We start from the raw sequence: 72,089 nt of genomic DNA on the forward strand, positions 1-72,089 counted from the left end.
AGGACTTCAAACAAATGAAAACGTATTGAAATATCCAAATTGAATTTCTCTCGATATTACCGGTCTTGGCTTAATAAGGAGCAACGGATTATGAAAAGTTGTTTAGTTTCTGTCTGAGTGAAATATCGAGAAATGCAGATTTACTTTCTCTTTTAGTTTTTATCATTGCAACTCGGTAAAATGTTACAACGAACTTTTTTTAATTTTTCATTAAGTGATATGTGACTAGCTACTAATTATTGTTTAATCCCAGGATGACCTTTTGTGACGATTATACATAATTCATAGAAAATGTAAAACATATACTGAAGGTGTCACCATACACTGCAATACAGGTTATCTGTATAGTGACATTTTACGTACATTTACAGAAAAAAATAACTGAAGATTAGAGACTTTTTCCTCAATAGAATATCAGACCTGTGTAATGCATATTATTTGGGTGATTGTTAAGTGTAGGAAGTGAGGCGCAGGGTTGGATAATATGAGGATATAAAATATTTTGCAATATTGCATAATTATTCAATAATGTACATCTGAAAACCTTCCTGATAATACTGGTCATATGATTGCCATCTTTGGTTTTCTTTGTGTAACTTTTGTATAGCATATTTGGAGTGAATTACATATGTAATAAGATTTCAAAAACATTACTTCATCGGGTGTATCGTAACGGTAGCACAGTGGTAAATTTTCTCTCTCTCTCTTCTCTCTCTCTCTCTCCCTCCCCACTCTCTCTCTCTCCCTCCCCTCTCTCTCCCTCCCCCTCTCTCTATCTCTCCCCCTCTCTCTCTCCCTCCCCCTCTCTCTCCTTCCCCCCGCTCTCCCTCTCCCTTACCCTCTCTCCCTCCCCCCTCTCTCCCTTCCCCCTCTCTCTCCCTCCCCTCTCTCTCTTTCTCTCTTCATTTTCACATAAGATCATTTATCAATTAATGCGTAAATTGCCCTATCGATTTATTGCTTTTATTATAATGTATTTTGAAGAAAAGTACTGTGATAAGTTGTGAAAACTTGTGTCCGATTTATTTGGTTAATATCTATTTGCAGTGAAATATGTTTAAACCACACCAATATTTTAAAATCATAAATACGCTTTATTCGAAACTGGCTCTATACTGACTTTTTCCCGGTGTCCGAGATATCTGCTTGTGTTAGACGAAAACAAATACCTGTCACGATCGCCAATTTTTCCTGGTTATAAAAATATGCCTATATAAACTTATCTGGATGACATAACCTTGATATTCATAATAATAGGTCCTAAACCCTAATGCGTATCGACAGAATGCAATTTTCAGCAGTTAATTATTAAAAAAAAAGAACGTATTAAAAGACGGAGACTGTTGGAATCGTACATATCATACAGTTTAACTTCATGCTCAAAAAATAATTGATAAATACCAATAAACAAAGAGATAGTCAACTTGAGTTCACAAGGTTCCCCAAGAGTGTACAGAAACTAAGCATATTGTGACGGACATACCGCGGTCATTCATAAAACAGATTAAGCATGGGGATAAGGAGAACACTGTTTTCGGGCGCTTTGTTCAGGTGACTTTTTTGTTTTTTGTTTTTTGTTTTTTTTTTTTTTTTGTTTCATAAACTTTGTTCACGTGACACTCCAGACTTGCCGGGAAAGTCACACTTGGCGTCGTTTTGAAGACGTGTTATAATCTCGCCATTGTATTCTATATATACAATAGGAAAAAAAATAATAACCACGGTGTTTCAAATCTGTTCATTTCAAAATACAATAAATTTACGAGTACCAACGAAATCAGACATTGCAGTAATGTTGGGCATTACATTTTATAAATTGTGAAAATAAAATTTCGGTCTTTACATCCGTTTAACTAATTTTATCTAATTATTTTCACGTGCTATCATTGTGTATCACGGCATAGGCAACGTTTATGGAACGTATGTAAAACAGATCCGCTACACCAGAACACAATAGCTTCAAAATCTCACCATATTTCAGCTTTTTCGTTAACATATTGCTACGTAGTTGGTTATTTTATACATGAATGCCTCTCGATAGGTTGGTTTTATTAGATACGTTGGATTTAAAGAGAAACAACGCCATGTATGCAAATGAGTGTGTACCTACACAGACGACTTCATGAGACACGTATAAGAAATACACCAAAGGGAGGATGGTGGGCGTTTTCTTGCCTCAAAGCAAGACTGCAAACAATTGAAAACACACCTGAATATGAAAATTGGATTTCTCTCGATGTTTCTGGTCTAAGCTGGACCAGGAACAATGTCTTATAAAAGTAAAACAATAACTAGAAAGTTAGTTTTTAGTTTCCATCTGAGTGAAACATTTACAGGTATCTGGTGAATAGATTTACACACTTGTAAAATGCCTGGTTTTTTCCAATGATTGTTGACCTTGTTCGTCAATCTGTGTGTAAATCATTTCTTTCTGTTTTGTGCTATGTATATATTTTTTTATTATTTTCTGTGCACATTATACTATCGAGTTATCCCCCTTCCCACCTGTAATTTCCTGTTAACCTCAAATAAAGATCTATAAATAAAATTTCCTCAATTGCACCCCATATTGCGTATCATAACAACCAGGTATATATGCGTACAGCGATATTTTTTGGCAGAAACTCACTGATTATTTTTAGAAGGTTTTGAAATAATAAAAACTAAAACACGCCTACAAAGATCAACAGTCATTGAACATATTGATTAGAGTTGTCTCCCTTCAGTAATACATGCTCCATACACCATCATAACATATTTTACACACAGGATTATTTTTTTCTATTTTCTTCAGGTTTTCGGATGATAGATACAGCTGAATAACTGGCGAAGCAGGTTATGTAAAAGTTAACCGAGTTTAAATGTAGTAATCCCAGATAACCGAAGCAAAAACAGAAAGTTAATCCTTGCATCTACAGATTTTCTTCGTAAGAATATACTTTCGTTTTTACCCATTCAAAAAGTTTACAGAAACTAAATAACGAAAATATTCATTTTGCCGAACTAATAACTACCACCATGGAACAGCTTATTGTTTCTTTCTGATACAAACCAACAAAACGCATTATAATTGTTTTTAATATTTCATTATTTGTAAGTACATGATACTGAGATTTCTTTTTAAAAACACTGTAAAGTTGTACAGAGATTGGTTAAGGACCATAGGACGACTAGTGTGTGTTACGGAGTCCTTCATCGATACCTGCGCGAGAGAGGCGATCACTAGTCCATGGTAATTCTCATAACAAATGTCAGGTAGCTGGTAACAGTGTAAGATAGCAAAAACCTCATGGACATTTTCATACGACACCTAAAACAAATTGAACCTCCTCTGATGTTCGGAATTTTGTTAATCCGTACTCATGGTTCTTGATGCCAGACGTATTATTTATCCGGACGTGCGGTCTCAGATGTCCGACGTATTTATTAATCCGGACGTACGGTCTCTGATTTCCGATTTATTTAATAATCAAGACACACTATCTCTGATTTCCGATGTATTATTAATCGGGTGTCTGATATCTGACGTATCATTAATCCGGACGTACGGTCTCTGATATCTGACGTATCATTAATCCGGACGTACGGTCTCTGATATCTGAATTATCATTAATCCGGACGTACGGTCTCTGATATCTGACGTATCATTAATCCACGATTTTATAAGTATGTCCGACGAAGTTTCAATCCGTACGTATGTTTTGGTAAATTTCCGTTTTAAGCAATGTTGATTTTAAGTTCTATGTCACATATTATCATGCCTTGTAGATTAAAAAAAAATTAGAGGCAATAATATCGTTCGAAGGACAAAGGTATTGATTAGGGGAGCCGCTTATCAAGGCGAGGGTGAGGGACCGATCTCTCGGAGTATAATTAATTAATGGAGTGACCATGATGCACCGATCGTCCCACTGGACAGTATACACACGCATCACAGACCCCAATCAAAGGCCAGTGGTCATCGTATCAACGTTCGTCACAACATCCACACGGTTTGATAGACCATTTAATATACTTTCATTTTCCTATAACAATGCATTGCTTTGTTGATGTTATCTACTGTGTGATGTGACACTGTGTTAGTATTGATGTATATTGAATGTACAAGCGATACGACACAAGCGACATAATAGGCGGAACTCTCTCATGGCTGATCGACACAGGAAATGTGTGGGGAAATGAAAATCTCTCATGTCAAATCGGTAAACATCATAATTATTTAGCCATGGATCTCATTTTCTGTTAACCTTTATGTAACTGCCGGTATACATATCCAGCAGGTGGTGAAACCAAAAATAAGAAAAAGACAAATGAATAAAAAGGTTAATTTTCTCCAATATTAAATGTTTTCTTCACTGATACTTCATCAGTTAGTCATTAAGTTTAATACTACAGATATATAATACAGTGCGTGAAATGTAAGTTTGGGATACAAAACATAAACGCGAAAATACATGACAAACTGGGATGCTGAAACGATAGCCAATACGTGGACCTGGATCTTGACAAAAACTTCGGAAAGAACTGTTTAAACGTCACGCTCTTGTCAGTCATTGATAGAGTATGGTTGTACTAAATGATAATTAAAAATACACCATTAATTTGTTTTGTCCCTATAAAACATTTCTGCAAAGTGGAACAAACGTTAAGTACACAGAGGGAATGGGACGGTATCTGTCGTATCTGAATATACATAGTTATCGAAGAGTGTACAAATCCATTGCTCTCTGATTACCAGAAAATAATGCCATGAAGATAGCTTATATCATATATAATGACACCAGGTTTATTTCTTCGTGGTGATAGGACAAACTGTTTTAAGGGAAAATATCTGTGTTATAACTTCGTCTTACATGTAATAAATTTGGAAAGAATGGGCGATATCTGAAAACTCCGTGTTTGTACCGTTTGATAGATGACATGACACTGTCCTGTTTGTTACAATCAGACAATGACATGCCGTGTTTGTACCGTTTATAGATGACATGACACTGTCCTGTTTGTTACAATCAGACGATTACATACCGTGTTTGTACCGTTTTATAGATGACATGACACTGTCCTGTTTGTTACAATCAGACAATGACACGCCGTGTTTGTACAGTTTTATAGATGACATGACACTGTTCTGTTTGTTACAATCAGACGATTACAGGCCGTGTTTGTAGTGTTTTGTAGATGACATGACACTGTCCTGTTTGTTACAATCAGACAATGACACGCCGTGTTTGTACCGTTTTATAGATGACATGACACTGTCCTGTTTGTTTCAATCAGACGATGACATGCCGTGTTTGTACCGTTTATAGATGACATGACACTGTCCTGTTTGTTACAATCAGACGATGACATACCGTGTTTGTACCGTTTTATAGATGACATGACACTGTCCTGTTTGTTACAATCAGACGATGACACGCCGTGTTTGTAGTGTTTTGTAGATGACATGACACTGTCCTGTTTGTTAAAATCACACGATGACACGCCGTGTTTGTAGTGTTTTGTAGATGACAGGACACTGTCCTATTTGTTACAATCACACGATGACACGCCGTGAATGTACCGTTTACAGATGACATGACACTGTCCTGTTTGTTTCAATCAGACGATGACATGCCGTGTTTGTACCGTTTATAGATGACATGACACTGTCCTGTTTGTTACAATCAGATGATGACATACCGTGTTTGTACAGTTTATAGATGACATGACACTGTCCTGTTTGTTACAATCAGACGATGACATACCGTGTTTGTACCGTTTTATAGATGACATGACACTGTCCTGTTTGTTACAATCAGACGATGACACGCCGTGTTTGTAGTGTTTTGTTGATGACATGACACTGTCCTGTTTGTTATAATCACACGATGACACGCCGTGTTTGTAGTGTTTTGTAGATGACAGGACACTGTCCTATTTGTTACAATCACACGATGACACGCCGTGAATGTACCGTTTACAGATGACATGACACTGTCCTGTTTGTTTCAATCAGACGATGACATGCCGTGTTTGTACCGTTTATAGATGACATGACACTGTCCTGTTTGTTACAATCAGATGATGACATACCGTGTTTGTACAGTTTATAGATGACATGACACTGTCCTGTTTGTTACAATCAGACGATGACATACCGTGTTTGTAGTGTTTTGTAGATGACATGACACTGTCCTGTTTGTTACAATCACACGATGACACGCCGTGTTTGTAGTGTTTTGTAGATGACATGACACTGTCCTGTTTGTTACAATCAGACGATGACACGCCGTGTTTGTAGTGTTTTGTAGATGACATGACACTGTCCTGTTTGTTACAATCAGACGATGTCACGCCGTGTTTGTAGTGTTTTGTAGATGACAGGACACTGTCCTATTTGTTACAATCACACGATGACACGCCGTGAATGTACCGTTTACAGATGACATGACACTGTCCTGTTTGTTACAATCACACGATGACATGCCGTGTTTGTAGTGTTTTGTAGATGACATGACACTGTCCTGTTTGTTACAATCAGACGATGACACGCCGTGTTTGTACCGTTTTATAGATGACATGACACTGTCCTGTTTGTTACAATCAGACGATGACACGCCGTGTTTGTAGTGTTTTGTAGATGACATGACACTGTCCTGTTTGTTACAATCACACGATGACACGCCGTGTTTGTAGTGTTTTGTAGATGACATGACACTGTCCTGTTTGTTACAATCAGACGATGACACGCCGTGTTTGTACATTTTTATAGATGACATGACACTGTCCTGTTTGTTACAATCAGACGATGACACGCCGTGTTTGTAGTGTTTTGTAGATGACATGACACTGTCCTGTTTGTTACAATCACACGATGACACGCCGTGTTTGTAGTGTTTTGTAGATGACATGACACTGTCCTGTTTGTTACAATCAGACGATTACATACCGTGTTTGTACCGTTTTATAGATGACATGACACTGTCCTGTTTGTTACAATCAGACAATGACACGCCGTGTTTGTACAGTTTTATAGATGACATGACACTGTTCTGTTTGTTACAATCAGACGATTACAGGCCGTGTTTGTAGTGTTTTGTAGATGACATGACACTGTCCTGTTTGTTACAATCAGACAATGACACGCCGTGTTTGTACCGTTTTATAGATGACATGACACTGTCCTGTTTGTTTCAATCAGACGATGACATGCCGTGTTTGTACCGTTTATAGATGACATGACACTGTCCTGTTTGTTACAATCAGACGATGACATACCGTGTTTGTACCGTTTTATAGATGACATGACACTGTCCTGTTTGTTACAATCAGACGATGACACGCCGTGTTTGTAGTGTTTTGTAGATGACATGACACTGTCCTGTTTGTTAAAATCACACGATGACACGCCGTGTTTGTAGTGTTTTGTAGATGACATGACACTGTCCTATTTGTTACAATCACACGATGACACGCCGTGAATGTACCGTTTACAGATGACATGACACTGTCCTGTTTGTTTCAATCAGACGATGACATGCCGTGTTTGTACCGTTTATAGATGACATGACACTGTCCTGTTTGTTACAATCAGATGATGACATACCGTGTTTGTACAGTTTATAGATGACATGACACTGTCCTGTTTGTTACAATCAGACGATGACATACCGTGTTTGTACCGTTTTATAGATGACATGACACTGTCCTGTTTGTTACAATCAGACGATGACACGCCGTGTTTGTAGTGTTTTGTTGATGACATGACACTGTCCTGTTTGTTATAATCACACGATGACACGCCGTGTTTGTAGTGTTTTGTAGATGCCAGGACACTGTCCTATTTGTTACAATCACACGATGACACGCCGTGAATGTACCGTTTACAGATGACATGACACTGTCCTGTTTGTTTCAATCAGACGATGACATGCCGTGTTTGTACCGTTTATAGATGACATGACACTGTCCTGTTTGTTACAATCAGATGATGACATACCGTGTTTGTACAGTTTATAGATGACATGACACTGTCCTGTTTGTTACAATCAGACGATGACATACCGTGTTTGTAGTGTTTTGTAGATGACATGACACTGTCCTGTTTGTTACAATCACACGATGACACGCCGTGTTTGTAGTGTTTTGTAGATGACATGACACTGTCCTGTTTGTTACAATCAGACGATGACACGCCGTGTTTGTAGTGTTTTGTAGATGACATGACACTGTCCTGTTTGTTACAATCAGACGATGTCACGCCGTGTTTGTAGTGTTTTGTAGATGACAGGACACTGTCCTATTTGTTACAATCACACGATGACACGCCGTGAATGTACCGTTTACAGATGACATGACACTGTCCTGTTTGTTACAATCACACGATGACATGCCGTGTTTGTAGTGTTTTGTAGATGACATGACACTGTCCTGTTTGTTACAATCAGACGATGACACGCCGTGTTTGTACCGTTTTATAGATGACATGACACTGTCCTGTTTGTTACAATCAGACGATGACACGCCGTGTTTGTAGTGTTTTGTAGATGACATGACACTGTCCTGTTTGTTACAATCACACGATGACACGCCGTGTTTGTAGTGTTTTGTAGATGACATGACACTGTCCTGTTTGTTACAATCAGACGATGACACGCCGTGTTTGTACATTTTTATAGATGACATGACACTGTCCTGTTTGTTACAATCACACGATGACACGCCGTGTTTGTAGTGTTTTGTAGATGACATGACACTGTCCTGTTTGTTACAATCAGACGATGACATACCGTGTTTGTACCGTTTTATAGATGAAATGACACTGTCCTGTTTGTTACAATCAGACGATGACACGCCGTGTTTGTAGTGTTTTGTAGATGACATGACACTGTCCTGTTTGTTACAATCACACGATGACACGCCGTGTTTGTAGTGTTTTGTAGATGACATGACACTGTCCTGTTTGTTACAATCAGACGATGACATACCGTGTTTGTACCGTTTTATAGATGACATGACACTGTCCTGTTTGTTACAATCAGACGATGACACGCCGTGTTTGTAGTGTTTTGTAGATGACATGACACTGTCCTGTTTGTTACAATCACACGATGACACGCCGTGTTTGTAGTGTTTTGTAGATGACATGACACTGTCCTGTTTGTTACAATCAGACGATGACACGCCGTGTTTGTAGTGTTTTGTAGATGACATGACACTGTCCTGTTTGTTACAATCAGACGATGTCACGCCGTGTTTGTAGTGTTTTGTAGATGACATGACACTGTCCTGTTTGTTTCAATCAGACGATGACATGCCGTGTTTGTACCGTTTATAGATGACATGACACTGTCCTGTTTGTTACAATCAGACAATGACATACCGTGTTTGTACAGTTTATAGATGACATGACACTGTCCTGTTTGTTACAATCAGACGATGTCACGCCGTGTTTGTAGTGTTTTGTAGATGACATGACACTGTCCTGTTTGTTACAATCAGACGATGACACGCCGTGTTTGTAGTGTTTTGTAGATGACATGACACTGTCCTGTTTGTTACAATCACACGATGACACGCCGTGTTTGTAGTGTTTTGTAGATGACATGACACTGTCCTGTTTGTTACAATCAGACGATACAGGCCGTGTTTGTAGTGTTTTGTTGATGACATGGCACTGTTCTGTTTTTTACAATCAGACGATTACATACCGTGTTTGTACAGATGCCATGACACTACGAAATAAATTACTTGCTTTCCTTTATTTTTTTTTCAATGAATAGACATATTTTTTAAGTGATGACGTCATCATTTAAAGTGATTTGATATGCATTGTCAGATAAATGACTTTCCATGTTACAACAGAAAAATGTGAAGAAAAAAACGTTAGTGTTAGAAGTGTGTTTAAATCAACATTACGAACTGTATATATACAATCAGCAGTTTACTTATCAAAAACATTAGAGAATATGCTTTACTTTCAACACACACTTGACTGATCAAATCACACTTTGTCGTGATTTAGTGTTGATTCTGGTAATTATGGTTTAATTATCCTCATTTCTGTCAGTTCCCGTTTCTATTTTGTATATTAAGTTTAATAGATGAGACTCCTTATGAATAGCGTACATACAGTAGATATGAATACACACACCGCTCTGGGGAATTGTTTCCCAGCGCCTCTGATATTTGGGAAGGACTGCTCCTCGCGAGTGTGCCGGTGTATCAGTTGGGATGCTTGATCGATCTAACAGACAGCCAATGGGTGAGTTGATTACATAGTATTTGGGGGGGATGTTGAAATGAAATAGTTATGGAAATATATTCAGTGATGATGTAGATATGTTAGGTGTTATCAGAAACAACGTGCCAACATGCAAAGAACTCTGATTTACACCACAGCACATTCGCACGTGGAATTCACGAACTTTAAAGTTATCAGGTTTGAATATCCTAATTCATCCCCTTGGACATATTAACTTAGAAAGCAAGCCTGATCATTAGCTAATTGGAGCCAGCACAAATACTGTAGGGATTGTCAACTTCATAAAGGTCACAGTGTTTCTTCAGTCTGATCTCAATAGTAATTGGTATATGGAGATGGACATGCTGAGGTGACCGGAGACAAAACAGCCACAGATCCCATACTAGAAGGTACAGAATTGAGTTTTCAAATTCTCCGGAATCAGAAGTTTCTTTAACTTTTTAAGAGACTTCTATAACTTTCTATATTTCTGAAAGATGAGGACATAATTCGTCTGAAAAAATGAACTTTTGAAAGACATTAAAAATTCTGTGGATATAAGTATATTCCGTGTTGTGAACGAGGAGAAATTGGTCCTTTTAACCTTGTGTACGTTGATATTCCTCGGAAAGAACAATTAACTACATTTGCTAATTGCTAATTAAATGACTTTGTTGATTAATATATAATATCGCTATCGATTGCGTCTCGACCAATTGGACGCAACATACTAAGTGCAATTTCATAACAGTGAAAATTTCGTTTATCTCGAAATGGTTGGATTATCTTGAGTGGAAAATCGTTTTTTTTTTCTAATGGCGAGAAAGTTTTCTACGTCAACAGCGCACCTGGCGTTATCATTATGAAGGACAGAAAGGCATAGGGAGGAATATAAAGATATTTACGATACAAATACTGAGACTATAGTATTTGTATAGATACAACACACTGGATATCAAACAACTGAAAACGTTAGTACAAGGAAGTCATAAAGAAATAACTAAACGGCCAACCTTAAGATACCTCACTAACTAGTTCAGTTTAATCTTTTTGTACTTACTGTTGTGAATTATTGACTGTACATCGCAATGATTAATTTGGAATTCCACTGCCGATAAATCAAACAAGATATCGCTGTTATTCAGTGCAGGGTCGATTCCGGCCTCTTTTGGATGCCAAAGTCAAACTTTCTACTTTGAAGTGTTAGCTAACTGCTAATGACGTAAGCGGTTTCTCTCGGATTCTGAAGAGTTACTAGAACCCTGGTCCGAAAACTTCCGCTCAAGTACCAAAATTATTCCCCGCGTCCTGGCAATGATATAGCATCATGTCATAACTCAGCAAAGCTGAAAGAAAAATGATGGTATGGACCTCGGATATTCAGAAGGATTAAATCTGTGCATATTCTGAGGTTCGAAGTTTGAGAATACAGAGTGATACAGCTGATCAAAATGAGGTGCATGACCATCATTCGAGCTCTACTTGTGCGCGTGCTGTTCGCCGCTCACGGAGTGATTGCAATATGGCGATTATTCATGGTAATTCGGAAGTCTTGGTGCTGGTACCTAACTGGAGCGCTGGGTGGACTTTTGATCGAGACGATTATCACTATGACGAAGAAGAGGGGCAAAGAATGGAAATGGTACGTATTTGTTTTGATGTTAACAATTCACATCTGATAAGATAGTAAGTTTTAACCAATGATGAATCAGTGAAACGGAAAAATAAAACTCTCTACCCAGACGTTGTTAAAACCAGTTAGGAATAAGATTCACTGTACCTTATCATAAAGAAAACCCATAACTGACAATATAGGGATTTCAATTACTTCACTATTACGGAGTATCGATACTGACGTCATAAGTCAAGAAAGATAAATGACGATAGTGACGTCATAAGTCAAGAAAGAAAACGTGTCTACGATAGTGACGTCATGAGTCAAGAAAGATTGTTTTCCATAGTGACGTCGTTAAACAAGAAAGACAATTCGAAATCGTGATAAATCGATTTGACACAATGTGTTACTTATCACCATTACATGTGAACCCGACATTTTGTCCTAACATCCCGACATCCGACACTCTAGCATGTTAACCTGACACTCCGACATCCGATATCCTGAAATGGTAGCCTAACACTCGACATGTTAACACGACACCACGACATGTTAACGCGACACACCGACAAGTTAACACAACACCACGACATGTTAACACGACACCCCGACATGTTAACACGATATCCCGACATGTTAACACGATACCCCGACATGTTAACACGACACCACGACATGTTATTGCGACACACCGACAAGTTAACACAACACCACGACATGTTAACACGACACCCCGACATGTTAACACGATATCCCGGCATGTTAACACGATACCCCGACATGTTAACACGATACCCCGACATGTTAACACGATACCCCGACAAGTTAACACAACACACCGACATGTTAACACGATACCCCGACAAGTTAACACGACACACCGACATGTTAACACGACATCCCGACATGTTAACACGATACCCCGACATGTTAACACCTCACCCCGACATGTTAACAGGATACCGCCACATGTTAACACGACACCCCGACATGTTAACACGACATCCCGACAGGTTAACACGACACCCCGACATGTTCACACGACACCCCGACATGTTAACACGACATCCCGACAGGTTAACACGACACCCCGACATGTTCACACGACACCCCGGAATGTTATTACGAAACCTCGACATGTTAACCCAACTCCCCGACATGTTAAGATATAGAATCTATCATACAGTTAACATGACGTACGTCAGCGCTTTGGGTCGGTTAAGTCGGACTCTGCATCCTTTGGTGAAGATTTGACTTGTATGGTTCGATCATGACCCAAGGTGGTTTGTATTAAGACCACATACCGCCCTGTGATGTTTTGACCACGGCTGATCTGGATATCAGGTGGGAGGCGGTCCTCTTGCATGGTATTCCGTAAAATAACAACCACTTGCTTCAAAGACAATTGCATTGTAAATGTGCAGGGAACAACAACTATGTGTTAAGACTGGGATGATGAGTTTACACCGACGTCGTTAGGGCGGATGTAATCTAAAGAAACGTTAAACGTGTTCTTAAATGTCTTAACTCTATAAAGGTTGAAAATACCGTCTAAGCCTGAAAAACGGATTACTTATACGTATCATAATATATATCACACATTTAATAGGTATAGTGCTTGGTATCGGTCAAATGCTGTTCAAAGTTTCTAAAAATATGTTTGAAATATAATTACTTGAAAACTATTGATAGAGATCCCCCACTGAGGTATTATCGTTGTGTAGACACTACATAGGTGTTTACTGGCCATCTTAATAAGCCATCCGATACGTTTCTTTTGAAGGCTGAAGTTATCGCTAACATAGGCGTCTTCGGTCTCCCCCCTTCTTATTTTTACACAGAATATAACGAAAATATGTTACTGGTAGTAATTCTCCAAGCCATCGTTGGAATTAGGGTCCCGTATTTTCTTTTAGTCCATAGAAGATGCATCAAAGATTGTGCAGCGGAAAAACATGAATAGTGCCAATCCTTTACTCATGATTGTTGCTTTACACAGTATTCACGGGCAATATACAGTATTTGTCAGCATTATACAGTATCTGTCGGCATTATACAGTATCTGTCAGTATTATACAATATCTGTCGTCATTATACAGTATCTGTCCGCATTATACAGTACCTGTCAGTATTATACAGTATCTGTCAGTATTATACATGATCTGTTGGCATTATACAGTATCTGTCGGCATTATACAGTATCCGTCAGCATTATACAGTATCTGTCGGCATTATACAGTATCTGTCAGCATTATACATTATACAGTATCTGTCAGTATTATACAATATCTGTCGTCATTATACAGTATCTGTCCGCATTATACAGTACCTGTCAGCATTATACAGTATCTGTCAGCATTATACATTATCATTCAGCATTATACAGTATCTGTCGGCATTATACATTATCTGTCGGCATTATACATTATCTGTCGGCATTATACAATATATGTCGGCATTATATAGTATCTGTCGGCATGATATAGTATCTGTAGACATTATACAGTATCTGTCGGCATGATATAGTATCTGTCAGCATTATACAGTATCTGTCGGCATGATATAGTATCTGTCGGCATTATAAAGTATCTGTCGGCATGATACAGTATGTCTACATTGAACAACATCTACCGCTAGAAAATATATAAAAAAAAAGTTCACGTACTTTTTTTGAGATGGCGGAAATGGATTTCCCGTGTTTTTAAAAAAAGATTTTGGGGCAATATTGTTAAGGGCCTGTGGGAAGGAGACCCTCGGGATGGCGGGAAATGTAATTCACGTAGTTTTAGGTATGGCTGCAGAGAAACTCATTCCTTTCCTACTACTGTCATTCATTCGAGCAAACTTGTTAGCCCCTCCTTCCAGAATGCTGTAGACCTAATATCAGTGCCCTAGGCCTTTTGGTATTTGAGAAGTAATTGTTTAAAGATCTGAACGCGTTTGATACCTGTAACCTTGAAAGTACAAAAACGTATGGCTAATTTATTCATGTGAACAAACTTGGTAGTTGTTCATCTTCATCTCATCGTGCTACAGACTCAATACCAGCACCCTGGGCCCTTTGGTCATTGAGAAAATATCAAAATATGAATTTAGTAACGACGGATGACGGACAACGGACAAAAGGCGACTGTAAAAGATCTCTTGAGACTTCGTCTAAGGTGACATAAAACTGATGTTTGTGGGCTGTTGACATCTTCCTGTTAACCTTCCCACCTACTTTTGACAGATGATGATGAAAACCATGGTCATGTTGTACTCTTCCACAAACGAACTTGCTTGGAAAATTAAATTACTTTGTTAGTAAAAACAATCCTAAATGCTGGTTTTAGTTTACCTTTTTCCTGTAACAACAGGTTTTCCAACCATTATGAAATACAAAAAAAGTCCTGGTTAACTGTAAATCGGCTTCCAATTTGGTGAAGTTCATATTATATTTTTTTCATTAACCATTCGTTAACTCTAGCCAAGTTTGAGCATGCTGGTTTCGCCGTCAATGCGCCGACTCTTACTTTGATAACATGACATTATTCGAATTGAATACTATTTGCCTCGTGAGCGTCGATGATAAACAGGCGCCGCTTACCCTTCCGGAGCACCCGGTCTTATTTTTAGTATTTCATGTTTTCTCTGGGATCACTGTGATAATTTTTTTTGATGAGGTGATGATTTACCTGATCAAGTACGCGGTTACACAACCTAATACAAATCCTATTGAATATTTACCCTGTTTATGTAATGCCAAAAGTTCATTATGTTGAAACAGTATTTGTGTTTTTCAAATAATAACACAAATAAGCGTGATACTACTCAGTCAGGAATGCGTTACTAGATGTTATTCACTTTTACTTATTTATTTATCAACGTTTACTATTTATTTATTTATTTATTTATTTATTTATTTATTTTGCCTTGGTTACTTAAGTTGTTTTTTTTCACATTTGGGAATTTCATTGTCTATCAGTGATTCTGTTTCAAATTAAAGCTCCATAAAGCATTGATATTTGCGTCTTGAAACACCAAGCCCGTCCAGGGTTGACAAGGACGTTGTGGCTCGGGATATGTCGTGTGTGTGTTACTGGAATAAATAGCATGTCAGATTGGAAGCTATGTAGTGAATGTGACGACACGTGCAATTCGATAGGCCACCCGCCGATGATGTGACTTTAATACTGAGTAGTGTCCCTTGGGTGGGTGCCGAAGTTCGTCGATAATCGATATGATGTACAGAACATATGGTCTAATGGAGCTCGGCTGATTGTGTAGACAGGCTTCGGGCGTCACAAAATACGGATAATGGACAAAATTGATTCTGTCAAAATCTATACCAATAAGGAAAACATGATGTTGTGAATATCACTCATTTCATTAATGTCCAAAAAATGCATAATGAAAGAATGTCACGTGATCATACTAGACCTACGCGAAATTTACATCTAAGGGAAAAGGCATATGAATATTAAGCTAATTGAATTTGTAACTATATTATCCCTATTAACCATTGATTATTTGTCAACCGGATAATGAAATCAACACTAATTACTTGTCCGAGGCCGACATAACGTGAGGACATCTTGATCTTGTGGTGATATGGTACCGTGAGTCCATAAGTGGCTGTGACGTAAGAACTGTGAACGCAGAATGTCTTACGTCATTGATAAGTTTGCTGTGTTCTAGTCAGCTCAACATAATACGAAATGAGGGCAGCGTGACTCAGAAACTGTTACGAAGTTCCTGCGACCGAGTTGTCCGAATCTGATCACATAAGTAAGCGCTTGCTTTTTGGTGGATTGAGTTTTATCAACTTTCGATTTCAACGCATGACGTCACAGAGCTTCCGTCAGATCAAACTGACACTGTCATAAGACTGTGTGTGAGGGTCTAGAATAGGGATATTCCACGGGTGGACAAGCTCGGCAAATCCTAGGGTTTTTATACATTTTGTAAACTCGGAGGTGACGTGTCCCATCCTTCACCCTATCATATGAAAGAGTATTTTTCTCTCATTTCTCATTATGAATTATCGGGAAAATTGCTTCAGACATCGTCAATGCACTATCAAGGACGCCATATTGTACGAAAATCACGTTTTTATTGTAAAATTAGTCGATATAGAAATTGAATTCTCCTTGTCTGTACAGTGTATTTGACAAACAAAATTTGCCCTTGAAAATTAAAACAAACTCGTAAACTATCACCGCAAATAACTGTCGGGCGATGACGTCAATTGGGAGGGGCATGTCACGTTTTTACGCGCGCGTGCTTGTACTGCATGGTTGGGTGTGTAATACGAGAACAGGAAACCTGTGTGTATTGCCCTGGACAGACCAGTATAAATACAGGTATAGAAATTACGTCACTTTCGCGTCATTCGTTAATCAGGAAATAATAATTCTGGGAAATATGTGATACATACTACTAAAGTATTGTTTTTTACTGATATTGTCCGCCGTACATAACTAAACATAAAGCTGGATGTTTTTGATGTTCGCTTGTTTGCCCGCTGGCTCTGTTGTTGTATGCCTTGTCATCATTTGAGAACGGGACATTACTTACTAGGATTGACCAAGATTTACATTGCGAGTGTCAACTATGAAGCAGATGACGCTTACTCTCCCAGAACACCTGGTTTTATTTTCCTTGGTTTTTTCCACGCGTTTCTGTGTAAATCTGTCTTATGTTCATATTTTGTCCTAGTTTTCCTTTTTATTTTATAATCCGAGTTTTGATTATGAATTTGACATGCTGGTATTTTCTTTGTTGTTTCCATTTCTGTTACTACATAATAACTTTATTGAGGACAAAAATCCATTAAATCATCATTATTTGAACAAATACAAACACTGTGATATTGGATACCCCTAAGTAACAATAACACTTAGGTAAGAGGTACCGAGAGACAATTTATGTCCATGACGTACAGAGAGACAACCATTATGTCCACGACGTACCGAGATACAATTTTATGTCCATGACGTACCGAGAGACAATTCTATGTCCATGACGTACCGAGAGACAATTCTATGCCCATGACGTACAGAGAGACAACCATTATGTCCACGACGTACCGAGATACAATTTTATGTCCATGACGTACCGAGAGACAATTTTATGTCCATGACGTAGCGAGAGACAATTTTATGTCCATGACGTAGCGAGAGACAATTCTATGTCCATGACGTAGCGAGAGACAATTCTATGTCCATGACGTAGCGAGAGACAATTTTATGTCAATGACGTACCGAGAGACAATTCTATGCCCATGACGTACCGAGAGACAATTTTATGTCCAGGACGTACTGAGAAACAATATTATGTCCATGACGTACCAAGGTACAATTTTATGTCCATGACGTACCGAGGGACAATTTTATGTCCATGACGTACCGAGAGAAAATTTTATGCCAACGACGTACCGAGAGACAATTTTTTGCCCACGACGAATCGAGTGACAATTTGTTTAAGTCTTTCAGAAACTATAGGACCTGTTACAGACGAGTTTATTTCCATGATATAATATTTCATTTCGCAAAAAAATGTAGAAAGATAATGCAGCTGATATTTTGATGTATTATAGATGTATTTAGATTTTAATACTGTTGAATTATCCTGGATATACCACGTATTAGCACTAGATCGAAATCTGGCTGTTAGCCAATGAAATGGATTAAAACACTTCAGGTTGAAGGCTTGTTTAAAAGTACAGCTGCTTCGTCCATGAAAATAAAAATCGGCCGTAATAAGGACTTAAAGTCTAGAGATTTAGGAAACAGTTTTTGGCACGTTGGCCTCGTATATACAGAACCAAACGGTACTTGTCCTTTTAATCGTCCATATGCATATATGCATTTTTTTTTCTTTTCAACTGATACCATGCTTTATATCGTTCTTATATTCTATTGAAACATATTCTCTATCGCTTTTATCAGAATAATTTCGGCACATTGCATGTAACACCATCTTTTATAAACTGTACCGCTGTGCAACACTAAAATACGGAAATAAGAACAGTTTATGTTGATACTACAAGTAAAATGGACAGGGTGCAAGTGAAGGTCGGCTTTGTTGCTTTTTAGACGAAGACGTGGTTGTCATGTCATTTTATTGAGGATTGTTATGTGGTAACAATGCTTGATTTTTTGACATGTGTATAATTTAACATGATGATTTTGGCTGTTTTCTTCACCAATCTCTCTTTGTCAAACAGTTTGACAGAAAAAACACCCGTAATGGTTTGAGAGCACAGAAAGTTATCACAGGATAATTAAGCCTTTATATTAAGACAAATAACGTCGATAGTTACGTCCGAAACTTAACCGGCCATCGCGTAATTATTTAAATTTTCCTAGAACAAATAATGAAAAAAATGGAATGCAGCAACACTAACAGTATAGAATTTCGAATATGTATATGTGTTTGTATTTGTTTCGAAGAGAATGCACGTGGACGGTTTGAAATTTATGTTTGATGGAGTATTTCATATTCTAACTTTTTACTGACACACGTGACGTGTTATGTTTTATTCTAGCATTTAATGACACACATGACGTGTTATGTTTTATTCTAACATTTAAATGACACACGTGACGTGTTATGTTTTATTCTAACATTTTAATGACACGTGATGAGAGTTATGTAATATTCTAATATTTTAATGAACCACGTGATGTGTTATATTTTATTCTAAAATTATAATGACACACGTGACGTGTTATGTTTTATTCTAACATTTCAATAACTCACGTGACGTGTTATGTTTTATCCTAACATTTCAATAACTCACGTGGCGAGAGTTATGTTATATTCTAACATTTTACGGACACACGTGGCGAGAGTTATGTTATATTTTAACATTTTACGGACACACGTGACGAGAGTTATGTTAATTGCCCACATTTTGAAATCTAATCACAAACAGGAACACCATGTAAACCCTAGTCCCGAGGGACTGCAAGTTCAAGTGCTCGAAATGGGTTGAGGGCGGCCTCCACAAAAAATATATTTACTGGTGGCATTAGCAGGCTTCCGTAGATATGTATTCCGTTATAACATCTGAAAGAATATTTTTAAAATTGCAATGTACTCATTGACTCCGAAGACAGAAGCATATACCATCTGCAAGAATGTTGGCCGCGAGAAGAACGAGTACAGACGTACTGAAAATTTGAAATATTGATTTGAAAACAGTCCGACTATGGTCCCAGTTTAATGGTGAATCCATGTTTGGGGTAGATAAGATAAAACCCAGGAGATAATGTTTTCTTCCTAATTCCGGGGTTATCGTATTGTCTTACAAATAAATATTTCGAATAGTCTATTGGACAAGATTACCCGACAGTCCAACTAACTAGTTATATATCTTGCTAAACATGTCTATCAGTGGTCAGTTTGTCTGACTTACTGTTGCCTGTTCCAATAAAGATACAGTTTATGATAGCATTACGTCTTACACTTGAAAACTGATTATTGTCATCATGTTTCATATTAATTACTTAAACAAATAAATTAATATATACTTATTCAAATTTAGATCGAACTTATCAATGACCTTAGCTGTTGAAAGGACGACAAACCATATAAAAACAGACCAAGTCACCTCACTTACACCGGGAGGCCGTCCTTATCAATGACCTTAGCTGTTGAAAGGACGACAAACCATATAAAAACAGACCAAGTCACCTCACTTACACCGGGAGGCCGTCCTTATCAATTACCTTAGCTGTTGATACGACGTTAAGCAGTATCTGTAAAAATGAGACACTTAAGCTACAATACACAGTGTAACTATCGCTGTTCCCGTTTTATTACACACCTCTTTTAAAAGCGTTCATTTCTAGACTTTTTTCTCCGGATACCTGACAACCCCGTGATGTCAATACTGTCCGAACACCTGTCCCAATCCATATACCATCAAATCAAATTTTGCAGACACCTGCAGATTAAGATCAAGTGTGTTTTTAGAAAATATTTAAATATGCAATTATTGTTATGTAAAAAAACAATTATCCGATTAAAACTAAAAGCAAAATTTCAAACATCAAAATAAACGATATTATTAGTAACTGTATACCATCGGGACGACACCGGATATAGCTACCAAAACTCTGAACACTTCCGTATCTATGCATCGCTGATATATATAGTCACAGTCAGTATGTTACATTATTTCATACATTTGAATGTTGAATATAAAATGTTTTGATTGTATAAGATATAAAACTATGTGAGTGTATTTCATATATTTATTACGATAAATTAACTTATCACGCGCTTGGTCGCATTTGCTGATTGAGAATGCACATGTATATATTTGTAGTTGATATATAGATATGTAGATGTTCAGTAAAAAACATTGTGTATGGGCGAGTAGAATTTTTGACCTTGCCAATGAGTTTGGCTAACACCGTCTCAGTGTGGTCGATGCACGTGCGATCTGCAGACATCGTTCAGTGCGTGCGCCATCCTGCTGAGCTGTGGTTCTGGAGATTGCCATCGCCTTCTTTATACACAGCCTACTAAATTCCTTTTACTGTATAATCACCAAAAGATAAAACAGAGAGATGCGTTTTGTGTTCTACCAACTGTTTTGACTTCGACAACACTCTTTAGTCAGATGCTGTCCCAAACTGCCGCTACAATCCTCCACGCGGTTGATTTTTATAGCACTCGTGAATCTGTAAACATATATTTACAACATTTCACAGAAATATAAAAGCTCATCGTCGCTTAATTATAGCTTGGGGAAAAAGTGACGGAAATCATCTGTTATGAAAATTAGGAAAACGGTACTTAAAATGAGATATATCGCAATTCCTATAATTCGCTCATTTCTGAAGTTCATTGACGTATACCTAGGCTACGTCTACGTCGTACGGGAGAGGGGGCGATGTAGCTTAGTGGCTAGAGAACTGTCTTCTGCAGACTCGGTGGTTGTTCCGAGCTTAGTGGTCGGTCTATGGATGGTCCGTACTCTCATGAAACTGAATTCTGGCATCGTCCTATGCTGTCGTGGCTGTGTCCTTCGATAAAATGTTTACTGAATGACAAGCAGTTGTCCTGTTTAATTATTTTTTTTTTTGTAAACTAACCCACAGCTATTACAAGGGGAACATGCCCCAAAACCATTCTGACTGTTAACGGGCCTATTCCCCCTGGAAACAAACAAACAAACACATCCTAAACAACGAGTACTGTATGTTTGTAGATCGAAGTTACGTAAATATATAACAGATTCGCACTAAATTGTTTGTAATCATGTACCAAATGAACCATACTCCGTGACCTGTACTGAAGTTCGTTATGCTAATATACACGTGCCGAAGTCTGCTAAACAAACCACATGTAAACACGTGCGTTTAATTTCATATTGTGTTATCTCATGTGAGAAATCTCCTTGTCTCTGTTGTTTTATCTAGAATAGGTTTTAAAACATAACCATTAAAAAAACGATTAAAACGTTATTTCGAAAAAAAATATAACGAAAGTTTTGTAAACAAAACTACGCGTTTGGGTAACCATGGTTTTATTCTTTTTGATAAGAATTCGCTGAACCACACACGAACCAGACAGGAACACAATCATGTCTTGTACAAGACCTAACAGAACAATGATGATAATGTTCTGAAAATGACTATATTAGATAAAACCTTGTCATTTTAGTGAACAGTATGGGTATATAATAAGTTATTTAACCTTGTCATTTTAGTGAACAGTATGGGTATATAATAAGTTATTTAACCTTGTCATTTAAGTGAACAGTTAGGGTATATAATAAGTTAATTAACCTTGTCATTTTAGTGAACAGTGTGGGTGTTTAATAAGTTAATTAACCTTGTCATTTTAGTGAACAGTGTGGGTGTTTAATAAGTTAATTAACCTTGTCATTTTAGTGGACAGTGTGGGTATATGATAAGTTACTTAACCTTGTCATTTTAGTGAACAGTATGGTTGTATAATAAGTTAATTAACCTTGTCATTTTAGTGAACAGTATGGGTGTTTAATAAGTTAATTAACCTTGTCATTTTAGTGGACAGTGTGGGTATATGATAAGTTAATTAACCTTGTCATTTTAGTGAACAGTATGGGTGTATAATAAGTTAATTAACCTTGTCATTTTAGTGAACAGTGAGGGTGTATAATAAGTAACTTAACCATATCATTTTAGCGAACAGTGAGGGTGTATAATAAGTAACTTAACCTTTCATTTTAGCGAACAGTATGGGTGTATAATAAGTTATTTAACCTTGTCATTTTAGTGAACAGTATGGGTGTTTAATAAGTTAATTAACCTTGTCATTTTAGTGGACAGTGTGGGTATATAATAAGTTAATTAACCTTGTCATTTTAGTGAACAGTATGGGTGTTTAATAAGTTAATTAACCTTGTCATTTTAGTGGACAGTGTGGGTATATGATAAGTTACTTAACCTTGTCATTTTAGTGAACAGTATGGGTGTATAATAAGTTAATTAACCTTGTCATTTTAGTGAACAGTGAGGGTGTATAATAAGTAACTTAACCATATCATTTTAGCGAACAGTGAGGGTGTATAATGAGTAACTTAACCTTTCATTTTAGCGAACAGTATGGGTGTATAATAAGTTATTTAACCTTGTCATTTTAGTGAACAGTATGGGTATATAATAAGTTACTTAACCTAAGTTTGATTAACGGCGAATTCCGCACATATTTAATGAGGCCGCTGTGACCTGATTGGCTGATTTCTTTAATCACACTCTGATGATTCTTTCCACATAATATCTTTTGAAGGACTGGTAGGATTTTGATGAATCTTGCTTGGTACACTCATTACTTTAATCTCTTCCCGAATTCCTCGTATTTAATGAGGCTACTGTGACCTGATTGGCTGATTTCTATGGGAAATCTTTCTGCACATATGAAACTTGCTTTGTAGAATTATTAGCTAAATTCCTTGTTCAGGTTCGATTATCGGCAAATTCTTCGCATATTTACGGAGACTGCTGTGACCTGATTGGCTGATATCTTTCAGCACTCTAACTGAATGCTTTCCGCAGGTTATCTTTTGAATGAACAGATGGATTATGATGAGACCTGCTTGGCAGACTTGTTACCTTAACCTCTTAACCTGTTGTTCAAGTTTGATTATCGGCAAATTCTGAGCACATTTAATGAGTGTGCTGCGACCTGATTGGTCGATATCTATTCCAGTTTTCCATGTTGCTCAGTTTAAATGTGTATATTTTACAAATAAGCATGGGCGGGGGATCTTGATGACTATGTCCTTATTTTGTAAGTTGGATACAACTCGAAATTCTTCCAACATTTAACATCAGTTATACAAGCAACGTTAACATCTTGTATAATATTGAAACTTGTTTCCAAAAATTGTTCCTAGTCAGATATGTAAACGTTTCATGATCAATATGTATGACGTGCCTTCTATCATACACGTGTTAATGTACTTGTCGCTCCTGTTTGAACTATTTTGAAATGCTGTGTTTGTATTTTGTCTTACGTGTTTGTCTTGATGCTATATTGGGTACAAAATGCTGAGAAAATGTTTTTGATAAGGTAACAAGTATTTTCTATCAATATGTATAGCGAGATAATGGAGACGACATGCTTGCAGTGTATTTTCGATAACGTGTGGGGTTCTATCTCTGCGAGCCATTTCTATCACAGCTGGTAAACCATTTTCCAAGTTGTTTTGTGTGATAATGAGATGTAAATATGTTATATTGTAGAGACAGAAACGTTTGTTTACGTCTTATGAGGGTGAGTGTAGTTTTAAAATGTGATGTTCAAGATATGTAATGTAGAGATTGTTGGGTAAGTTTAGGATGAAATTGGACATTATAGGAAATGTCGAACAATAGGATGACGAATAATGCACATTATTTAATAAATTTTCATTTAATACTATTGATTTTTTTGTTGATGACCTGACTACACCATGACAAAAATTAGATGATCTGACCACAGAAGGACATAGTGCAATAATTACTTGCCGAAATAAAGGCTATTTGAATTTCATTCAAAGCGTATGTAGATACCTCCCCTTAACAAATATTTAAGTAAATGTTTCATTTATATTGAATATTAGTAACTTACTGATGATGACTTGAGTATGATCAAAATCGATATTAATAGAATACGCTATTAATTAATTTAAATGAATATTGATATAATTTATGCTTGGATGTTCCAAGATGCTTTTTGATTATTGAATTGAATTTCTGAAATAGCCAGTGTTTGGGACTGATTTACAGGAACCTGGAAACCGGCGGGGTAGAAGAGATAATATGACTGTAAACACCTTTCGATTTAATTAATTAAAAATGTACTGGTATATTACGACTACAAATGTAGTTTAAAACGCAGCTAACGGATAAAAAATATGTTTACATACATAAAATACAATCGAGCTTCGTTATTTCGAAGTCGGCGGGGCCGTTGGAAAACTTCGAGTCATCCGATTATTTGATATATATGAGATCGAATGTTTGGTGAAAGGTTTGACCGGGGTAGACGAAATAATTCGAATTAAATAGGGTCTTCGAGTTTCACGACTTCGATATAACGAGTTTCGACTGTATGTATAAATACTTATTGCCAGTTAGCTTGCAAGAACAATAATACAATCTCATTTTGCTGTTAGCACATCAAGATACCACTTTTGCTTTCATGTAAACGTATAATTTGAAAACTAAATGAATGCGATACATCAAAAGAAAAGTATGTTTTGTGGAGGGAAGATTTAAGTAGGCACCTGTTGACTGTGGAATAGACATATCGTGATGGTGACTCGACGGGGAGTGACTTGTGTGGATTACTAAGTGTTTCTTTAAACATTCACTATCTGATAAAAATCTCAACTTATGTAATATTTGAAAACCCTAATTATAGAACTTTCAACTATTCAGCGTATCTTCAACTGAATCTTACGTACAGCGTTTATCTACACCTGTACCCCAACTGATCCCCGGCGTATCAGGTTTTATACCAGTCTGTAACCATTCGCGAAACAAGATATAGGAACCAACATATATCAACCGTTTGTGTTGACTCAGATGGAAGTTGTCTTACTGTGGTAAGGATCCAGTGTACTCTTGAGAAAAGCTATGTTGTCGAGCTTGTGACCCCTGACCTTTTCAAGTCCAACTGGAGAATCGAACCCTTGACGTCTTGGTGAAAGGCGGGTACGTTATAACTGTGCCACTCGACCACCCAGGACGAGACTTTCAGGGCTCTAAAGAGTAATTAGTGTTTAAAAGGGTGTTTGATGGTGTACAAATCGTTGACAGAGGAAACTCTGTATCAAAGTGTCATGATGTCTCCGTCATTTCCGGTTTTATAGAAAAAGCTTGAAGTGACATTGATTTAGCGATATTAGGAATATATGTAAAAAAAAACATGGGAAATTAATTTCTTTTTACATTAAGACAATAACCTTACAATTTACTCAAGTACAAAACAAAAAAGTCTTTGATCAATGCCACAAAGAATCTCTTTCATAAATCCGCCCCTTGTTAAAAAACAACAAACAAACAGACAAATAAACAAATACCAGTACAGTTTATATATGTCTTACAGACAATCCTGATCTGTAAAAATTTCCAGCCAATCTCAACAATATCATCAACAGGTGCTTAATGCATATTCAGTCTCGCGACTCCATCCACCATCTTTCTTTTTTGTCTTCAGGTTATATAAAAGATAACGGTTGTTGTGATATATGCATCATCCATTCACTTTGACAAAAAAAGTTCAAACAGAAAACAAAGTCATTCCATAAGTTTGGAACGGTAACGATTTTGTCCAAATTTGATCTGAAGCATTCTTGGGTGAAGAGAAATCGGTGTTGTTTAAACGATGAGTCTCAGCACCATGGGGGCTGAGGGGCGGGGCCCAACTAGGGGAAATAAAGCGAAATCTTGAAAACCCTACTTCTCTTGTAAGAAGGATTGGATTTTGTCAAAATTTGGTCTGACTAATAATTGAATGAATATGATTTAATTTAGTAAAAACGGTGGTTTCGGCCCCCTGGGGCTGGAAGGACGGGAGCAATTAGGGGAAATAGAGTAAATTCTTTCAAATCTTACTTCTTCTGAGTGATTTTTCCCAAATATGGTCAGATGCATCTTTGAGTAAATTAAAGTCGATTTTTTTTTCTTTTTATAAATGATGGGTTTACGTCCATTGGGATGGGAGAGACGGGGGCCCATTCGAGAGGAAATAGGGTAAATTCCTTATTTTTTCCTGTAAGAATGGCGGGATTCATATACGTCTCAATTAGGTATGAAACATGGTTTGGCTGACTCCCAAAGGACTGGAGGGCTGTGTACTTTGATTTATAGAGTTTATTTTCTTTTAGTTTATTAGTTTAGTCCTTATAGTCCTCTAGTATTGTACTGAGAATGGTACAATATAGTCAGAAATTTGAATACAGGTATGGCTGTGCTGATAATTGAGCAGAACAATCGGGTGAATTTCAAACTTCAAATTACAAAAAATTAGATAATGATTGCATAATTTTAAGAACGTATGTAAATTGATGGCAATACATATATAGTAACCTACATAACGGTTAAACTAACCACGTAGAGTATTCGAGTATACTGGATGTAAGGTCTCTCCTCAGTTCTAAGGATTCTGTTATAAATAGTTCTTCGTATCGTTTCAGAGTTATTGGTTGACAACATGGTGACACAGGTTTCATACATGTCTCTAACATAATCACATCTATAAACATACTCATAAAGTGCGTTTCGTTTTCAGAAAGATTACAAATTTTACAGACGCTGTCGCTAAAGATGCTTGTTTATAAATGTTGTTCAAGTTGAAATACTTGTTTCAATTTCTTATACACAAAGAGCTGTTCTGTCTTTTTCAGCAAATAACTGTTTTTAGTTAAGGAGAATTAAACCCTTAATTTTTCCTTAGTTTTATTTTCTTTACGCTCGTCATGGTGATTTTATTTCAAAATGTTGTTTTCCTCATTCGATATGAGGTTTCTCGTGTTTGTTGCTTGTTCATTTGTCTGTTGTTTCCATTGTTGTATACCTTGTTCCCATTTCGGAACGTGATATTATTTTCTTGGATTGAAAAGAATTTACATGGCGGGGTCGTCAATGAAGCAGAAATCGCCTACTCTTCTGGAACATCTGGTCTTGTTATCCTTGAACCTTTTCGGGAGTTTCCGTGTAAATTTTTCATTTGCTCACATTTTGTCCCATCTTCGATACTCCAGAGGTTACGATTACTTTTGTTTATAATTTACCATAGCTTTATCGCATTTGAGTTTGGATTATGTTTCTTTTGACATGTCGGTATTTTTATGTTGCTTTAGAACATAACTATATAGTCTTATTTCAAACGATCATTTTTGAAGGGATATCAACAATTTATGTTTTTAGTATGTTAATGTTTGTTTATGGTCAGACTGCTTTGAGAAATTTAAGACAAGTAACTAAAAGAGTATGTTGTACTAATCCACTGCGCCAACTCCCAATGTGATTTTTAGATATAAGCGAACAAGTTGATTTATCAATGAATATTTTGTAGTTCTTTGCCCTCGGCGGGACCTTGTAAAAACAGAGTATTCTATTTAAGTGAGTTAGAATGTTTTGTTTAAAGAGAAGCAGGGACCGACGTAATACTTCGAATGAAACGGGGATTCCGTGATATACGCTAGTTCGAGATAACGAGGTTCGATTGTATAGAAAACAATATAAAAACAAACAAATAAATAAATAAAAGTTTATCTTGCTAGAGATGATAAAATTATCACGCGGACTCGTGTTTGGTTTTGGTCTGGCTGTTTAGTTTGGTTTTGGTCTATTTGTTTAGTTTGGTTTTGGTGTGGCTGTTTCGTTTGGTTTTGGTGTGGCTGTTTAGTTTGGTTTTGGTCTAGCTGTTTAGTTTGGTTTTGGTGTGACTGTTTAGCTTGGTTTTGGTCTAGCTGTTTAGTTTGGTTTTGATCTGACTGTTTAGCTTGGTTTTGGTGTGGCTGTTTAGCTTGGTTTTGGTGTGACTGTTTCGTTTGGTTTAGGTCCGGCTGTTTAGCTTGGTTTTGGTGTGACTGTTTAGCTTGGTTTTGGTGTGACTGTTTCGTTTGGTTTTGGTGTGACTGTTTAGCTTGGTTTTGGTGTGACTGTTTAGCTTGGTTTTAGTCCGGCTGTTTCGTTTGGTTTTGGTGTGACTGTTTAGCTTGGTTTTGGTGTGACTGTTTAGCTTGGTTTTGGTGTGACTGTTTCGTTTGGTTTAGGTCCGGCTGTTTAGCTTGGTTTTGGTGTGACTGTTTAGCTTGGTTTTGGTGTGACTGTTTCGTTTGGTTTTGGTGTGACTGTTTAGCTTGGTTTTGGTGTGGCTGTTTAGTTTGGTTTTAGTCCGGCTGTTTCGTTTGGTTTTGGTGTGGCTGTTTAGCTTGGTTTTGGTGTGGCTGTTTAGCTTGGTTTTGGTGTGACTGTTTCGTTTGGTTTTGGTGTGACTGTTTCGTTTGGTTTTGGTGTGACTGTTTAGCTTGGTTTTGGTGTGGCTGTTTAGCTTGGTTTTGGTGTGGCTGTTTAGCTTGGTTTTGGTGTGGCTGTTTAGCTTGGTTTTGGTGTGACTGTTTAGCTTGGTTTTAGTCCGGCTGTTTCGTTTGGTTTTGGTCTAGCTGTTTAGCTTGGTTTTGGTGTGGCTGTTTAGCTTGGTTTTGGTGTGACTGTTTAGCTTGGTTTTGGTCCGGCTGTTTCGTTTGGTTTTGGTCCGGCTGTTTCGTTTGGTTTTGGTCCGGCTGTTTCGTTTGGTTTTGGTGTGACTGTTTAGCTTGGTTTTGGTGTGGCTGTTTAGTTTGGTTTTAGTCCGGCTGTTTCGTTTGGTTTTGGTGTGGCTGTTTAGCTTGGTTTTGGTGTGGCTGTTTAGCTTGGTTTTGGTCCGACTGTTTCGTTTGGTTTTGGTGTGACTGTTTCGTTTGGTTTTGGTGTGGCTGTTTAGCTTGGTTTTGGTGTGACTGTTTAGCTTGGTTTTGGTGTGGCTGTTTAGCTTGGTTTTGGTGTGACTGTTTAGCTTGGTTTTGGTGTGACTGTTTAGCTTGGTTTTGGTGTGGCTGTTTAGCTTGGTTTTGGTGTGACTGTTTAGCTTGGTTTTGGTCTAGCTGTTTAGCTTGGTTTTGGTGTGGCTGTTTAGCTTGGTTTTGGTGTGACTGTTTAGCTTGGTTTTGGTCTAGCTGTTTAGCTTGGTTTTGGTGTGACTGTTTCGTTTGGTTTTGGTGTGACTGTTTAGCTTGGTTTTGGTGTGACTGTTTAGCTTGGTTTTAGTCCGGCTGTTTCGTTTGGTTTTGGTGTGACTGTTTAGCTTGGTTTTGGTGTGACTGTTTAGCTTGGTTTTGGTCCGGCTGTTTCGTTTGGTTTTGGTCCGGCTGTTTCGTTTGGTTTTGGTGTGACTGTTTAGCTTGGTTTTGGTGTGGCTGTTTAGTTTGGTTTTAGTCCGGCTGTTTCGTTTGGTTTTGGTGTGGCTGTTTAGCTTGGTTTTGGTGTGGCTGTTTAGCTTGGTTTTGGTGTGACTGTTTCGTTTGGTTTTGGTGTGACTGTTTCGTTTGGTTTTGGTGTGACTGTTTAGCTTGGTTTTGGTGTGGCTGTTTAGCTTGGTTTTGGTGTGGCTGTTTAGCTTGGTTTTGGTGTGGCTGTTTAGCTTGGTTTTGGTGTGACTGTTTAGCTTGGTTTTAGTCCGGCTGTTTCGTTTGGTTTTGGTCTAGCTGTTTAGCTTGGTTTTGGTGTGGCTGTTTAGCTTGGTTTTGGTGTGACTGTTTAGCTTGGTTTTGGTCCGGCTGTTTCGTTTGGTTTTGGTCCGGCTGTTTCGTTTGGTTTTGGTCCGGCTGTTTCGTTTGGTTTTGGTGTGACTGTTTAGCTTGGTTTTGGTGTGGCTGTTTAGTTTGGTTTTAGTCCGGCTGTTTCGTTTGGTTTTGGTGTGGCTGTTTAGCTTGGTTTTGGTGTGGCTGTTTAGCTTGGTTTTGGTCCGACTGTTTCGTTTGGTTTTGGTGTGACTGTTTCGTTTGGTTTTGGTGTGGCTGTTTAGCTTGGTTTTGGTGTGACTGTTTAGCTTGGTTTTGGTGTGGCTGTTTAGCTTGGTTTTGGTGTGACTGTTTAGCTTGGTTTTGGTGTGGCTGTTTAGCTTGGTTTTGGTGTGACTGTTTAGCTTGGTTTTTGTGACTGTTTAGCTTGGTTTTGTTTAGCTTGGTTTTGGTGTGGCTGTTTAGCTTGGTTTTGGTGTGACTGTTTAGCTTGGTTTTGTGTGGCTGTTTAGCTTGGTTTTGGTGTGACTGTTTAGCTTGGTTTTGGTGTGACTGTTTAGCTTGGTTTTGGTGTGACTGTTTAGCTTGGTTTTGGTGTGGCTGTTTAGCTTGGTTTTGGTGTGACTGTTTAGCTTGGTTTTGGTGTGACTGTTTAGCTTGGTTTTGGTGTGGCTGTTTAGCTTGGTTTTGGTGTGACTGTTTAGCTTGGTTTTGGTGTGGCTGTTTCGTTTGGTTTTGGTGTGACTGTTTAGCTTGGTTTTGGTGTGGCTGTTTAGCTTGGTTTTGGTGTGGCTGTTTAGCTTGGTTTTGGTGTGGCTGTTTAGCTTGGTTTTGGTGTGGCTGTTAAGCTTGGTTTTGGTCTGACTGTTTAGCTTGGTTTTGGTCTGGCTGTTTCGTTTGGTTTTGGTCTGACTGTTTCGTTTGGTTTTGGTCTGACTGTTTAGCTTGGTTTTGGTCTGACTGTTTGGTGGACAACCTTACAATCAGTACATAATGAACTGGTAACTGATATGTAATGACTTATTAACTGGTGTTTATGTAAGAGATTACAACGTGGATTGGGTAATTTGGCGATGATGAAAGTTATCAAGCGCTGTTGGTTATTTTTAGCGGTCTCAGTTATTTGTGGAAATACTTTGGCCTAAACAAACAATAACTATAAATTAATCGGTTAATGAAGTTAATGAAGAATTTTCATGAGACAGCCTTTACAAAATTGTTGACATTTCATCCCCCAAACAATGTTGAAATCTATAAAACGTGATATTTTCACTCTGTTTTCGACTGTAAGATATACACCTGTCACAGTTACAGTTAACAAAGCTTTAATTGGATGGTATAACAGCTCCTACTTCAGGTAACGATATTTGTGTTTGATAGATTTCTCAAGGCACTGTAAAAATGAATGAAATCGCAACGGTCCGTAGTGTTACCGTACTTTGTATGAGTTATCGTATTCACGTTTTACATGTGATACTATATGTTATGGTATCAGTAGTTTTAATTACATTTTTGCTTCCTAATCTTATATAAAGTAGACCTGGCGCGCACACACCCTGATCATCACATATGATCACATGTAGCCCACTGTCTGCGCACGCATACTATCGACAGGGAAAACCGTTAGTTTATCCTGACGAGGAAACCATACGTCATAAAGGTTGGTGGACTGTGTATCTGGACGTCTCTTCTTCTTACTGTGATAACACAGATAAACACGGACGCCAACCCAAGACTGCTACAAAATTAACTTAATTATATCAGAGCGATTACGTAAAATTCACGTTTTTTACAGAATTATTATCATAAAGTTGTAAAAATTCATCGACGTATGATACATGTATATGCAACGATCGATAATGGCTGTTAGAGTCTCGGAAGTCTGACATCGACTGTTAGAGTCTCGGAAGTCTGACATCGACTGTTAGAGAGACTCGGAAGTCGGACACGATCGACAGTTAGAGAGACTCGGATGTCGGACACGATCGACTGTTAGAGTCTCGGAAGTCGGACATCTACTGTACGAGACTCGGAAGTCTGACACGATCAACTGTTAGAGAGTCGGAAGTCGGACACGATGAACTGTTAGAGAGTCGGAAGTCGGACACGATGGACTGTTAGAGTCTTGGAAGTCGGACATGATCGTCTGTTAGAGTCTCGGAAGTCGGACACGATCGACTGTTAGAGAGTCGAAAGTCGGACATGATCCGACTGTTAGAGAGTCGAAAGTCGGACATGATCGACTTTTGGAGTCTCGGAAGTGGGACACGATCGACTGATATGATTTGATCCTTTCTGAAACAAGTACTGACATCATTTTTAACGCAAAATTTAATTGGCCAATGCAGCGATGTAAGAAATAATCAAGGAATGAGTGTTTTATGACTTAAAACTATTGCAATCTATGATTGAATTTCAAGAATCTAATTTTAGATATTGCTTTGTTATTGACCCATTACACAAAAAAGGAGTGTACCTGCCATTTATTAAGTTTACACTCCATATTTTTGTGATGGATTCATAACATTTAAAGCTATTAGAGTTAAGCTTTGATAAAGTGGCATTTTATCTTAAATTCTAGATGATTCCCAGAAAATACCAAAGCATTCCGTCATTTTGACTGACGAATATATACCACAGAACTTCACAGATGCATTTTTGTTTCAGCAGAAGAAATATCACCAGTCACAAAAATGTTTCGTCATCACTTGACAATCGTGTCGTTACAATAGATTTTAACACACATTTCATGGGTCACTGTGTGAAGAGTGTGAAACACCCTCGTAATTGATTTGATAAATCTAACTTCCGTGTTGTCTACATCCCCATTCCTGTCGTCATTATAAGTATACCCTAATATATTAATCTTGTCTGATATGAATCCCTGCCTCGTTTCTTATCTGAGATGAACCGATTAACTCTACGTCCTAGTTAAAACATTTCGCTACAACTCCCCGAAACCTAATATCCGCGTACGGAGACGATGATGTATCAAAACAGTGAAAATGCTACGCCCAGGTCTGTGATTTTAAAACTGATATAATATTTTATGTTACTGACTAAAGCGACTATGCAACAACTAATCAGAATACATATTGACTGAGTTAGTTGGTCTGACCACACGAAAACATTGTACATGGTTTACTTGCCGAAATAAGTGCAATAAAATTATTAGGTCATCTGTCTCTGTAAAGACCGCCATTTTGTTTAAAATGTTTCGCGCGTTTGAAAGAAACGGTATTGCAAAGCTTCTAAACCACTCAGAAGTTACTCCAGAAATTTATCGGCTACTTTTCCCTTAAGTACATATAGCTAGCTGCTACCAGATTATTTATAGGATAGGTCCCTATGCATTGAAGAGTTATTACTCAATAAATGACAAATTTCCTTTACCATAGCTATATACGTGTAGAATTAATCAGGAACTAGGTTGTCGCTGGGGGTTGGAACATAGTAGGGACATTTTTAGACGTGTTAACTGGTTAAATAAGTATTTATATAATAATACTAACTTTATGTTAATGACCATAGCGAATATACAACAACGGATCTGAGTACATAATGACTAAATTTGATGACTTCACGGGGACACTACACCATGTTTTCTTATCGAAATATTTAAATTCAATTTCAAGCTGTCTGGAGTCACCTCCCTTTAGCAACGTTTCATTTGGTTTGAATAATATCAAATTATTACTGATGAGTTGAGTTTTATCAAAATCAAAATTATTAGAATTTACTATTAATCATTCAAAATTGATATTAACAACAGTTGTGTATAAATGACACAAAATGCTACCGCAAGGTGCTTCTTAGTAATTGAATAAAAGTATGCAAATATATTGGTACTCTCAGTTCCGACTGTTTTACAAATAAAATGCAATTATTTATTACATAGATAAATAAATAAGTAAATTATAAAAAGATAATGCTAAAAGTACTTAAAACGATCGACTTTTATGTCAGTGGTTAAACAAAAGATGTTACATATACAGACAATGGTAACGTGTCGATACAATATTGAGATTTGTGAGATTAATGGAACTTCTTAACATGCTGTATATGTACTAAAACTAAGATTTTCATACAAACAGAACAACCTGACATAAAAAGAGTCGCTTAAATGGATCATTGGATTTTTTTTACATGTCTTGAATAGTCGTGGTGATTTTATAACAAATCTGTAATGTTTAAACAGCGTTCATATTTCCAATATGTCTGACATTGTCTTCTTACACAAGATCATTGGTTATGAAATATGATTTTTTTCCATTATTTTCTTGCCCTCGAGCGTTATTGGTCATTTTTCAAACAGCCCATTATAAGATGTACTGTAGTTGCGTCAATGTTTGACTATATTTTTCCTGTTGACGGGGCATTTTGTTATAAAAATTAGGTGTTACACTGGGGTACCATCTCATTAGGTACCAAGCCCGTGATATTCCCCAACATGTGTCTGTTTTATGTATGTACTTACTGCTTGTCAGTTCTATAGATTTTGTCCTGGCAGGCAGGTCTGGTGTTGTTGTTTTTTCAACCCTGTGTTTATTTTTGCGTTGTGTCGATGTCGCGCAGGGAATATTCAATTCAGTATTAGTTCCATGACAACCAACTTAATTTATTGATGATACCAATATCAAGATGTTAATCAAATTATTTCCAAAAAAAATGAATTCTGTTCTGTAAATTTCATTAAAACTTTCGCGAGTTGTTTTAATGGAAATTACAGAACCGGAGTTTCTAATTATGACATAGTAACGCCGTTCCCTTATTGTCGCTAGTTCTGAGGTGTTATGTAATAATGCTGTTTTGACTGCGAGGCCATCTAGTATCAACCGTATGAATGTAAGGAACGAAAACTCTCGGTGGAGATTGATACAAAAAACCTGTAAACTATTCAAAATAACTCCACTTGAGAACTTAAGTATAAACAATCTATTACCAACCTTGTTTTTCATGTCCAAATTGTTCTGTTATTCGACAAAATAAAAAGTTTAAACACAGATTACAATGGACTAGTGATCTTATGTCATAACGCGGACGTCCATTGTCCATCTGTCCGTCCGACAACTTTTTATACAAATCGCTTTTTGTCATGAATGAATTATATCCTTTAAAGTCCAACTCCTCTTGAAGTAGGATTGAATTTTGCTCAAAGTTGGGCTGAGGCATTCTTTGGTGGTGGAAATCAATTTAGGGTGGAAACAGAGTGAATTCTTTAAAAGCCTACTCTTCCTGTGGGAACGATTGGATAATGCCCAAATTTGGTCAAATTTGGTTTGAAGCATCGTTGGGTAGAGGGGAAACGGTTGATTTCGGACCCCTTGGGATGCAGGGGCAAGGTCCTAATTCTTTAAAATCCACTCCTCCTGTAGGAATGATTGGTTTTTACCGGAAGTCGGTCTGAAACACTCTTCGGCAAAGGGAATCAATTTGTAAAGTCTTTGGGGTCGTCCTTATAGAGTGAAAGGTTGTTGGGTTCAATAGAAGAAACAGTCTTTAAAATTCTATATATAAACGATGGGTATCGGACTCCTGAGAAAATAGAGAAAATTCTTTAAAATCGTTCCTCTGTTGGAATGGGAGGATTCTGTCCTTTGCAAAGAAGGTTTGGAATACGATTTGAAAATAGAAATGTTATGTGTTGTGTCCTTGGATATTTAGAATTTCTTTCCCTTTACTTTTAATGATGGAAATTCAGCCAAGTCAGGTGAGCAATACAGGCCCTTTGGGTCTCTTGTTACCATCACTCTGATATGTATATTACCGCCAGTCAGCAGAGATTTTAAATAAACATGTGCCTGAGTGATTTCAAAAGGACCTAACATAATGTGTCTTGTATATCACTGCTGTCAGGCTCTCCGACAGGACTTAAACCAACTAGTCCATAACAATGACAATTTTTTAGAGATAAAACTCCGTTGACTGTTTTCGAAAACCAAAAAATTATATCAAAAAGGGGGAAAAGCACTACTAATTACATGTTTTATGATTTTTAGTCATTTGGTTTTTCTCACAACACATTAAAAGATATTTTTCACGACTTTATAGAAGAGGGTTTTGGTTCAGAATTCGTTCATCAAAAACCTGAAGTGGCTTAATCAGGCCAAAATTTCGAATTCCATTGTAAAATGAAAATACATGATATTCCTATTTTGTCATGAAAAGAGCAAAACGTAAACAAGATGATTTTAAGGTTTAAAAAATACATTCTATTTTATCTTGAACAACGCAAAACATGTGACTTTCTGTAAGTTCATAATCAGCGTAATTCTATACCAAGCCGGGTTGGATCAAGTGTCAGAATGATATGAATGTATATATTTTTATTACAACGATCCCTTCCGAACTTTCTGATCTTCAAGAGTTACTGCCCTTTGTTTCATTCTGTCAGGGGATGGGGGACGAGAATGTTTAAAAAACGATCAGATATTTTTGTTTATGTTTTGTTTGTTTTGTTTTTTGTTTTGTTTGTGGTAACATGTAAATCTTCTGCGGTGTAGAAGTGTTTATAACTTTGATAGATGATGTAGATTCATGTGTTGTAAAATAAATTGAAGAAGGCAAGCAGAATTAAGAAAATAACACGGGCGCTACATTAATATCTAAACCACCAGCATCTGCCTTGGCACCATCCAGGCTCGATCAAAAACTGCAGGTAATATATTAATGTGTTTCGGGGCATGGCTTTACACAGTCTAACAGCACTGCAGATTTTATTGTACCCGATAATGGTCAAATAATTTTACAAATTGATTTTTATTTCATTGCATGAATGATTTCCATATTGGAAAGAGTGGCTGTGAGTACGCCTAACTAGAAACTGTTTGAAACAGATAGGTTGATGGCCTGTTATATATAATTGATGCCTTTTAGTTGACATAAAGTAAAAATAATTTGATAATAAAAATACCAGTACACATCAAAACTGATGTCCGTACATCGTAATACATGAATTTTAAATATCGACCGTCGGAAGGCCGTCCTAGACTAAACTAGACATAATGCTTACAAATAGCATATTTACTACAAATGATCCTGAAACGACCGCCATTTATTTTCATAAACTTCTACCAGTACCATCTTTGAAAAAAATGATTGTGGTTAATGAATTAAATATGGCTGTAAGCAACCTGCCTGCGTACTGACTTACAACGGTCTCGCATATTTTAAGGTAAAAAAATAAGAAAACTAAACCGATAAAACGAGCGCAAAATATTAAGAACAGAAAGATGCACACGGGGACTTCCTAAAAGTACAACAAGGATAGAGTCATGTGATACGGAAGAGTAAGCGTGTTTGCTTCTTCGACGACACCATACGTGTAAATCTTGGTTAATCAAAATACAGTAAGAGTAATGAGAGGGAGGGAGGGAGGGAGAGAGAGAGAGAGAGAGTGGGGGTGAGGGAGAGAGAGAGCGAGAGAGAGAGGGGGTGGGGGGAGGGAGGGAGGGAGGGAGGGAGAGAGAGAGAGAGAGAGAGAGAGAGAGAGAGAGAGAGAGAGAGAGAGGGGGGGGGGGGGGTTGGAGATAGAGAGAGAGAGATGAAGAAAAATTGATGCAGTATTTAAATAGATATTCGTATTTTGGACGACTCTTGTGCCGTTTGTTTGTTACACTTACTGTACAATTGAAAATAGTAATATAGAGCTTGGAGTGGTATATTATTTTCATAGGCAAGGTGTTCTTCATGTAGTTTTGTTTTCGCTCTTTTCAAGTATCGAATAGAATTGCGAAAATAACAGTATTCGGAACATATCATTAGTACAAAACATACTATCTTCGACACTGGCGCAACGATAATGAAAATATACATGAAGTATAAATCCATGACTTAGCGGAAAACATTTTTTCTGGAAAAATATATCGAAAAAACAAACAAACAAAAAATGATCAAAAAGAAAAAAAAACACAACTAATTACATTTGTCACGATGTACGAAGATGATTTTCGATACTCCAGGGGTTACGATCACTATCGCTCTCTACATCCATGGAACATTACCAGGCAAAATTGAAGGCACAATAACAGACCGATACTTTTCTTTTGAAGATTACAAAGGAGCGACAACCAACTTCAAAGGGACCTCGAGATTCGTTTGATGTACATCAGAGGATCAAACTAGTCTTCTCGTCATATCCACAAGGTGTAGCACATGAAACCTTCAAATTTGCCATGAAACAGTCCAGGGGTGGAGAGAGTAAGACTAACCCCTTGGATATTGAGGATGTACGAAGATATATATTACACTAAAATCCCGAAAAATATCGGCAGCACCGCTGGGTCATATTTACATGTATGTCATAACATGTTTAACACTGGCAGCAGGGTAGATATAGTCGAACCTCGAGATATCGAGATATCGACTGTATGTGATATAGGATTATGGGATGTGATTTCTAAGCCCAACCCACTTCCTCAACTTTTGTATAATGATCTACAACGTTCACCAAACTTTAACTATTTAATTAAATGTCTTAGGTACTAATTTTCGCGGTATTGCGTTTGTTTACAGGTTTTGTCCCAGCGTGTTCTTTTATCTTGGGAGTGTGGTACCCGCCATCTGGTTTCTCGAGCTGCACGAGATGGAGGAAAGAATTGCCATGCGCGAGAGCAGTGAGTTGACCAATAGCAGTAGAGTATACCACGTGGCAGTCAACCGAACCACCAAAGAGGACCTTAGCGTCAATATTGAAGGAGTAAGTAAGATGAAGGTCATTACAAGGTCACTTAAGAAGCTGTTGATATAAAAAAAAAAAAAAAAAAACACACACAAAAGATCATGCAACACACAGAGAAATATTTTAGATATTTTTATTAAAAAGTAATTTTCGGCCATTGTAGAAAAGTTTTATTGGTGAAACACACACAACAAATCAAACAGCTGGAGTTTCTTCGAGTAAGTTCCAGGCCAACTGTCTTTTACACAAGGTTAGTGACATTTGTAAAGATACGGGGATATATATTAAGTTATATGTAAGTATTTGTGACCAGGAAGGAGCTAGTAATTTATGTAATTTAGGATAGTTGTGGCGAGGTCATCATGGATCAGTGATCGGAATGACAAAAAATAAACAAAACAAAAACAAAAACAAAAACAAAACAAAAAAAAAAAGTTAAAAAAAGCGCCACATTAATAATAAGAAAGATTCATAAGAATCTTGATAAAAGGACATCGGAAATAAACTGACAGCTTTATCGGCGACATTCGTGGTGTAGATCTAGGTAAACGCATGGTCAACAAAGTCACGTCGCGACATCAAATGATGACAGTGTAGACTACAAGGGATTTACCAGGCATATAAACGGGATTTCTGGTTTACAAGATTGTGACGATATGTAATTGTTGTAGTAGTCATTGTTAGCAAGACTAATGCGGACATCAGGGAAAGAATTTAACAGTCGGTTAAGACTCTTTAGATATGATATCATCAGGACAATCTTATACAATTTAACGATATATAAAAGAATAAACAATGTCTTATCTCGCGTATGAATGGAATGTTACTGTAAAATACATATTTCGCGTGAGCTTTATTTTCGCGTTAATACGCGAGGAAACTCAATCTCGAATTGAAGTCGTTCGCGATTATTGGTACGAATGTTTCGGTTAATGCTATCTGGAGTCTCCATTCGCTCATCAGATCAGCGTTCGCGAAAACAGGTAAATTCGCGAAATAAAATATCCGTGAAATTTAAATGATATACAGTAAATGACGAATTCATGACGTCATGTTTAGTTAACATAAACGAATTCAAACAGAATCAGTCAATCAATCGGTAACATTTAGGGTATGATATGTATCTGTGTGGAATCCCCGAGGAATCTACAACACAGCCCGGTATATCAGAGTTAGATGGAGTTCGCCTGTGCTCGCTCCATATCAATCATCCTAGGAACAAAATACACCGATATGTTATTTTTGAATCGCTACACTTGCACAAGTTGATTGTACGACAGATGCGTAAATTTGTTTACTCTTTCGGAAGTAACAGACAGTAAATTAAAACTCTTCTTTCTTTTTCTCCCTCCTCTGCACCATAAATCTATTCACAGCTGTAGTTAACAGCTATAAAATACTTCGTTATACAGCACGTGATGGGGGCGAGTAACACATCACTACAACCATTTCACGCCTGCTTACATTGGGATACCGACAATGGCCGCCCAGTACACCACATACTCATACGGTCTGGAAAAGGGAAGGAGGAGGTTAAGTTACGAGGGGTGAAAAAGGGTTAGGTAAAACATCTTTGTGAAGGAGACGTAAAAAATCTGCGTTAAAAAGGAGTGACGAAAGGAAAAGTAATTTGTTTATGGGAAGAAGAGGCTTAGTTAAAACGTCTATGTGTAGGAAAGGCGAAACGATTATGGGAAGGAGGATTGACAGAGAGTTAGGTAAAACGTTTGTGTGTAGGTGTGACAGAGAGTTAGGTAAAGCGTTTGTTTGTAGGTGTGACAATGGGTTAGGTGAAACGTTTGTGTTAAGGGGAGACAGAGGGTTAGGTAAAACGTTTGTGTGTAGGAAAGGCGAAACGATTATGGGAAGGAGGATTGACAGAGAGTTAGGTAAAACGTGTGTATATAGGTGTGACAAAGGGTTAGGTAAAACGTTTGTGTGTAGGTGTGACAGAGGGTTAGGTAAGTCTTTTGTATGTAGGGATGACAGAGGGTTAGGTAAAATGTTTGTGTGTAGGTGTGACAGAGAGTTAGGTAAAATGTTTGTGTGTAGGTGTGACAATGGGTTAGATGAAACGTTTGTGTTAAGGGGAGACAGAGGGTTAGGTAAAACGTTTGTGTGTAGGAAAGGCGAAACGATTATGGGAAGGAGGATTGACAGAGAGTTAGGTAAAACGTTTGTGTGTAGGTGTGACAGAGGGTTAGGTAAATCGTTTGTGTGTAGGTGTGACAGAGGGTTAGGTAAATCGTTTGTGTTAAGGGGTGACAGAGGGTTAGGTAAAACGTTTGTGTGTAGGAGAGTGGGTTGGGTAAAGAGGGTATTATTGGAAGAAGGAATAGGTAGTCTCAACGGAAAGGAATATTAAAGTGAGTTAATAAACACAGGACAGATAGCAGATGGTACGATAGATTACAACATATGAAAAAGAGCCAAAAATAGCTAAGACGAATTGTGTATTGTTAGAGGGAGAAAAGTGGTTAAAGCGAAGTATTAAAAGTGGTCATAGAAGTTCAATCGAATTGCCTATAACAAAACAGGTGAACATATAGTAAGGGTGAAATGGTTATTATTAGACGGATGAGAGTATGGTTAAGGCGAAGTGTTTATAGTTAGACGGGTGAGAGCAGTTAAGGTGAAGTGTTTATAGTTAGACGGGTGAGAGCAGTTAAGGTGGAGTGTTTATAGTTAGAGGGATGAGAGCAGTTAAGGTGAAGTGTTTATAGTTAGACGGATGAGAGCAGTTATGGTGAAGTGTTTATAGTTAGAGGGATGAGAGCAGTTAAGGTGAAGTGTTTATAGTTAGACGGATGAGAGCAGTTAAGGTGGAGTGTTTATAGTTAGACGGGTGAGAGCAGTTAAGGTGGAGTGTTTATAGTTAGACGGGTGAGAGCAGTTAAGGTGAAGTGTTTATAGTTAGACGGGTGAGAGCAGTTAAGGTGGAGTGTTTATAGTTAGACGGGTGAGAGCAGTTAAGGTGAAGTGTTTATAGTTAGACGGGTGAGAGCAGTTAAGGTGGTGGGTTTATAGTTAGACGGGTTAGAGCAGTTAAGGTGGAGGGTTTATAGTTAGACGGGTGAGAGCAGTTAAGGTGGAGTGTTTATAGTTAGACGGGTGAGAGCAGTTAAGTTGGAGGGTTTATAGTTAGACGGGTGAGAGCAGTTAAGGTGGAGGGTTTATAGTTAGACGAGTGAGAGCAGTTAAGGTGAAGTGTTTATAGTTAGACGGGTAACAGTATGGTTAAGGCAACGTGTTTATTGTTAGACTGATGAAAGCAGTTATGGTGAAGTGTTTATAGTAAGACGGGTTAGAGCAGTTAAGGTAGAGGGTTTATAGTTAGACGGGTGAGAGCAGTTATGGTGAAGTGTTTATAGTTAGAGGGATGAGAGCAGTTAAGATGAAATGTTTATAGTAAGACGGGTGAGAGCAGTTATGGTGAGGTGTTTATAGTAAGACGGGTGAGAGCAGTTATGGTGAGGTGTTTATAGTAAGACGGGTGAGAGCAGTTATGGTGAGGTGTTTATAGTAAGACGGGTGAGAGCAGTTAAGGTGGAGGGTTTATAGTTAGACGGGTGAGAGCAGTTATGGTGAGGTGTTTATAATAAGACGGGTGAGAGCAGTTATGGTGAGGTGTTTATAGTTAGACGGATGTGAGCAGTTAAGGTGGAGGATTTATAGTTAGACGGGTGAGAGCAGTTAAGGTGAAGTGTTTATAGTTAGACGGGTGAGAGCAGTTAAGGTGAAGTGTTTATAGTTAGCCGGGTGAGAGCAGTTATGGTGAGGTGTTTATAGTTAGACGGGTGAGAGCAGTTAAGGTGGAGGGTTTATAGTTAGACGGGTGAGAGCAGTTAAGATGGAGGGTTTATAGTCACAGGGAAGGAAGTGTATAATATCTACAGTGTGTTGCGGAATGAATGGAAAAGATGAAAGCTTGAATGAAAGTATGTACATGTTTGAGTGAACGGAATGACAGAAGTAGTAACAACAAAGTTTATGGTAGAGAGGAGGGGAAAGACAAAAAGGGAAAAAAACGAAAAAGAAATGACGGGAATACAGTCAGGATATATAATACATCTGCATAGACTGTACGTTTCACACTCTCACACCTCCTGGCCTGTTCCGACAGCATCGTTCTGCTCAGTAGATTTATATTTTGCGTCTATTCTGAATATTTGACATGCCGCGATTTTCCACTTCACAAATTACATAGTTTGATGATAAGTTTACGACGTGCTGTTGTTTATTACACAGATTGCTGACATGTGTAAGACACGACTTCCTGTTGGTCGTGTAATTACAACGTTCACTGCTATCAATATAAACACAATTGTTTGTTAATGTCATTACAGGCTGGATAACCGTTACACATCATTCAGGTCAAACTAAAATATTCCAGGGTTCAGTGATTACGGGCAAATTACTTCAGCAATCGTGGAAATAGAAATCGTGTGTTATAGAGAATATGATGTACTTTAAATGTCACGTTAATGAATCCTATAATGATATATTGCTTTAGTTTGCATAAGAGAATATATATGGAGATTTAATGTCAATTCTTAGTAAAAATAATTTGAATTAATTCAATTTATGACTCATATCGGATTTTGGAATGAAGAATTTTGAGGTGCGTTCGAATATGATCATTATACCATAACCGAAATTATCACCCAGTGATGTATTTCAAAGGTCTTAAAATAAAATATCCGAAAAATAAATAAAATAAATGAATGAATTAATAAAATATACAAATAAGAAATGAAAAAAGGCTTCCTGTTAGAGCTCATTGCTAACTTTTTGATCCGTTACTTGACCCAATACTAGCATATAGCGCTGAAATATATGTCTTTGGATCTATATCAAAATATACAGAATGCTAAAACCCAGGCAAAACACAGCAACACCAGTTCTGACTACTTTTGAGCAAGTACGCTTAAACCTTAATATCATTTTGATGCTATCATTACAACAAGATTGTTTTAAACTATTCAGCATCGTCCAAAGTTACATGTACGTAATCCGCTTGTTAAAGTAGCGCTCACTTTAAAGAGATTAAATAGTTAGATTTTCATTTCATAACTGATAAAAACATTATAGCATTTAAATATCTGTTAAAAGTTGTGCTCTCTCTGTTTATCATAATATTTAAAAGTTTGCATAACTATTTTATTAAAAACGTTAAAAAATAGAATGAAATAGGATCAGCCTAACGTTAATAAATATCATTATCGTTCGGGGAACGTAAACAATGTGTTTGCGCATGCGCGATGCCGGAAAATTTAAAAATCATACTGAACAAAGCAGCGGGTTAAAACGAGGTTCTGAAAGGTCACGTGATGCACACAGCTATCTCCGATCAAAACAGCGAATGTGGGTAGACACAACAGTGAGTGTCGACCAGTGTTAGTTTGAAGCTGATAATCTTTATGATTTTTTCTCAGAAAGTGCTATAATTTTGTGAAAAGTCTAATTTTAGGGATTACAACGCTTGCCCGAAATCAAACACAGTAACAGTCTTGCTTATATTTAACCATCCTAAGTGATGATACCAGAACTTGTGAAGGAAATGATAAGCAGACCGACAATATATACTCAGATCACGCAGTCAAAGTATGTATTCAGTTCCCCTAAAACACAGTTAGTAGATAATCCAGTTAGTTGATAATCCAGTTAGTTGGTTAACAAATTCGATCGAAGATATTCAGTTCTCCTAAAACACAATTTTTTGATAATCAAGTCCGATCGAAAATATTGATTTCTCTTAAATCACAATTATTTGATAATCCAGATTGATCGAAAATAATAGTAAATTACGACTAGGAAATTGAAACAGAAATCCTAACTTGAGACATATTTATACAGCATAATTAGTGACATCAATCTAGGACGACTAAAATTAGGCTTTGTGACACTGGCTTGGAACTAACTCGTGGTCCAACATAATACATACACTGCATTTTGTAATATTTTTGAAAACTAAATCAACTTTTTCTGAAAATGTTCGTTATATGATAATTGAAAAGAAATTTATCTCGATGAAATGAAACTTAATGTGTCAGACGATGAAAATCCCATTACCATTCTGTCAATTAATAAATCTGAGATTAAACGAGTGTCCATTCTTAAAACAGTTATTAGAACTGATGCGGATGGGCATCTTTTTAAAGCTTTATAAATGCAAATTACTTATGTACACGTAAGTGGACTTGTGAAAATATGCTTTTCTGGCGACTTTGCTTTATCTAAAATCAAATTTGTATCAAATAGTGCTATTCTTTGGTGTGTCTTCTATACAATTTTATACCATTTACAACAGTTAAAAACAAAGAAAAGACCAATAGACAGAGTCTTATCGTCCTTGCACGAGTTCATATATATTTCCCTGTATAAATCGTTCGTTTCTTTCTATTTTTAATCAAACGTTTGTCAGAAAGTCTATATTTCCGAGCTGCTTTCGTCCATGGCGTTTGTTTTAAGTCAGGAATGTATAGTTAAAAAACGATCTGTCAGTGTAAGTTATCATTAAAATATGATCCAGACATGAGACTTTTTTGATCTTGGAAACATTTTGCAGGCAGTGCGGGTTTGATTCTGAAGAACTATGTGTATCAACATTAAGGAGAGAAAGAAACATGTATGTCTCGGTTTAATGGTTTGAAAAAGAAAGAATATGGGGAAATAAAGCATGATGATATGTTAAAAGCCAGGCGATATATACTATCATAAATGTGCTTAATTACAGTGAAACTCCACATTCTTCATAGCATGTTTGATTTATACTTCAACCCTGTTTACTCCTTCCATGTACATTCCGTCCATCAAACGGCGCACGTGCAATATTCTTCGTACTTCTTTATTTAAGTGTACTTTTCTGATCCGCCTCCCTAAAACGCTCTATATGTACATTTCCGGTTTATAGGCAGAATGTTAATCCTGGTATCACATAATGTGTCTGTTAATTTATTAAGTACCGAATACGCTATGAAGTACGTGTTATGAAATTTAATGCAGCACCAAATGTTAACATGATGTTAAATCGGGTTAAGCACGCTATGGAGTCCATGTGAATTAGGTCAAAACTTTGGAGAAATAAACCTCGAAACGCTTTAATCACGTCATGATACAGAGTTGCCTTCTAATGACGTAATGTATGATGACGTCTGTTTACAGCTGGAGATCACCATTCCATTGGCTATCCCCGCCAATCTATGGCTTCGTATACTAGAACAGTTCCTACTCCTGATGTTGATAGTTGGGAGATGGCTGCTCCCGAAGGGCTCTTTGTCACATGACCAGTTATCTCAACTCTTATTGGTGTACGTAGGGACAGCTGCCGATATTGTGGAATTCTACGAGGCTTTCAGTGAGGAGCTGGTAAGTATTTATCAATGATTATCAAATATATTTCGTATCCAGTTTTCACCATTCTTACCATATCTACCAAATATTCATCATTATGCAACACTATTTTGCATAGATCTAGTGGATATTATCATAATTGGTTTTATCACCAGACTGAGTAGATATGTAAAAACATGTTTGGTTGTCTATACTTTAAAACTAATTTAAAGTTGCAATTATTTGTTAGAACCTGGCTAGAACAGTTGAACCTCGTTATCTCGAACTCGTATAACTAAAAGAACCTGGTAAATTCGAATCATTTCGACGGTCCTGCTTAACTGTACACAAAACATTCGAACTCGCCTAAGTCGAACACTCGGTTATCTCGAAATTTCCCCATGGTCCCACCGAGTTCGAGATACCGATGTTCATGTGTGTTGTTTAAAGTCCTATCGTCTTTTTACCGCCATTAAAAAAGCTGAGCGAACGCTATACTATCAACAACATTATGCAAACAACCATGATAAATTATATACATAGTAATGTGATATAAATCTCTTAATTTTTAATATGATTACGTACAAACAATGTATCGTCATTTTTTATAGAATGTACACCAGTGTATGTTGATAAGCTCGTTAAGGGAAAGCCTGTTAATTTTAACTTCCTTTCTACTTTCGATGTTTTGACCGAGTGAGAATATGTCTTTGAAATATGTCTGCATCAGCTACATCAAAAAGCCTCGTTATAACATAGACATACTGCTGTAGTAAATACAATAGTCAGTACATCACTGGAAATTCATCAGTTAAAACGCTTTTTGTTTACATATGTCTAGAAAAAAAACTTCTTACATGTATTGATTTTCAAACGTTCTCAAAGCAGAAAAAAACAGACTCTTCAAAGGTCGGATCTTTAGTGTGTAATTTTGTGTACTCAAGCATATATTATCATTATCCTTAAACCTATTTATTCATTTAACGGGGTTTACGTCCTCTATTACGACCTGCCGGCATTTCAGCGGACTAATAAAGACAGAAAAATGAGAAGGGAGGGAAAAGAAGGAAGTAATGGAAGAGACTGGGATACAGAGATGATCCTTTAACCTAGTTGGATATTTAACAAGGGAATTGAAAAATAATCTCATTTTGAATTCACTTTCCTTAGTCTTTGGTTAGAGAAAACTCGTTACAAGTTTTATAAATCGATTATTATTTCATTTACATGAAATAACTTTCAGTTAATGTCATCACCTACTTCGATGTTTTTGCAAAAAATCATGAAACAGCGTTATTATTCAGATATAAGTCTACGGTCGATATCCTCGGTTATATTTTTGCTTGATTTTATGACGTCATAATGCATATGAAATCATGATATGATGACGTCATAGGTTGCCAGAAAAAAAGCAGTGTCGTCAATTTTGAAGAAGTGACTGACTCTAATTCAGTGTTTAAATAAGATTGAAATGGAAAGTATAATATTTGTGATTTAATTTACAGGTGATGTATAATCGCTTGCTGTGTTACATCATTCTGGGGATCTGGACACTCAGCTTGCTTCAGTTCACCCTAGTTCTGACCGCAACACGTGCGCGCCGTGACCAGTCAGGCGTACCTGCCTCAGGTTATACCGAAGGCGATAAAGTAGGTTGCTGTAATCCAGAGATATACGGCATCGTCACGTCAATTTTCATGCAGGACTGTCCTTTCCTGGTTGTAAGACTTCTATTAATATTCAAGTACGGCGTGATAAGTTATACTAACATGTTCTTCACGTCCAAAAACTCCCTAGTGATAGTACTTCTGTTGTACCGCGTTATCGTCGTACAGGGAGAAACGAGGAGGAAAAAAGAGGAAATGAAGAAAAGCGGATCAGCCATTCGTCTGAACGTACCGAATAATGTTGGCGGTTTCGGCGGACGAATGGACAACCAAGTCCACATGAAGCCGAGTTGTAGTGCCCCTAACGTGTACAAGGCAACACAATCTGATAGTCTGCCAAGATACAAAAATTCTGCGGTGCATGACCGGCGGAGTGACCCAATGGACGCCACGAAGTTGAAAGCTCCACTGGCTAAAGGAACTCCCCCAAGATCTCCTTATAATAACAGGCCCATCCCTCGTATCATAAGATAATTTCTCCTAGTAATCTAGGCTGATCTCTTCTCATATCTCCAAGAAATATCCTCCAACACGAGAAAGCGTTTTATATATCACTAGGAGTATCTCTGGGTTTTACCCGGAAATCCCGCTTTACGTTATAATTCCCCATTCAGGTGTAACATAGTCACTCAATATTTTTCTTATCACAGGAAAAAGTCTTTTATCATATCGCTATCTCAAATATAGATATACGATCACATATAATCACAATACTGTTATCACGAGATAGTGTGTTATGTCGAAAAAATGTTCTCTGATATCATCATATTTCGTCTTACCCATGTACCATCGCAGTGTTTCCCGATTTTACGAGATGGCATTTTTAATTGATATAAAATGTTCCCCGAGATCACGATATAGAGTCATACATCATTCAGTCATTCCCGATATCACGAAATAGCATTTTTAATTATTACGAAGTGTTCCCCGAGATCACGAGATGGAGTCATATATCATCGCATTAATTCCCGATATCACGAGATAGCATATTCAATTAATGCAAAATGATCCTCGAGATCACGAGATGGAGTCATATATCATCACATTTATTCCCGAATATCTCGAAGTGGCTTTTTTAATTAATACAAAATGTTCCCTGAAATCACGAGGTAGAATCATATATCATTCATTCATTCCCGATATTACGATGCAGCATTTTTAATTAATACAAAATGTTCCCCGAGATCACGAGTTTGAGTCATATACCATTCATTCAGTTTATGTCGAAATCTTGAACTAACGCTATACATCGTTAAAGGTTGTATCATTATGACATAAAAGATCGTCCACAATTCACGTTTATCCATAATTCACAAACTGCCTCTTTTATTCACCGTTGTCGTCGTCGTCATCATCATTATATTTTCGGTGAAACGAAGGGCGGTAACTTTGGGAGATCAGAATGCAGCATCATCACCGTTGCCGCCGTCGTCGTCGTCGTCGCCGTCGTCGCTGTCGTTTATCTTTCCATCGACTCATTTCTCGAATTCGTATTCTGGTGTTCGATTAAATTATGTGTCTCTTTACATATGTATATCGACTTACTTTAGCGAATTATTACCAACGATAGTAACATCCCGCTGACGATCTGCAGCGAGAGGAAATGGTTGTAATATCATCGACGACTCAGTAATGAAATATGAGGTAGACGCTTATCAGACATAATTCTTGCAGTCGGGCTGTTAAACGGCTTTGCATTTTATATTACTTGATTTCGAACCAAATTGGATGGGTCTGTATTTAGATCAATGATCAACTCCAGGAATCGTGGTTTTGAAAAGTTCTTGTCTTGTATCTGAAAGAAATAAGGTCTCATGTGTATAGTTATTCAATCATTGTACTTACCTATATAAAGATCAACTATATCAATATTTTTCTTTTGAGAAATTATCTTGTGCTACATAATACTTCAGACAATACTTATCAGGAAATTTAAGTACAAACATGTTTAATTACATGATAAAAATAACGACTTTTTTCTTATTTTTTAACAGTCAAAAATCAAACTCCTTCACAACTTACATTTCATTTCGTGCACAAAGACAATCGAAAAAAATGAGATATATTCTAAAAATTCTCGAAAATTGAATGAAATACTAAAAAGTGGATTCCATAAAAAGTAATATTGTCAGAAAATCCTGAATTCCTTCGAGCAAAACGCAAAACATTCGTTTTGCTGTCATCATTAAGTAAAAGTGCGGAAATTTGAACATTTAAACACCAACCTTATTGTATATCGCTCTGTCATACATATAGGTCATGTTGTCACATATAACATACCGCTCTGTCATACACACGTCATGTTGTCATATAAAACATACCACTCTGTCATACACACGTCATGTTGTCACATAACACACCTGTCATACACACGTCTGTCATACACACACGTCATCATGTTGTTACATATAACATACCACTCTGTCATACACATGTCATGTTGTCACATATAACATACCACTCTGTCATACACATGTCATGTTGTCACATATAACATACCGCTCTGTCATACACACGTCATGTTGTTACATATAACATACCGCTCTGTCATACACACGTCATGTTGTCACATATAACATACCGCTCTGTCATACACACGTCATGTTGTCACATATAACATACCGTTCTGTCATACACACGTCATGTTGTCATATAAAACATACCGCTCTGTCATACACACGTCATGTTGTCACATATAACATACCGTTCTGTCATACACACGTCATGTTGTTACATATAACATACCACTCTGTCATACACACGTCATGTTGTTACATATAACATACCGTTCTGTCATACACACGTCATGTTGTTACATATAACATACCACTCTGTCATACACATGTCATGTTGTCACATATAACGTACCGTTCTGTCATACACACGTCATGTTGTCACATATAACATACCGTTCTGTCATACCCACGTCATGTTGTTACATACAACATACCGTTCTGTCATACCCACGTCATGTTGTCACAGATAACATATCGCTCTGTCATACACACGTCATGTTGTCACATATAACGTACCGTTCTGTCATACCCACGTCATGTTGTCAAATATAACATACCTTTCTGTCATGCACACGTCATGTTGTCATAAAAAACATACCGCTCTGTCATACACACGTCATGTTGTCACATATAACGTACCGCTCTGGCATACACACGTCATGTTGTCACATGTAACGTACCGCTCTGTCATACACACGTCATGTTGTCACATATAACGTACCGTTCTGTCATACCCACGTCATGTTGTCACATATAACGTACCGCTCTGTCATACACACGTCATGTTGTCACATATAACGTACCGCTCTGTCATACACGAAAGTCATGTTATCATATCTAATTAACCTTTTTAAACTGATCTCCACAAACATGACGCTATTAATCATCAAACACTGAGTCGTTGTTAAATTCACCATTAAAATTTGAAATCATTTGAAATGTTTTTATTATCTCTTCATAAAACAAAAACTACACGATTTTGTATCAGAATACAAAATCAATCACGCCATACCTGTTTAGTTATCGAGCGTCAGAAACTTTCTAATTAACCAAATACCTATATAATATGACATCGATTTAATGAGAATATACATAGAGTACCTTGATGTGAACAAATACCAAAATAAAAGAGACATCCTTGTTACAATCACTTTCGCTCTCTACACAGGTTTTGCCATGACATGTTCCAAGGGTATAGACAGAGAAAGTCATTGTAATCCTAGGAGTTTAGATGTAAAAGAAGGAAAAAGTTTTCAGGAATGCTATAACATATCGTTTACTTTCAATTCGAGTTGTCTCCCTTTGTACCGTTTTACACCGATTCGACTTTCGACCAGTTTGTCTCTATATAATTAGTTGTATTGATGTTAACGACAAAATTCTGTATCATTCGTTAACAACATCTTTCTCTTGGAGATAAAAGATATCTTACGGGATTAAACAATATCAGTCATATTATAATAAAAACTCAACTTGTTTATTTTAAAAGACTTTGTTCAAGTGTATATCACAAAGGATTTCGGACAATATCTCATTGATTGTGTGAAGGGCACCGCGTAGAGAAATCCTTTGTGCTAAATTTCGATCAAAAAGCTTTTGGAATATTCAGAAAAACAATGTCTACATTTTCTTTCCTCAAGTGATAATGTTTTATTATACCAGAACACAAACCTGATCGATTAACACCTTCATGTAAAACAAATCAATTCTGAGAGGATAAGATTATAATTTTTTTTGCATGTTTACTATCAGGTATATGCTATACCATTGTCTACGTAAGGAGTCATTGGCCGATTAGTCCTTGTGTGTTAGCGACACCGGATATTGTTACCCCGTAACACGCGGTACTAGGCAGACTTTATCTCAGGATCGTCCTTGCTTTTAAAACACTAATGTTATTTGGTATTTCCATATCAATACAAACGTGAAGATGTTCAGACTTATTGATTCCGGTACACAAACGTGCCAGGTAACGGCGAAGATATACAACACCTGATTACCACGCCCCTGGACTAGTACATGTATATCTATATACAAATAAGGGACGTGGATAAACAGGAGGGAGACGAGTTGGTTTCTTCCATCTCCGGAAGAGTGGCATATTTCTGGTAAAATTGCGGCATATTTAGGTGCATTTAGGAAGTGAAGAAATTACACAATTTTTACAATTCTTCACAACAATATATCTCCATATCAATAATCAAGAAATCAATTATTATTTTCTTTTTAAAATTTTTATTTATTATTTTTTTTTTTTATGTTTTTTTATTATGTTTTTTTTTTGTGTGTGTGTTTTTTTTGCTGGGGGTGAGGTATGGTTGTTCATTTTCATTTATTTAGAACTGCAGTCCTTTTAGTGAGAGGGGAGAATGGGAGGGGGATAAATCATTACAAATACCCTACTGACAAAGCGGGACAAAAGAGACACATATTCACTTGTAGTTGTTAGTTATTTATAAACATGTATCGGATAAATTAGTCTAGAAATGGAAAAGTGATTTTAATGATCAAAATGACTTCAATTGATTACATAGCAACTATGTGAACTTTTAAATATGATGTCTTGTATTTCAATGATCAGAATAGCAAAATATCAGATGTTCCCCTCCAGGAAATCGGCCACGGTGGAACTTTTAATAAATACTCTACGGTTCATCAGAATATCTTGTTAACTGAGACATTTTAATCAACTCGATTTGAAAAAAAAAATGACACAAACAAATTAAATCCCGGTCGCGTTGACGTGAGTTTCACGAGATTACACCAGTATGTCACATCGCTTGACAATATTTGACACAAGAAATTGTATCTGTTGTTACAAAATTAATGTTATTTTTTTTCCTGTTTCTAAATAAATGGGACAAACACGCATCGACTTTCCCAAGAAACTGAAATGCGAAATAACTCCAGGATATGGAATAACAGACACCCAAAATGTGACAGATACATGTAATTGTATATATTTGTATAGTTTGCCGTGTAGCTGTGTTGAGATTAATTCCAAATACATGAGCTGTTACAACAACACCAGACATATACTTTTATCTATGCATGGCTATAGGCATTCCATCACTCATTTTATGTTCTGAATTTCAACAGTTTCAGTTTGCTCAGCGACAAGCGGGAAGACATATGATGACATGTTTAACATGATGTTTTGTCACCGATATCACTGATACTTTTTATGTCCCCCGAATCGAAAGATCGGTGACATATTGTTTTGTGCGGTCTCTTTATCTGTCTGTTATCAGCTTTAAACTTAACCACAACTATTGCACCGTAAGAGGCACAGTAAGGTTTTTATATTTGGCATTTGTGTTCTTTGTGAAAAGACCTTTCTATTGGTACCAAAATTTAGATCATGTGACCTTGATCGTGACCTTTGACCTACATTCGAAAGTGGAAAAAGTCACTACCGCAATTAAGACATAACAGGTTTGTTAACGTGTGTATGCAATTAGCACATGCCTTACACAGTACAGTTTTAATGTCCCACTGCAGAATTTTGTTGCGACCAGCAGCATAATGTTTCATAAGCACATCTTTTTTCACGGATTTATAAAATGCTAAAATCGTTTGATTTTAAACCATTTTTACTGTTTCTAATAAAGAAATGGACCAGCCATAAGTTCTAAAGGTAATAAAAAATTTCTTCTTTCCTTTTTCAAACTACTGTAGGAGACAAAGTCGGCAGCGTTGAATTTGAACGATATAAATCGGAAACTCATTCTTTATACATACTTTTGAAAGTATGCACTTAGTTTGATGAAACGTACCAGCTATATAATTATTTTACACCATCTGTTCAAATTATCCATATAAAACTAAACTTACTTTGCTGAACCAGAGTCGCTAGTACCTAAGAAATAAAAGCAGAAGAGAAAGCTTCAAGAGAGAAAAAGTTGTTTGTTCGGATTTGCTTTCGAATTGCATAAAGGTCTAAACAATTCAAAAAAAAAGTGTTCTCATTTTTCACACGTCTGGATTCCGAGACAGTAACAAATAGGTACACAAGGTGATTGGGTATCATTAAACTTTCCAAGTCTTCTATTCCTGTAAATTGTACCTTTGAATAGTTCTGACTTTTCATCTGAAGTTTTTCTCGAGCTTATTCTTTAAGGGTAGATATTTTTGTGTCTTGTCACTCTGCGTAAGTCAAGACGGTTTTAAACACGTTTGTTTTTTTTTCTTGACATTTATTTGATAATAAATCTTTCGTACGCCTCGCGGTATCATTTTCAGGCCAGGCTGTTTGTGAGTGCTTTTAGAGGGGATTTTTCAAAACGTTTTTGTTTGTGCAAACACTTACAATTAGTCATTCGAGGTTTTCGTGTCTTTAAAGATTGGGGTCGTCCTCATTATGCTCTGAAAAAGACAACAGGCTGACAAAAAGTCACGAGCGCAGTTTGATTTAAAGCTAATTAATTTGATATACAAAAGACAATAAACTAAATAATATGAAAACGTATGAATTGTTGCTAGATTGAAGCATCACTAAAATTATTTTATATGTAAAAATAGACAGAAAATGTAGTCGGTCGTGTGTTAAAAGAGTTGCTTCCCTTCACATGTAAAGCCTGTTTGGACTTAAGTGTATACAAAATTCATCTCCTCTTATCGTTATATGTAAGTACATTGGTAAGTACATATATGTGTATATAAGAAAACATTCGAATACAAATTTTGATGGTGGCTAGTCTTGGAAGCATTTAGAGTTAGGTTTTTGAGACAATAAATATTGTCACCTGTACAACTCCAATGAGAACCATCCCAGATGCAGCAGGGGTTACAATAACATTCGCTTTCTGCACCCCTGGATAATGTCATCGCAGAATTGAAGGCACTGGCGAAGTGATTGGATTGGTTCAAGGAGAACAAAACAAAAGACCAATCACAGGCTGATACGCTCCTTTCGAAGATCCCAAAGAAGCGCCACTCATCTACAAGAGCCATTACAAATATGCCGTTATGCGACCTCGTGATTCGTTTGGTGTACATCAAAGGACCAGACTAGTCTTTTTCGTCTCGTCCACAAGGCGTTGTACAAAGAACCATAAATGTTTCCATGACATGTCCCAGGGTCGCAATAAGAGAACTCGATCGCAACCACTGGAGTATCGAGGATGATTTGAAACAGAGATCGCTTCAAGTATTACGTCAGTTAAAGGGGCTATTTAGTCGAGCAAAGATTTTTCTATTCAGCTGGAAATGAAAATATATATGTCCAGACTAACAAATCTGTACATAATGGTTTTTCCGACGTAGCCAATGGCCAGTGTGGTCAGTTTAAAATCTGTGGAAGCTCCCGCCAAAAAAGGCGATAATCCAAATATAGCGCGAAACGCTGCGCCCTCTGGCGGGAAGAAGACTGTTTGTAAACAAATGCACGCGATATTAAATGATGAAAGGGTGAGTCTGATTTCGCATTAACTCCTTTCGTAAGGAAACCATGAAGAAATTGTGTGGTAAACCTTTGTGAAACGTATAAAAGAAACTAAAATTCACGGTGAATTGTTATTTGATGGTTTAAATCTGCCAAATACGGTCTGGCATACAAAAAATATCACAAGCGGTGATGACCCACAGTCTAGGAGAGTTTTCACAACTTCTTCATAACTTTGGAAAAAGTTCTCTTTCTTGAACTTGTCCCATCTCTCTTACTGCTCTCCTATTGTTATTCGAGGGTGAACTATCTGCCACTGGCCTTTTCTACGTTTTGTGTGCGATGACGTGACCCGTTTGCCACGAACACGCTTCGGCTTGGAAGCCATTTTTGTTTAGTTTTTTTTAGACGCGTTTGCGCACAGGTCTAAGTGTGCATAGGCGGCTTGCTCATTTGCATTTTATCGTGTCTGTACAGACGATTAGGATTTCCCATATAACTGATTAAAAAACCGATGGAAAACACGTGCTTGTATCAATATGTCATAAGGATTATAGAACTACATTTTTACGGATGAATTTGTAACTAGGAAAAAAAAACTTGACTAAACAGTCCCTTTAAGAATTATATACATGTAAATGTATAATATAGCTACATCAGAATATCAATATATTAGTTATGTTATTACTTGAAAATTAGATTAAGGTCTTCTAGACCATCTGCAACGTCCGCATCAAAATGACACGGACTATAGTAATTTTACCCACCAGCAGTATACCATGTTTACCAACTTTTTGTATCAGCGTAACATATACTTTCTATACATGCCATCACCACGCTGTAATAGTATCGTACAACCTTTCTTACTTCCCTCCCGCTCTACAGAGGGTTGAAGGGGGGGCCACGGGTGATGAGCGACAGTGTAAGAGCTACAACATGCCATATGGAGCTACTGTTCTCTGTTCATACGCTGTCCACTTGTTTTTGTTTATACGCAATAGGCTTCGTCTTGTACTCCGACAAAGAAAACACGTAATAGCAAAATAATAATTAATTAATTAATAATTAATGACAATTTGACTCTAAAGGAGATGAAAAATTCTCTGTTTACGATACACTGAATGGTTTGGACCGAAGTTCGTTTGGACATCCTTTGCTGTCAAGGTTAACGCTATACTATTTGATAGAGTGCAACGAAGTGAAATACACCGCACCTTTTAGGGTAATGTTGGGAAGAAGAACACATTTAAACTATTTCACACACGTATATGGGAGAGATTAATCCATTCATACGTGGGTTGGTTCTATGGACAGGGATATCTCAACTTGAGTTAAAATATTGACTGGTAGGCTGGTCTGCTATACCAGATCCATGGCGTTTTCCCAGGAAATGATCTGGAATAGAGGATGTTATCTATTTGCTAGATGTTGATCTACATGAACTAATGAAGATACCCTTGGTGTGTATCGTGCATGTCAGCTGTCTTTCACTACCCCATATGAGTTATATAGAATATTTCAACCCTTTTGGGGTGAGCTAAATGGATCTTAACCAGAGGGGAAAGATTATTCATTTAGCAAGCAAACTCGAGGCTTACCGACTTTTTTGCAACTTAAACATATTTTTTTCTGGAGGATTTCCAAATATTTGAAGAATTTCAAAAGATTTATGGTTCTGAAAGAAATAATTTGTCTACAGTCAACGAAAACACATTTTTTGTTTTCAGTTACCTTTCAAACATATTTTTTTGGTTTTTCTCTGCAAACAAACCTGATATTAACAAGGTATATAAACTAAGACTAGATAAGGGTCAGTAGTAGTTTCAAAGCGCCTCCTTCGAAAGAGGAAGCGAGACTTTGACATCGAAATCAGATGTTGACGACGACTTGAGGCATCAATGTCTCCTCACGTGACTGCTTGGGGCACTAAAGCTCTACCTGTTGGGTTAATACATGTAAAAAAGAAGATTACAAGTGACATTGAAAAAAGTTACCCTATACAAAATGATGTGATCAAAAATGATTGTGAGTTTGTTCTGACACCTAGAACTTATCAGATGTCCCCACAGTCTTTAGATACATGTACAATTGATAAACTAGCCTTATTGATAACAAATAATCTTGTCTGATTAAGGCTGCATTGGATAATGGTTTTGATGATTCTGAAATATTGGTTCTGTCTATATTGCTGCTTCTTCCCGATATTCATACGTTTATAAACTTGACTTTCAAGGTCAAAAATATAAAAAAACAAACAGAAACCAAGTTGTACAGTTTGAATTTTCACTATGGATTTTCCTCAGTCTTCTGCTTCAAAATGTATGCCTTTAGCATCACTGGCGAGTCCTAAGAGGGACGAAACAACTGCATGATGCAGTTCAATTCATTGTTTGGCTTTGCTTTATCTAACTCTAGATTATTAAACGATGCTATTCACTTGTCTGTATTTTGTACCATTTTTAACAGAAGTCGTTGAGTAATTCGATCTGACAACACATAAGTATCACAGGGTCTTGCATATTACTGGCTTGAAAGATACGAAAATACTGGCAAGAAGATTTCATATAACAGAAAGTCAAATAGTTTGTTTATGGTCTAGAGGTATTATAAACGGAAAATTGTCTCTCTTAATAATGTATCTAATATCCACCAGAGGGCGTGTCGTTGTCTCCCTTATTAGTGATTTTAATATCCACCAGAGGTCGTGTCGTTGTCTCCCTTATTAGTGATTTTAATTTCCACCAGGGGTCGTGTCGTTGTCTCCCTTATTAGTGATTTTAATTTCCACCAGGGGTCGTGTCGTTGTCTCCCTTATTAGTGATTTTAATTTCCACCAGGGGTCGTGTCGTTGTCTCCCTTATTAGTAATTTTAATATCCACCAGAGGTCGTATCGTTGTACTGATGGTAGGCTATCCGATTAGGGTTTATTCCAAGTGACAAAGCTGTTTTGTCAAATTAGATTTGCTTCAGCTTCTTTGGCTTCTAGCCTCTCACGAATCTACCTCTGACAGAGCTTAATTCGGCAGATTCAAGAAGCTATAGCCGACATATCTCCCTGTTTATGCTTCTCTGTAGACAATTTCCAGGCTTTATTCCGACGCGCTGACGAGGTAATTAAGATAGACAGCATAAACACACATATTGCCACGTAAAACCTAGATGTAGAACGAAGGGTACAATGTGCCTCTGTCCTTCGATAATCGGATCAACAGTTCATTGCTTGCTGTCGGTCTTTATTTGTCTATTCTGCTGATTCTTTTAGCATTCAATTTCCCATTCTATGTTATTTTTCCATTTTGAACTATGTAGACATATCTGTCAGTGTGGTCATAGACTTATCTAGAAAACGTACAGGACATTGGAAGCAATAAATATGTGACAAAGTAAAACCGATTAATTAAGAACACATAAAAAATGCAGGCTATGATTTCCATTTAGCTTTGTCACTGATGGCGCTCGATAGATCAGGAACATTAATAGCGGATCAAATTTTGCTGTCGTTATTTCATTTTATTTGTTAGATACCACACCTGTAATAAATATACACATTATTTTTAGAACAATTCTTCAAGACAACATTACAGCTTATATTAATCTTGTTTGCCCTCGCAAGGGAATTTACTGAAGGAGGAAACCGGATTACCAAGAGAAAACACACGTGGACGGGCAGGTGACTCAATGCTTTTTCTAGTCTGTTGAAGAAATCGAAGAATGAGTGCTTTACTACTGCGCCACCCTATCACTCATCTATTTATTTTACGATATGTTGTTTTTCTTTTTCGCCATGGCAACATCGTCTCGTGTCTCTGATCTTCAATAATTGTATGTATCAAATTGACTGGAAAAACGATAACATGATAAAAGCAGGTGGATGTTATTTATTATAATTTTTTCTTCTATAGATTAATTTGTACTGCACATATGGCTTACTCAAGGCAAATCAAGTTAAGCCAAACGGAAATTGAATGTCGTCATGTCGCAAAATTCTGATATATATTAAACCTTATAGGGTTGAACAGGTCTGTATGGTGTTAGATGTATACCAAAGAATTTCCACAAGGTCAGACTGGTAATTCGTATTTGGAAATCTTCCTTATTGTCAATGGTTAGTGTCGTAATGGCTACTCGTCAAAGTTGTGCTGGAATGGAATATACGTATACGTTTAAACAAACCGATTTCGAGCTTTGTTCGTGTAAACCTAATTTTGAGATTGATACTTTATAGTGTTATCACACTGAAACATACTATCGAAGGCACCAAGCAAAACACAAACAAACTGTAATGTTATACTGACAACGGATAAATCCTAGCATAATTCTCACCGTTAAACAGAAGGTAATCACTTTCGGCCAGTTTGAATTCACGAGGAAATCAATCGAAGCAGTCAAAGGGAACTGGACTGTTTGAACAAGAAACCCATATTTTATGACATTTCCAGAAAAAAGCCAACGCATTGCCAAGCTCTTAAGAAGCTGCATAATGTTAAACAAAAGGAGAAAGAAAATGTAATGGAAGGAGACATGAAGTGACAAGACACAATTTAAGTGGTATACATCTCTTCCATGTTTGTCATTTTGTAGTTCACTTTTATACCAACATTCAGATGGAATATTTCAGGAATGGAAGACTCGACATGATGAGTGTAAGTATAGAAAGGCTATTTAATACATAAGGTCAAGACTTTAAGACAGCGTAGTACATTAGCATTAGTACACTGGCATTTACAATTCACACACAACCCAATGATCTATAAGAAAGTTCAGCATTGATGAATACGTTTGAATGCCGATGATTTTCAAACGTGTAAAGAGTGCTTTTGGCTTTTTTTCCGATTTTAGTGTGCCAGTAGGTCAACTCTCATGACAGGAAGTGAAAACGGTAAATGTCAAGTTTTAGAGAGACAAAGCAATTACGAATGTCAAAAACAATCTACATCAAAAAAGGAAAAGGGACTCAATTAGATACAATTTACACACAAGGCTTCGTTCTAAAACATACTGTTGTACAGACGTTTTGGAACACCGAGAACTACGTACCGATTGACTTCCTGACATTTTCACTAGCCCACATTCCTGCCATCCTTTTTTCTTTTCCTTGGCAACGGTTAGTGTTTGGTGTACTATGTACTGGGATATTTCTGGGTCTTACCGATATATCGAAGGGAGACTTCTTTACAAATTGTTTCCTTCGTGGATGACGTCATCGCGAAAGCGGGTGTGTGCGAAGAAGGGTTACTTAGGAAAACGATCAACAGTAAAGATCCAACATTTCATTTACAGACTACAAATTTAACTGGTTACTTTTGTAAAAATAGCAATTATTGTGTACAAGTGTGAAGTTTGAAGTTTGTATAAAGTGGGTGTGGACTACGAAGTATGTTTACAGTAATTGGTATCCGCGGATTTGTAAGACATCAACATTACACATGAAATAGAATAATTAAACTAAACTGATTTAAAAATGTAATTTACCCTGCGACAAACCTTTCTTACTGCCATATAAAACGCCTCCATTAAATTAAGTTCGGTTAACAGTGCTAGCAAATGTTACGACTTTCCGTTTGTCTCAAGTAAACGAATATCTCATACCCAGAAGGGGATCATTTTAGATCTTCTAAATAGTCTTAAATATATCACACTTCAACAAAACGACCATAACCCTGATCTTGTTGTACTAGCAGTGACTGTTAAATGGAACTTAAAAGTTTAATTGGGCTATGAACAGTTAGATACAAACTTGTAAAATTCCTTTGGAGTGTAAAGAGACCCTGTCTGCAAGCCTGCATCAGTATTCGGAATTTTGATTGATCGCAGTACAGAAGCTTAAGTAAGCAATGTCTCATCGGGAAAAAAGCCAGAAAAGCGGAGATCGATCCTTGTATGCCGTCACACTTTCCAGAGGCCGGTAATCTGTTTCCTTTTTATATAGCGCGCTATCTATATCCGGTTTTGGAGTAAACATTTCACCTTGAGGCTGTTTACTAATCACAAGACGAATCCTAGGGATAAGGGTAGGGAATTTTGTAAACGAACTAAATCTAATAAGATCGGTATATTAAATAAGGGTAGGCAACACGATGGCCGCTCAACAGAGGTACAAACACGGATTTCGGTATTATCATCTTCTAGGAAACACGATGGTCGCTCAACAGAGGTACAAACACGGATTTCGGTATTATCATCTTCTAGGAAACACGATGACCGCTCAACAGAGGTACAAACACGGATTTCGGTATTATCATCTTCTAGGAAACACGATGGTCGCTCAACAGAGGTACAAACACGGATTTCGATATTATCATCTTCTAGGAAACACGATGGTGGCTCAACAGAGGTACAAACACGGATTTCGGTGTTATCATCTTCTAGGAAACACGATGGCCGCTCAACAGAGGTACAAACACGGATTTCGGTATTATCATCTTCTAGGAAACACGATGGTCGCTCAACAGAGGTATAAACACGGATTTCGGTGTTATCATCTTCTAGGAAACACGATGGTCGCTCAGCAGAGGTACAAACACGGATATCGGTATCATAAACTTCGTGCTACTTAGCCTATAGTATGATATATTAATTATTGGAGATTATGCAGAAAACCAGCACAGAGTTCTTTTTTTCTTTGAATAACGTATTTATATCAGATTCTAAATAGAACTCTTGTAAAACGGATTGAAGTACTGGTAACGATATGTTGAGGTAAGGTCATGAGCGTACACTTTGACTGAAAATATGGTGAACTGATGTTAAATCGAATGGTGAAAATGAGTTATAGATTATTATAATATTAAAATACTGTCATACAGACTCATCGACTGGTAGAAACGTTTGTTATGATTGGAGTCGCAAGAAAACTGAGAGCTTAATACAGGTAATGAAGAGGTTCGAGGCTTTCCGGGTGTAGTGACCCGGAATCTTCGGAACTGTATTTCATCTACAATGTTACTTCAAAACACTACCAGCAGTAAAATGATCATGATTAAAACTGATAAAAAAGATGGTGAAGTATACTTTTTATTTGTTTATTTTAATGTATTCATGTCAAAGTCTTAACAGACAGATTATCCTATAAAAGCTGTAAAACAAAAGAAACAAGTCTATTTATGAAACACTATGCCCCCAGTTGTAACAAAATTCTGAAGTGGGATATCAAAACTGTACTGTGTAAGGCATGTGCATGCATGTTTTGTAAAATACTTATCTTTAGTTTGGTCTTGTCAAAAGGAACTTGGGGCATAAAAAAAGGGGGGGGGGGAGGGGAATTTTACCTGATTTTTGACCAAAACATAAAATATTTGGACAGTTATGCGTCATATATATATGCATTTCAATGATATCTATGTCATATACATATATCAATAACATTTTATTAGGGAATTATCAAAACGTTTAATTCTTTAAGATCGTCAAAATCTGGACCGGTAGTTTTTAAGTATGGATCTATATGTGACTCTGGTGGTAAAAGTAATATGGTGACAATTTTGTTGGTTTATTGTGCTGTAAGTATATCTCACATAAAAAGAAAGTAATTTAATCAAGTTTTATTTTATATAAGTATGAAGGGATGGACTACCTTAATGTCACGGATACATTTGTCCAGAAGAAGTCTTTTGCTGAGTCAGCTGACGTTATTGTGTTGTATTAAAGTTCTCATTCCCAATATTTTGTAGTTGCTCCGTGTACACATTTGTCCATTCATGGAAATCCAAAGCATATTTGCTTTTGCGTTATTATAATTGTCTAACTCTAACTGCACAACAAATTCGACCTTTTATCTGTTAATAGTAATAATTTGAATACAAATATTGAAGGACACTTTTGGTTATATAAAATTATGATTACAAAACGGTTTGCGATAGCCGGAATTAAATTGAATTCACAAGCCCGCTATACCTTTTTTGTTTCAATTCTACAATTTTGAAATTTGACAAATCGTGTTGATTGTAGATAATGAGCCACTAGGGATCTAATCATGGAAAATCAGACATTTTTTGACAAAGAGAAATCTCCGTCTTATTTGCCAAGCTGAATCCCAGGTAAAGTGTTAGAAAGTCAGGATAAAGAAATATAGATAATTTACTTTCAATTTATGTACAATTCTATTACGACGGCGTTTCCTGTTTCGAAGATTCATTTACCTTTGTAGACACTGATTGAATTAAAGGGTATTTGCATCTCCCAACCTTGATTTTGACATGTTTGTAGATTGGTTTTAGTGTTCCTTAAAGCCGTCTACTTCGGGGTTCAATATTTAGGCCAAAGGATTGAATGACGTGTCCTAAAAAGACGAAACAGTTGTATGACGTAACATCACTGACGAGTCCTTGAAGGACGAAACAGTATGATGTAGCATCACTGACGAGTCCTAGAGGGACGAGACAGTTGTATGATGTAGTATCACTGACGCGTCCTAAAAGGACGAAACAGCTGTATGATGTAACATCACTGACGGGTCCTAAAAGGACGAAACAGCTGTATGATGTAGCATCACATTTGCTCCGTGTTACTTTAATTCATTATTTCGCCATAATACTAATTTGTAATGCGTTTCTTTTGTTCAATCTATGTATGTTGTCGGGAAAAGATTTTATATAACCTATCGAATTTTGTTTTTCATCCCAGTTGTAATCTACATAATGAAATATTGTTAATTTGAATAAGTAATTAATTAAACTTAAGTCAAGCAGGATTATATAGATACGATCGAGATAAAGAGAAAGAAATGTGAATTATATACACAAGAAAAAAATAAGTATTTGTAATTATTTCTCTTCTGTCGCTATGGTATCGTCAGATAAGACCAGGATAACGTATTCTATAGCAGGGGGATAATGACATCAAGCTGGATTATCACATGCTAGGGATGATCAATTACTCCTGAATATTGACGGTCGTTATTTTCATATGACTTAGCAATGTCCAAAAGCATTATTTACACTCACCAACCACTAGGAAGCTCTAGCGGTGATTCTGGTGTTTTGTACGTTTGGAAAGTATGATAACATTGTCGTTCTATGCAAATTAAGACGCCCATCGCGTGTTTTCCGGTAAACATGTTAACGAAATACGTGTCCGGTTTAGTTTTTCAATAGTATGCCTCACCAGAGATTTGTGACCGCGTTTACAGCCACTGAACAGAATCATGCAAAACATATCTGGAACTTTCTCGTTGTCATTCCAAACTTACCTCGATCTTTGTATGAAATGAATAATTTCGAAAAACAATATCTCCAATTACAAAAGTACGGTATTTGTTTCACTTTGATATTTCCAATGTAGTTAATCTTTTGACCAGATGGGCAGAATTATTTTTTTCAATTCTAAGTGACAGACAATCTGGTTTAATATCTAGCATCACTAATTCTTGTTTTAGTGTTTTTGACCGAGAAGGTCCAAATGCAATATTCTCATCCGACAAGAAGAAACCTACTCGAAAAAGTCTTTTAATATCATTCTTGAACCTTCGAATTACCCTGCTAAATATACTGAAATTGATAGAAAACATTATACTACTATAAAGTTAATCAAAATTATTTCTAAGAGAATCTCGGTTACAAGTTTGTTATGGTTTTGTAAACTTGGTAAAATATATGAAATGACTGGTAAGTTTGATCGGCTCAGTCGAAGATCTGTATCAGAGTATTGGTTTACAACGTACTGAGTCTACATATGGTAAATAAACAAGTCTGTATTGGTGATTCTTTCTACCCCCTCCCGGCCCTGACAGGGTGTAATGATACCTGCTCGGGTGTTTCCGCTTCAGTAACGAATGCCACTGTTTCTCTTCGCAAACCGAGACAAAATGGAAGTCTTCCACAAACAACAACCAGTAGTTGCGTCATTTCTATTTATTAATATTTTTAACCCTTTCTTTCATTTCTTGTGATTAAGAAAAACTGTTTTCATTTGGCAAAACACTTTGTTAAAAATTGTAAACGTAAACGCAGTGGAAAAACATCTCCATCAAAAATTGTAATTAACACGCGTAAACGCAATGGGAAGATATATCCTACAAAAATTGTAATTAACACACGTAAACGCTATGTTTATGTTAATAATTTATTGAAAGCTTCTCGTTTACATGCTATAGAATATCCGGGGGATGAAGTTATATGGATAGAAATTACTTTAGCTAGTTCAAATCTTATAATTGGTACTGTCTACAGGCCTGAATACTCGATAAATTCGTTTTGGCAAAATTTACAATCATCTACTGAAAGTGCATTACATATGTCTCAAAATGTAGTTATTGTTGGTGATCTTAACGTTGATTTACTCTCTGTTTCTGATAACCATGTCCTTATAGATTATATAAACACGTTTTCCTTGAAAAACGTTATAATTGAACCTACTTGGTCCATCCAGATTTAGTTTACTTGACCCCATTTTATTATCAGACTCTCTTATTTGTAAAGAATCGTCAGTTTTACCTATAATAAGGAATGTAAGCGACCATGAGGGATGCACTGTAGTAATCGAAATTAACTCTTTCACAAAACCTATTTACAGACGAAAAGTGTGGTTATATAAACGAGCTGACTTTGACATGCTAAATGACCTTATTGACGAATATTACTTGACTGCCTTGTTTTCTAATAGTGAATCAGTTGATGCTGCGTGTGACAATTTTACTGACGTCATTTTAGATTTTATTAATAGATGTATACCCTCTAAAACAGTTACAATTCGACCTAATGACAAGCCCTGTATGACATCTGAGCTTAGAAAAAAATTGAGAATCCGTGACCGACTACACAAAATTGCCAGGGCAACACTCCGACCTTCAGACATTGACAAATTTAAAGCCCAGAGGAACAAGGTAAATATTATGAAAAAAAAACATGCTAGACTTCTCTTTTACGAAAATGTACATGGACTTATTGACGAATACGCTTCCTCTGATCCTAAATCTTACTGGAAACTAGTAAAACGAATGATGAAATCCGGCGGACATTATCAAAACATCCCTTCAATGGCGGACCCAACGACCAATATAATTTCTTCTAACGATGACGATCAAGCGCGTTTACTTAATAACTATTTTTGTAGCATTACTCGTGTTAATGATGTTGATATTCCAGTTCCGATTATTGAATCCAAACGCTTTGTATCTCTCAGGCTAAACTATTTGGAAATAAAAGATGTTTTACAGATTTTAAAACTAGGGAAAGCCTCGGGAGGGGATGGGATTAGTCATTATGTGCTGAAGTACACTGCAAACTCTATCTGTAAACCACTTGAACTACTTTTTAACATGTCCCTTTCTTTATGTGTGTATCCAAACAAATGGAAACTTGCAACTGTAATGCCACCGTCATACGCCGTGTAATTATAGACCAATATCCCTTCTATCTGTAGTAGGTAAAGTTTTCGAGCGTGTAGTTTACAAACACTTGTATAATTATTTGTTTGACAATCGTTTGTTTTATCACTATCAGTATGGCTTTATGCCTAGTCATTCTCCTGTTTATCAACTTATTGAAATTTACCATAATATTTGTATTGCTTTAGAAGAAAGAAAACACACTTGTATTATTTTTTGTGATATATCTAAAGCTTTCGATCGTGTATGGCACAGGGGCCTGATAGCTAAATTGGAAGCATATGGAATTTCGGGATCATTGTTGAATTGGTGCACAAATTATCTTCACCAGATAAATTTTAAATGGAAATTCTTATTCCGGTCGACGCTGGTGTACCTCAGGGCTCAATACTCGGGCCGCTTCTCTTTTTGTTACATATCAATGATATTTCCGATGCTCTTGAGTCGACCTCTAGGTTATTTGCAGACGATACATCATTATTTCATTCTGCTTTTTCATGTCATGAATTACAGACAATTACAGGGACCTTGGATCTTTAAATCAGTGGGCTAAACGTTGGTTGGTTTCTTTTAACCCTCTAAAAACAGATGTTCTTTCTATTTCAAATTCAATCAATACTGACGGGGATCTTATTTTTTGACGGAAAAATTTAAAGTTTTACAGAAGTTCAGACACTTAGGAGTAAAATTTAATTCAAATGGAAAGTGGGGGAGTCATGTTGAGGTAGTATATAGCTCGGTTATGAAAAAAATTAATGTTTTACGAAAACTGAAATACTTGTTAAAAAGAGATTCTCTGTTAAAAATATAAAAATCCTTCATTCTACCTGTTTTTGAATATGCTAGTGAGGTATGGGATGGTTGCTCTGCTTTGGATTCTGAGAAATTAGAGAAAGCACAAAGAGAAGCGGCTCGAGTTATAACAGGTTTACCTTTGTATGCTAGTAATGAATCACTATATTTTGAAACGGGATAGGAAACATTATCAGAGAGAAGGAAGACACGTAAGTTAAATGTATTATACAAAATGATAAATAATTCAACCCCTTCTTATTTATCGGCACTTTTGCCAAACACAGTGGGTTACAACAATCAGTATAATTTACGGAACCAACATGATTATATCATTCCTTCTTTAAGACTCTCCCGAAGTAACTCTTCTTTTCTGCCATCAAGTTTACGACTGTGGAATTCGCTAGACAGTTCAATAAGAACATTACCATCTTTGAATGCTTTTAAATCTTCTTTATCTAATGGCACTAATTCTTGTCCTCCATCTTATTATAATTTTGGCGAACGTAATCTAAATATAATACATACGAGACTCAGAAATCAGTGCAGCTCTTTGAAAAGTGATTTGTTTCGTGTTAAGATTGTTGATAACCCATCGTGTGCTTGTGGACATTACTGTGAGGATGTTGGTCATTTTTCCCTAGAATGTAAGCTTTATGATAGGGTAAAATAACGCTTTTTCAAAGTATAAACATGTTGAATATAGATCAAGTGAATTTACATCTATTTTTATTTGGAAATGAAAATCTGTCCCTAACTACCAATACAGAAGTATACAGACACGTGCAATTTTTTATCAAATCCAGCAACAGATTTTAAGTAAAATGTACTAACTATTAAATATATTATGTATGCCTTGTTAATGTTATCGTGTAAATATTATCATGTATTGTATTAGAGGTGGTCTTAAGTTGAAATAACTTGTGCCTAATCCTCTGCTCAATTTTGGGGCAAAAAATATGTTTAAATAAAAATCAAAAATTGTAATTAACACACGTAAACGCTATGGAAACACATCTCCACCAAAAATTGTAATTAACACACGTAAACGCTATGGATACACATCTCCACCAAAAATTGTAATTAACACACGTAAACGCTATGGAAACACATCTCCACCAAAAATTGTAATTAACACACGTAAACGCTATGGAAACACATCTCCACCAAAAATTGTAATTAACACACGTAAATGCTATGGAAACACATCTCCACCAAAAATTGTAATTAACACGCGTAAACGCTATGGAAACACATTTCCACCAAAAAATGTAATTAACACGCGTAAACGCTATGGAAACACATCTCCACCAAAAATTGTAATTAAAACACGTAAACGCTATGGAAACACATCTCCACCAAAATTGTAATTAACACACGTAAACGCTATGGAAACGCATCTCCACCAAAAATTGTAATTAACACACGTAAACGCTATGGAAACGCATCTCCACCAAAAATTGTAATAAACACACGTAAACGCTATGGAAACACATCTCCACCAAAAATTGTAATTAACACACATAAACACATCTCCACCAAAAATTGTAATTAACACACGTAAACGCTATGGAAACACATATCCATCAAAAATTGTAATTAACACACGTAAACGCTATGGAAACACATCTCCACAAAAAATTGTAATTAACACGCGTAAACGCAATGGGAAGATATCTCGATCAAAAATTAGAATTAACACACGTAAACGCAATGGGAAGATATCTCCATCAAAATTTGTAATTAACACACGTAAACGCTATGGGAAGATATCTCTATCAAATATTGTAATTAACACACGTAAACTCAATGGGAAGTAACACGCGTAAACGCAATGGGAAAATATCTCCATCGAAAATTGTGATTAACACACGTGAACGCAATGGGAAGATATCTCTATCAAATATTGTAATTAACACACGTAAACTCAATGGGAAGTAACACGCGTAAACGCAATGGGAAAATATCTCCATCAAAAATTGTAATTAACACACGTAAACGCTATGGGAAGATATCTCTATCAAATATTGTAATTAACACACGTAAACTCAATGGGAAGTAACACGCGTAAACGCAATGGGAAAATATCTCCATCGAAAATTGTAATTAACACACGTAAACGCAATGGGAAGATATCTCCATCGAAAATTGTAATTAACACACGTAAACGCAATGGGAAGATATCTCCATTAAAAATTGTAATTAACACACGTAACCTCAATGGGAAGTAACACGCGTAAACGCAATGGGAAGATATCTCGATCAAAAATTGTAATTAACACACGTAAACGCAATGGGAAGATATCTCGATCAAAAATTGTAATTAACACACGTAAACGCAGTGGCGACATATCTCCATCTAACATTGTAATCTACTCGCGTAAACGCTGTGGAATCCTAAATCGAATCACCACTTGTCAACTATTTACATGACAATGACTCGGGGAGATATTTGATTTCACCTAACAGAGAGCAATAAAAGTAGAGAATTTGGTCGGTCCATGTAAAGAGACTTGTAATCAAGGTCGTCCATAACGAAAAATGCCCATCAAATTCGGACATTCATTTGGCAGTTTATTGGAATGCTTATGAATATGCATTAGTTGTTATATATGCAGAGGAAGTATGGTGTCAATTGAGATCAAATCTAATATCTGAATGATAATTCTCCTTTCGTCCAAAATCTGAAAAAATTAAGGAATATCCGACTTTCTCTAGAATTAAGAAATCATTACCATACCGTATTACTTGGAGGCTAAATGACGGTCAGAAGCTGTCTATCTTATGGACAGTGATAGTTTCGTATATAATACGAACGCATTCAGTGATAGGCCACTCTCTCAATCAAATAATGATCGTGGTAAGAGGGTACCTTATTCTCTTGATCCAATTCGACAGTCGTGGCCTAAAGCTGCATGTTTTCATGCGATAGGGCGCATCCAGCTCTCCCGGAGAAAATTGAACTCCCATATTACATCAGCGATCAATGTTATTTTATAATGGCCCCGATGGGTATTGTAAAATGAAATCTTGCAACCCATTAGCTTGTCTCATCTTAGCTAGGTACAGGAAACAAAAATACGGGTTGTTTATATAGGGAAATCATTGTTTCAAGTTAGAGACAAAGACTGCCTGATGATGAATATACATATAGGTATTTACTTAGTTACTACATGTACCACCGGATTAAGGGTATGCAATTGTATTTATGCGCGTAGAATAGTAAATATCGTTTGAAGAAGGAAAACAAAATTATTTCCGTTTTGTCGAATGTTCTTTTATCTCGAATGCTTACAATGTGCTGCAGGAAGTTTTTTTTTCGTTTTGGATGAAGAGTACAAAACAGTTAACAAATAGCCACTGACATGATATATATATAGACCTGCGCATGTGCTGATGACAAGACTTTATATCTCCCCATTGAGTTTGACTGTTAACTGAACAGAGTAACAATAGTTACATAATAGTTAAATGCTTTCGACCAAGTAGTCTCTCGCGCCCTGGTAGATATACGAGACGTGCCCCTAAGTGCCATCATGTTACATCCTTCACAGATTTTCTTTGGAGAAGTTGTCTATTTACCGTGAAATGCAATTACCCTCTAACGATAACGGTCCGTAATACATCACCAATCCGGTATAAGCCGTTTACAGAATGATCTAGTCTTTCCCCACTAAATATATGTCGTAGGCGAGATCCACTCTGAGATCTAAAAAACATTTGTTCACCACGTGATGTATGAAGTCACATTTGTTCACGTGTAAGTCTGACAGGAATGCATGGATACTGAAACCAAGGAAA

General features: G+C 36.8%; 1 protein-coding gene across 1 annotated transcript; it reads left to right on the forward strand.

Annotated features, from left to right (window-relative positions):
- The first annotated feature begins 11,676 nt into the window (after nt 1-11,676).
- On the forward strand, nt 11,677-48,747 carry LOC132552985 (transmembrane protein 26-like). Its single transcript, XM_060217191.1, has 4 exons — nt 11,677-11,867; nt 39,109-39,292; nt 46,439-46,642; nt 48,112-48,747. Exons 1-4 carry the CDS (start codon nt 11,677-11,679, stop codon nt 48,745-48,747), a joined length of 1,215 nt encoding a protein of 404 aa, XP_060073174.1.
- Nucleotides 48,748-72,089: the final 23,342 nt, after the last annotated feature.

The sequence above is a fragment of the Ylistrum balloti genome, unplaced genomic scaffold (assembly GCF_031769215.1).
Source record: "Ylistrum balloti isolate Yb309-2 unplaced genomic scaffold, AGI_CSIRO_Ybal_v1 Utg370290, whole genome shotgun sequence".
In the NCBI taxonomy this organism is placed as follows: domain Eukaryota; kingdom Metazoa; phylum Mollusca; class Bivalvia; order Pectinida; family Pectinidae; genus Ylistrum; species Ylistrum balloti.

What these genes read in the sequence shown, in the direction of transcription:
- LOC132552985 (XM_060217191.1), top strand. Translation starts at nt 11,677, where the DNA reads ATGAGGTGCATGACCATCATTCGAGCTCTACTTGTGCGCGTGCTGTTC. An exon ending in AGGGGCAAAGAATGGAAATG is followed by an intron (nt 11,868 to 39,108) that starts GTACGTATTTGT and finishes GTTTGTTTACAG; the next exon opens with GTTTTGTCCCAGCGTGTTCT. An exon ending in AGGCTTTCAGTGAGGAGCTG is followed by an intron (nt 46,643 to 48,111) that starts GTAAGTATTTAT and finishes TTTAATTTACAG; the next exon opens with GTGATGTATAATCGCTTGCT.